The sequence below is a fragment of the Lotus japonicus genome, chromosome 6 (genome assembly GCF_012489685.1).
Source record: "Lotus japonicus ecotype B-129 chromosome 6, LjGifu_v1.2".
Lineage (NCBI taxonomy): Eukaryota > Viridiplantae > Streptophyta > Magnoliopsida > Fabales > Fabaceae > Lotus > Lotus japonicus.
Genome location: NC_080046.1, coordinates 15,167,945 through 15,228,892, shown reverse-complemented (window position 1 = coordinate 15,228,892; position 60,948 = coordinate 15,167,945). Strand labels below are relative to the sequence as shown.

The 60,948-nt window shown below is 37.6% G+C and overlaps 5 protein-coding genes across 33 annotated transcripts; all 5 read right to left on the bottom strand.

The window, feature by feature from the left end:
* Positions 1–9,728: 9,728 nt before the first annotated feature.
* LOC130724466 (protein trichome birefringence-like 33) lies at positions 9,729–18,286 on the bottom strand. The gene is made up of 6 exons (XM_057575694.1): positions 17,965–18,286; positions 17,632–17,884; positions 11,997–12,168; positions 11,440–11,639; positions 11,174–11,332; positions 9,729–10,297 (listed from the first exon to the last, which is right to left on the bottom strand). Exons 1-6 carry the CDS (start codon positions 18,161–18,163, stop codon positions 9,958–9,960), a joined length of 1,323 nt encoding a protein of 440 aa, XP_057431677.1. The 5' UTR covers positions 18,164–18,286; the 3' UTR covers positions 9,729–9,957.
* Positions 18,287–20,475: 2,189 nt separating this feature from the next.
* LOC130722193 (uncharacterized) lies at positions 20,476–34,598 on the bottom strand. Its single transcript, XM_057572849.1, has 11 exons — positions 34,221–34,598; positions 33,889–33,931; positions 33,506–33,559; positions 31,157–31,220; positions 30,083–30,139; positions 28,696–28,802; positions 28,552–28,590; positions 27,991–28,079; positions 27,819–27,894; positions 21,339–21,386; positions 20,476–20,998 (listed from the first exon to the last, which is right to left on the bottom strand). The coding sequence occupies exons 1-11, from the start codon at positions 34,397–34,399 to the stop codon at positions 20,918–20,920; spliced, it is 837 nt and encodes a 278-aa protein (XP_057428832.1). The 5' UTR covers positions 34,400–34,598; the 3' UTR covers positions 20,476–20,917.
* Positions 34,599–35,929: 1,331 nt separating this feature from the next.
* LOC130724978 (uncharacterized) lies at positions 35,930–37,005 on the bottom strand. The gene is made up of 3 exons (XM_057576241.1): positions 36,787–37,005; positions 36,293–36,601; positions 35,930–36,025 (listed from the first exon to the last, which is right to left on the bottom strand). Exons 1-3 carry the CDS (start codon positions 37,003–37,005, stop codon positions 35,930–35,932), a joined length of 624 nt encoding a protein of 207 aa, XP_057432224.1.
* Positions 37,006–40,840: 3,835 nt separating this feature from the next.
* LOC130722407 (uncharacterized) lies at positions 40,841–52,651 on the bottom strand. 29 transcript variants are annotated; one of them, XR_009013926.1, is made up of 8 exons: positions 52,095–52,651; positions 51,737–51,876; positions 49,825–49,860; positions 47,611–48,522; positions 46,156–46,381; positions 45,314–45,493; positions 43,997–44,145; positions 42,576–42,860 (listed from the first exon to the last, which is right to left on the bottom strand). XR_009013926.1 is itself a non-coding variant. In XM_057573128.1 (5 exons), exons 2-5 carry the CDS (start codon positions 51,763–51,765, stop codon positions 40,980–40,982), a joined length of 387 nt encoding a protein of 128 aa, XP_057429111.1. In that variant the 5' UTR covers positions 51,766–51,876; positions 52,095–52,645; the 3' UTR covers positions 40,841–40,979. The 29 variants fall into 29 exon arrangements, 10 of the variants coding, with proteins under 10 accessions (XP_057429111.1, XP_057429112.1, XP_057429103.1 ...); XR_009013928.1 differs by having other exon boundaries at positions 51,760–51,876; XR_009013919.1 differs by lacking the exons at positions 42,576–42,860; positions 49,825–49,860 and adding an exon at positions 41,884–42,225 and having other exon boundaries at positions 52,095–52,649.
* Positions 52,652–53,357: 706 nt separating this feature from the next.
* On the bottom strand, positions 53,358–56,957 carry LOC130722406 (amino acid transporter AVT6C-like). The gene is made up of 5 exons (XM_057573119.1): positions 56,546–56,957; positions 55,366–55,518; positions 54,976–55,179; positions 54,317–54,782; positions 53,358–53,836 (listed from the first exon to the last, which is right to left on the bottom strand). Exons 1-5 carry the CDS (start codon positions 56,904–56,906, stop codon positions 53,710–53,712), a joined length of 1,311 nt encoding a protein of 436 aa, XP_057429102.1. The 5' UTR covers positions 56,907–56,957; the 3' UTR covers positions 53,358–53,709.
* Between the last annotated feature and the right edge of the window lie 3,991 nt (positions 56,958–60,948).

Below are 60,948 nucleotides of genomic sequence, written 5' to 3'. Positions count from 1 at the left end.
AATGGTCATAAGTCCACCACCTCTGTTAATGGCAGGGCAAAATTCCCAGCTAAAACCAACGTCACCCCAAATTGATCGACATCTTTGAGTATCGATATCTTCCAATTTTGTTTCCTGAATGCACATTATGTCCAGCTCCCGCACCACTTTATGTTTAATGGTGCTACCCATCCCCCTCGAGTTTAGACTTAGCACTATCATTGAGAACAACTAGTTTCGCCTTCCTTTTCTTTCTTGTCCACTTCAGAATCACCCAATCTATCTCTCTTTTCCAAAGAAATCATCCTATCAATCATGTTTCTATCCTCACCACTGAAGCTAACACCCAGCAATTTACCGAGATCCCACAGATCTTTGGCCTCCCCTTCAACATTTCGGATCCAGAAATTCTTATTGCAATTGACTATGCAAGAATCCGAGAGGGAAGAACCTGAAGAGAATACCTCTGCAAGAACCAGTTTTCTCCTCGCTGGACAACTTAATCCCCTCATCCTCAAATCAGAACATGACTGAATGGGAGCCACCGACGAGCTACTACCTTCCCTTCGAAATAGAGGTTCAAAAGGATTGCATGTGCTGAGATTAGCGAATCCACTCCCTATCACTTTAGCAGGTGGAGGTAATTTTTCTGCGTTATCCTCAATTTTGCCAACATCTGAGGAAGCTAAATTAACATTATCCTTCCCCCCTTCCAGAACGAGATCAGAGGATGATGGGTCCAGCCCTTTATTGTTTCTGTCCTCTAACAAAAGGCTTTGTTGGTGAACTAAAAGGCTTTGTTGGTGAACTACAACCTCATGCTCTGTTGGGCCATCCACTTTCTTCAAAAAAACTTGCTGGGTTTCAACTAAACCAAGCCCACTATTATTTGAACAATCAATAGACCCCACCATTACCTGATGGGATACAGAGTTGTCATCCACATTTTTAAAATCACCTGCTTTTATTAAAATTCCCACGTAATTCACCTCTTCATCAATATTGGCCCCACCGCCAGCCAAAATACTCTTCCCCTCATCATTTGGATTAAATTCTCCCTCCTCGAGTTCCTGCATTCTTGGAAGGTCCGCTGCACACTTCTCCCCAAATGACGGCTGACCGGCTGCACCTCTTCGTCTGGAAGGACCATAGTCAGAGTTTTTTCAACCAACTTTTTGAGATCCACCTCCTCCTTTTCGCCCACTTCCGACCACCCATCCCCTTCCTCAGATTGGGACCAAGACGAGGATTCCGGATCTGAATCCTCCCCACATTTACAGTCGCCACATCTCTTCATTTCATAATTCCCAATCTCCTCGATTAATCTGATACCAATCTCTATTTCTTCAAGCCGTATTTTTAAGCTCAACACTATAGGGTCCAACTACATAGTCTTCACCCAGAATCTAGCAAAACTAAGTCTAGAGAAAGACAGAGTTTCCTCATCAGTATCAAAGACAGAACCCACTTGTGAAACCAACTTATCAAAATTCTCCTTATTCCAGAACTGCAGCGGAAGACCTTCGCATCTGACCCAAGGTATCCTGTATTTGGGAGAAACTGATTGATTCCAGGGATAAACCTCCGTGAAGATATTCTTCCATTCACCGCCGGCATCCTTAATAATTTCCATTAGATCAACCCCTTCCTCTCCCGTTAATAAAACTAATAAACCTCCAAGGTGTAATTACATTCATGCCATTAATGAGAGAAAAGAGAACACATTGTTGTTCTTGTTTCAATTGTTTCCAAAATTAAAAAACAAAAACAATTTTTTTTTCAAACAAGTTTTTTTGTTTTTTTATTCGGTTAAATGTGTTCTCCGTCCCTGAACTTTAAGCGAGATCTGATTTCCGTCCCTCGTCGGAAAATCTTCCTAGCCTCAAACTCAATTGTTTGTACGGAAACTGCCCTTGCCGCCGATATACCTCCGGCAGCCGTGCACGTGGCCATGCCACGTCATTTAAATAAAAAAAATTAAATTAACATAATTAAATTTTAATTTACCACCCCCAAAATTTTTCTAATTAAAACTCTAACCCTAAAATTAAAACTAACACTAACCTAACTTTTTCTCCTAATAAATCAGATCATGATGATCTTCCTCATAAAAATTATTAATTACAAAAATCATAAAAATTCTTCATCTTCATCTTTCATCTTTACTGAAATCTTAAAATAACACAATTCTAAAATCATATAACATCTCAAAATTTAAAACCCAGATCTTCATTTTTTAGAGTAAAATAGGATATACTATATTGATAGAGTTGGGATTTAAATACCCAGTAAAGTCATACAACTAGGAAAAGATAGAAACAGTAAATGACGAGGAAATATAAACTTGGAATGAAACTAACAACAAACAAAAGAGCAAAATTACAAAAGGAAAACCAATGAAAACAAAAGACACAGGATCCCAGCATTGGCAGAAACGGTTCAAGCACCCCACTGTGGCAGGAGGAACACAGGCTGAGATTCGTGGAGAACGGAATGCACCAGATGTTAGCGGACACATTCAGAGCACCACCATAAGTTTGAGACCCTATTGCAGCCCAGATCTTCATAACTGATTTAAAGAAAAATCATGACATCATCATCTTCTTCAAACTCAAACTCAGAAACTTTATGACATCTTCAACTTCTTCAAACTCAAACCCAGAATCAGTGAAAGAGGAAAAGATAAAAGTAAGAAAAACTTGTAAAAATCGTAGCTTTACTAGGTCACAGATCCCCCATATTCTTCACACAAAATTGTTTCTTCATTACTCTTCATTTCTGTAATCGTCTTCCGCTGTTTTCTTCAATCTTCACCCAACCCAGCCAAAGATTGTAGTTTTACTGGGTCCAAACAGAATTTGAAACCCCCACAATCCTCATCCACCATAACCTTATGAACCGAGAATCTCTACCCACACCCATCGCAACCCCCACCACCCCCGAAACCCATAACCCCCATCCACCATAACCCAGAACCCGAACCCCCACCCACCATACCCATCGCCACTTTGGAGACCAGATCAACACAAAAGAGAGGCAAATGACCAACTTCTTTCTTCAGAACCATCTCAAGCTAGCAGATTTGGGTTCTTAGGGGTTCTGGGTGATGGATTTCGTAGATCTGGAATATGGGTGATGAAGAAGAAGACATGCCTGAAGAAGAAGAAGAAGAGATGATGAACGGAGGGTGAACGGTAGAGGATTGATCTGCACTTGTCTCTCTCTTAGATCTCTGATCTTTCTTCCTTTCTTCCCCCACGATTTCCCTCTCTCTTGGGTCGCCGAGTGGTGGGCAAAATGATGGAGTTGTTGGTGGTGGCGGGTCTCTGCTTCTTGTATCTGTAAGGTTATGGCCTTTGAAAGGATAGGGAAGAGAAGACAGAGAGGTGGAGAGGTAGAGGGAGGATGGGTTTGTTCAATTTATTATATTGTATATAGAGCAAATTCATTGATTTCTTCTTAGATTGATTTTCTTTGGTTTGAAGAATATTGATTTGCTCTTTCTGCTTCTTGAAAAAGATGAAGATGATGGAATGAAGATGAAGATGTTTGGGAGATGACGTTTTTTTTCTTTCTGGGGTTTTTAGTCAAGCTAATGAAGAAGATGAACATTTCTATTTTTTGGTTAGTTTTAATTTTAGGATTAGAGTTTTAATTAGAAAGATTTTGGGGTGGTAAATTAAAATTTAATTATGTTAATTTAATTTTTTTATTTAAATGACACGTAATTTATTTAAATGACGTGGCATGGCCACATAGGACGGTTGTGCACGGCTACCGGAGGTATATCGGCGGCAAGGACGGTTTCCGTACAAACAATTGAGTTTGAGGATGGGGCTAGGAAGATTTTCCGGCGAGGGATGGAAATCAGATCTCGCTCAAAGTTCAGGGACGGAGAACACATTTAACCCTTTTTTATTTTATAAAACAAAAAACTGTTTTTAAAAACAGAAATCAAACAGACCCTAAGCCTTCGTCTGATACAAAACTTGGTGGAATTTCTTTTATCAAATCCACAGCATACAACTATAAAGTACAGAGTTATGAGGATACATATAATAGACTCTTCTCACATCCGAACTAGAAGAAAGTACAAGGTCATCTCCAAGCTTTCATTGAAAGAGAAAGAAAAGTACAAAGACTCTTCTCTCATCCAAAATCCAAGTGAGATTTCTCAAGTACTCAGAACGGCCACAAACAGCTGAACTTCTAGCCATTGGAGAATCATAAAGGATAAAGGAAAAAGAAGCAACCGATGCTTAGTAAATTGATGTTTTCTCTTGGGTGATTGGTTCTTTGGTTAGATCTTGCTTGTGATTTATAGTGTTTGGCCTTGGTTTTGACTTTCTTCTTGGGCTCTATGAGTGTATAGGGTGAGTTTTTGCCTTGGTTGTTTGGGTTATTTTCTTTTGACTATTGGAATCTTTTCTCTTAACCTTTTTGGTGATTTGCTCTTTTTTGCTGTAACAGATCAGCCGCGTAAGGCTTTTTTCTTTGAGAGGCATGTTCTTAAACCTTGATTTAATAATATATATTTTTGCTTTCTAAGAAAAAAAGAAATTAAAAATAAGCAATCGATTCTCAAGTGATATACTCTACTGAGAATATACATAAGAAACAAGAACCGAAGAGAGGACTCTAATATACAAAGATATGCAACTTTCATATCCCAAAAGTCATATCCTAAACAGACATATCCTCAACGGTCTCATTCTCAACCATTTTGTTCTGCGAAAGAAGATACAAATATTTATTCATATCCAAGGTTAAAATAAGAGAAGAAGTGAGACAGTTAAAAAGCATGTGAGCACATCAAAAAATCCAATCAATTCTTCTATGGACTCAGAGAGAGCAAATCTTGTAATATCCAGCTCTATTGATCCAAATTGTAAATAATCCTTAGTGTGCAAAAATGTCATATCAAATGCACCTTAGTCATGAGTATCTGTGTCTCATGTGAGACCCAAAATTTTAGTTATAGAATTAATTAATTAAAGTCCTGTCCACGATTATGTTTCGATGTATCGTGAAGGAAACCTGAACAAGTGTTTACTGAATGGAATAAATTTATGAAGGAGAAAGTTCAGGAAAAGACTAAGAATAGTGTTAAAGTCGATATAAGTTATAGCGCGAGTCTTATTCACTTATGCCTAGGGCAAGAGCGTTAATATATGACTAATATGCTCTTAAAGCACTGTAGAAACGAAATTTAAAAATATTCAGAGGAATATAAGAATTTCTCTTATTCCTTTCCATGACAAGTATTTCAACACGAAACTCTGGAATGTACGAACGACCGATTCCAATTCTTGGAAGTCTGCCGAAATTGAATCCCTGATAGCTTAGGAACCTTAAAGTAAACTGTCGATGAAGACTTTTTCTATTCGGAGCTTCAAACGAAGATTCCACACGTGCACACCCATTTCTTTCGATGTTTTCGACCTTTCTTCAGAAGGAAGTTTTCTCTTCCAACATCAACTGCAAAAAGTAACTTTTCGGGTTAAATCGATTAACACCGTTAGTGAATCGTTTGTTTAAATTCCAAGAAACCTGTTTCGAGTTCTGGAATTCTGTCACCAGATTCTCACTTAGAATTCACAGAGGAATGTGCAGGAAAAATCGGAATCACAAAATATTCATTTTCCCGCGTTTTCCATCTCCTATAAATAGGAGAAAAACTCAAAAATCTCTTCACCATTGCCATCCAAACCCACAAGCACCAAGGAGGAGATGGAGAAGAAGATTTTCGTCGATTCTTGCCTGATCGTCGCTCTGTTCGTTGCTACGCGTAGCCCTCGAGGTACTGATGTTATTCCTTACCTCTGATCCTAAATTCTGTCGTTTTTCTCTATGTCTTTCTGTGCTCAAAGTTTTGAGCTTTTTGTAAAACAGTCCAAATGACTTGATTTCTCTGTCAAAACCTCTTCTCTACTAACCCAAGAGCACGATTATCCAGTTGTTATTTGCCGAATCTCGCCGAATCGTCGCAGAGCTTCAATTTTGTGAAAATATCCATTTTCTGACCAAAGCTTCGTTCTTTGGGTGAAAAACTCTCGACTGAGCATAGTGCCAGTAGGATTAGTTGTCATAAACGTCGTTAGGGACAATCCCATCAAATCTGTTTTTCAAAATTCCAGTTTTGAATTTCTGAGCCAAAAATCTTGACCAAAATACCCCTAAGTCGCATTTCAAATTTTAAATTTTTCTAAGAGTTTCCCTGGCCTAGATATCGCCTAAGAATACCTAGGAATTGAATTAAATTGAAGAAAAAGTTCAGGAAACCCTATTTTGATAGTGGTTGAAACTTATTTGGTATGGTACCGTGTCCAAAAATAATTTTTGGGCATGTATGACCTGAGCTATACCGTAGCCCTTTCAATTGTCGAAATTTTGGCGTCGGTTTCGTATCATTCCGAGTTCTGTAGCTCGAGTTATGCACGTTTTAGCGAATAAAGTGTTTTTGTACAAAACTTGAATCGAGTCAAAACTCATCCATTCGGAGAAAGACCTTCCATTTGTGCCTAAATGTTGTACTCTGAAGCTTCTTTAGCTTTGTCTAACGTTAGTTAGTATTGTTTCGATTGTATCGACTTATTTTGATTGATTTTTGCTTTGTTTGCTCTAAGGTTCGTTTGTGGAAACCTTGGGCTTGACTGAGCAAGCTTGTGAGGGTGACCTACACCGTGATTCTAGAGGAACTTGAGGTGAGGGAAACTTACCTTGCTAGCTAATGTTTTAGGCGTTGATCAACTCGACTTGATTTATTGTTTATGCACTTGATTGTTGATTGACCGGGAAATGTTTTCTGGAGGCTTCGGCCGAGTGAACTAATTGAGACGTGTGTCTCCGTTTTATGAGGCTTCGGCTGACATTATCGATTGAGATTTACTTATCGTTTTGATTGTTGTTGATTGATTCACATGCTATGTGCTAAATGATTAATCATAGGATGTGTTGATATATGTGTTTATGATTTGACTGTTGTTATGCTTGAATATTGAACTGAGCTATATGTCATTATTTTTGTTGAGTTTACGATGTTTTGCATATGCTCTATTGAATTGTAATGACTTGAGATAGTGCATGATTAAATGATTTCGGAGTGTGGGGAAACGTAAGGTTAGACCATACTAATGACTGAACTTTTAAGGGAATGATTAACAGGTCGGACCAAGGTTTTGTCGTGTTAGGCGATCAAGACCTCCTCGGGGAATTACCTGGGTTTGTTGGGATATTTTGACTTATAGAATTTTGAAACAAAAGAGAAATGGAACTTGACTTCATAAATGAAATTCATAATGCATTAACCAAAGATAGAACACCTTCAAATAATAATGACAATTTCTAGGAAAGACTTAGGATCTGAAATGAGTTTGGAAAACGAGAAAGGTCGACGATCTAAGTGTGAGGAAAGTCCTTGAGTGCGATAGAACCTCTTGCTCCTTTAGCGGTTATTTAGCCATCCAAAGGATGAGCCAGGGATGATTGGAAAGTCCCCAAGTGTGAGTGCACCATCTTTGCTCATTGAGCAGCCTTTCGGCCATCGAGCTGATGAGCCTGAGTAAATTGAAAAGTCACTTAGTGCGAGCAGCATTCTCCTTGTTCGTCGAACAGCCCATTTGGCCATCGAGCTTGTGAGCCAAAGTAACTTGAAAAGTCACTGAGTGCGAGATGCATTCTTTTGCTCGTTGAGCAGTTTGGTTGGCCATCGAGACGGTGAGCCAAAGTGACTAGGAAAGTTACCAAGTGCGACTAGCACTTCTTTGTTTACCTTAGGGTATTGTAGAGACAATGTACTCTAGCTAGACACGCGTACCTTGGTGAGGCAGATTCGTTGTTTGGCTAACCATATTGCATTCATGCATACATTTCTTGGGAAGTGTGCTGTTTTCCGAAAGACGATCTCAGATCGGACTTCAACGGAGCGAGATGCTTCACTGAAGCGAGATGCTTCACAGGAGCATGCTGCTTCACAGGAGCGAGATGCTTCATAAAAGCGAGATGCTTTAGCGGAGCGAGATGCTTGGCTTGTCCCATCCATCAAGATTGTGACATTTTATCCGGATCATCCTTTGAGCATGACATTGCATTAGCACGCCATGCACCTAATTATATTTGTTGATGTGTTGAACACTGTTATGTGTTTTGATGATTTGATGTTGAAAAATATCGTTATGTGTTTTGATGATTGAATTGTATTAGAGATTCAATAACATGCTATGTATATACCTTAGGGTAGGCAATACAGAACTTATATATATATATATATATATATATATATATATATATACACACCCCTGTATTCTTCACATGTTGCATGTATTATCTATTATATTCTGTGAGTTGACCCTCGCGTTGTTTCTTTGTGTGTATGTTGTGTTTGGGCGGTCGGCCTGCTGCTAGACGTTCAACAGCTAATTCGTGATGGTTCGTCGTTCGGGGAGGACCCGGAGCGAAATGACTACTACTGAGCCTTCGACGTGGACCCGGACTTCATGCAGGATCGGATGAGGGTCGATGTTAGGGGTGTAGTATATGAGGTGTTGTTGTCATAGCTCTGATTGTAATTTCTCATTTTGGGGCAGGGTAAGTCCCCGACTATTAGCTTTTTGTGTGGTTCTCTTCCATGAGGATCACAGGGAGTTTGTCAGACGTATGAGGTCTTTTGGAGGCCATTCTGAGATGACTTAATTTCTCGGATGACTGTATTTATAAAGCTTATGACTTTGACTATAGGTCGCACATAATTGCCTGCGGGCACTACTTTCAATTACTTGATGTTACTTTCCGTCACTTGAGGACACTCATGACGATGTTTTTAGTTACAGCGAGGGCTGTACTTATATTGTATATTAATTGCAGTTAATCGCGATGGGTTGAGTCTTTATTTCGACAAGTCATTTTATTTAAACGAAACGAGAAAAAAAAAATATCTGCTTTTCCACTTTATTTTATTTTTGAGTTACTAAAGTGACACCCAGAAATTAGGGTGTTACACCTCACTTGTCTACTATCATCTCTGTTGAGAGAAATCGAGTATAACCCATTCCAAATTGCAAAGTTGGAGGAGCCTGAAGAGGCTTTGTTGGAACAATACTTCTTGGGTGAAGTTCCGCACGTAGAATACTTGGGAGAAGTCCTAGAGAATACTTGTTGGGAGATCGAAGTTTTGAAGAATACTTGATTAGCTTGAAGAGGTTGGGGCGAAGAATACTTGTAAGGAGAACTAGATTGTCCTTTTGTAATGGTTGAAATACCCATAGTATTTCTTTATATATATATCAATTTTGCTTATCCAAAAAAAAAAAACTGGTAGGGAGAAAGTCTCAAAAAGTACTTGATTAGCTTGAAGATGTTTTGCTGAAGAATACTTGTAAAAGAAGAAGTACTGCAAATACTTGTTATAGTGAAAATCTTGATGAAAGACCTAGGATTGTATGTAGCTTCGAGTTTGGGGTAACCCAGGATAAATCTTTGTATACTTATCTTTCTATCTCTATGCATTTTGTTTACAACGTCTGTTGGCTGCAACAGGAAGCAATGCTAGAAGAAACTTTAAAACAGATTTATGAAGTTGTCAACTATAAAAAGTTTTTACATATATAAATCAACCTCATTTTCTTGTGTCCTTGTGATTTACTTCAACATCATTACGGAAATCGAATTTACCTACTACTAGAGCAATACCTTGTTGGTAATTTTCATCCTTTCATGACACAAGTAGCAAAATTTTGGATTTGGCACTCCAATTATTGGAAAATAAAATCTATTAAATTTTGTCATGTATATTGTTCTCTTCCTCCTTTTCAAAGTTATCTATTTTCATCGTACAGCCCTCTTTCTTTTTTTCTTTCTTCACTTTCTAACAAAACAACGGGGTTATCCGCCCATGTCATACCTTCCCATTTCCCATTTACAAGTTTCCATGCCACCAGAAGACCCAAAAGAACAAGGATCTCTTCAATTTTGGATACGCTTTCAAGGAAAAAACAACTTGGCAAATAGAAGCTCATTCCAAGTATCTTGAAGTCCTGGTAAACACCAATGGATACAATCAGCATAGCTAGCAGGGTTAGCTAATTGCTCTTGGGTCAGAGGGTTCCATTGCTTCTTGTAGATTGAAGTGTGTGCATCTTTGCGGTAGTTGGAGAGTTGAGTGATGTTGAGAAATGTTATGGGCACTTTAGATTTCCTAAACTCTTCTCCAATCACTTGCATTATGCTTTTCTGAGAATCAGAGCCCCAATATGTTGGATCATCAATTGGAGTTGTCTCATTGTAGCAGTTCCCTCCTACTTCACCTCCCCACTCTATGCTCCTGCAAATATGTGCTTGAACTATATAATTGTCTAAATTTGTACTTCCATATACCAAACTTCCAAAAAAAAAAAAAACCATTACTCAATCATAAACCAATCACATGAAATGTGTTGAAGAATGCGTTTAAAATAGTCTATTACTAGCACTCCTCTCGATAAATAAGGGGTTATTTAAGTTATACCAAGTATTAAATATGTCATCCTAATGTACCAATAATTAAGATAATGATAAAGATAGATATGATACTACTACTTATTGCTAGACAAAAAATAGACGACTTCGACACCAAAGGGTTGGTCAAGTGAAGCATGAAAAAGTCTGATATCTGACAAATTGTAGTTTTGAGCTCTCATTCGTCTCTATGGGGTGAAGTAAATGTAAATTGACTTTATATGTTCTTTGAGCACGAGATTTTTCCCTGCCTTGCCTTGAGACAACATGGGAAAGGATCCTCTCAAGTTTCCTCATATTCAAAATTGTGTCTAGCTCTCTTTATATGTATGTATTAATTAGTTATACGTGAAACTCTTACATGTTTATAAAGAGACAGATAGTCACAAAATTTTCAACATGAAAAAAGTTTGATAAGTGAGTATCCATTTCCAAGATGTTATCGATCCCCTCACCTTATTTTAAAAAAAAAATTCATTTGTACCATTAGATCCAAGAAAAGATTGGTTCGCCTTCAAGGAGTTCGTTCATGCATCGTAGCACTTCTCTTAAGATAAGTGTGTTAATTAAAATTATTGGAATTCCTCCAGAGCTGTGAAAGGAGCTCCATCATAATTAGTATTCCTCGCCTGAGGATGCCTAACTTTTTGACTAAGTAGAGCTAACTTCTTTATTAAAATTGCTGTGTGTGAATTATACTCACTTTGCATGAGAAGGTGACATGCTTGTGAAGAAGACTCTTGTCTTGTTGGGGTCCATGTTCCGACCCACCCATCTAAGCATACTTTTCATAGCCATCCGATATGCATCCTCTGTTGACATCTCAACAATCTCTTTTACTTCATCATTAAAAGATCCAAGCCTGAAAATTTGATGAGAGATTAATTAATCAATTGTTTAGTTATTATTTTGCAATTGCATTGGGGGAAAACTAAAATTTGAGAGAGGAATAGAGTGGGAGGAACATACAAGATCTTCATGTTGGAGCCAGTAATCCACCAAAGATAGGTGTTGAATACCACAATATCAGCTCCTTTCCAATTACGGCCATGCTTATTTATTGAACCTTTTCTAACAATCCTATCAGTTACCCTATGGATCACTGCATCATCGGAGTTTGATTCAAGAAGAAAAGGTGCCCAATAGAACTCAATTGTCGCATTGTATTCCTAATTAATTAAATACAACAAGATGAACATAGAGGGAAAAAAAACATGACAGACACAAATGCAATTGGCTTTTTTAAAATGAGGGACTAATTAAGTAATTCGAAAGTAGTAAGCTATCATGCATAGCTGTTGATTCAGAAATGACTGGTTGAGATTTAAAGAACCATATAATGTGTTATATATGTGCACATATGTGATCACAATCACAACTTAAATTGATTTTTCCATCAATGTCTATGAGAACTTACTTTGCCATCTTTCAAAAAAAACTTAACCATCTGAAATAACTCTCACTTTAGGAGAGTAAAATACCATAATAATATAGCAAAAGTTATGAAGTTGTGACTTGTACATCACCTTGGCTGTGAAAACAGTGAGTGAACCAAAAGATTCCATAGATTTGGCATTTTCTGGAATGAGTCGATGGATAAGACATATGAAAGATACATATTGACCACGGTTGAGGGAGTCTCCAATAAACATCATCCTCTTCCCACGTAGCGTTTCCAGCATCATACTGGCGTTGAATCTGTAGCATTGTAAAATGGAGTGTTATGTTTGATTTAATTCAATTAATCTATTGTTACTTAATTTGAGCTTTCAATTCACTCACTAGATTGGGTTGTCTAAGCTGTGAAGTATAGAACTTTAGATGATAAGTAAACTCTTTTTTTATACACTCTTGCAAGTTGAATAAGAGCAATTAATTTTGTTGTTCTCTGTCCCGGGCCCTTTCATTCTCACAGAAACACAAAAAATTGAAAGTCCCCAATGTCCCTCATCTGGCATTCACTTGTTTTTGATAAACTTTATGATTCTCAGACTTTCTCAGAACCCAACCAATTAATTAAATCAATGTAACAAATGTATATATCGACAAAAAATATATAAAAAAAAAGCTTAATTGAGTTTTTGTCTCTAGCCTTTACACCAGTTTTGGTTTTAGTCTCTCACTGAAGTAAATGTAGGAGGTCGTCTTTAGGGTATTGATTGGTTTTAGTCCCAACGACCAGGTTGGTCAACACCGAAGCTCCGTTTTTACCCATTAGGCATTAGGCATGGCCCCAACAACTAATGAACACGGGTGGATTTTTTATTTTTTAATTAATTAGATTAGTAATTATTTAAAACACTGAAACTAATATTTGAATTAGTAAACAGCATCACCTTTATACATCATCATCTTCAACATTATTTCATCATCTTTATCCTCCAACTAGAAAACTAAATTTAATCACCATCATCTTTATCATTGTTTCATCATCTATATCATCCATTAACAATAAAAATCCAAAAAAAAATGAATTATTCATCATCATCCTTGAACCAGATCCAAATCCAACTCCAAGTGAAATGCTTTTTCTTTGAACCAGATCCAGAAACACTTCCCTCACTCACTCAGCTCTCTTCCTCGTCCTCTCACTTTGAACCCAGATCCAATATCAACCCGAAAGCATAACCTTAGAGCCAGATCTATACCTCCAAGATTTAGAGCCTCCATCGACTCGCCTTTGAACTGTGATCACACATGGTGACCACACGCTCAATCAAGTCCTTTGCAATTCTCACTCTCGAAACCTAAACCATAATTCCTCATGAAATGGTATCAATTGGGGTACTCCTCGTGTGCTAGGTAATGCCCTACTTGGAGCAAGAGCTCGACAAGCGCTACAAGTTGTTCTGCGAATGGGATTTACCCGCAGAAGGCTCAGCTTCTCACAAACCACGCCACCTCCATCCACGTCCTCATCGGCAACGCCAGCGCTGGGGCCGAGGTCGAACTGATTGAGGCGCTGCCGAAGCTAGAGATCGTGTCGAGCTTCAGTGTGGGAGTGGACTAGATTGACCTGAACAAATGCAAGGAGAAGGGGATTCGCGCAACCAACATCCCTAACGTGAAACTGTGTAACGAAGACGTCAAAGGTTGCGTCGCTATAGCCATCGCCCTCTGCTTCGCGAAAAGGATCGTCCTTTCCGCAAGACAACCACCATGTTCAGTTGTGCTCAGATTTTGTCTCTAACCTTTACACCACTTTTGGTTTTAGTCTCTCACTATAGTAAATGTGGGAGGTCTTCCCTAACCTTTAGGGTATTGATTGTTTTTAATCCTTACGACCAAGTTGGTCATCACCGGACTCCGTTTTTGCCCATGTGGCATAGCCACATCAACTAATGAACACGAGTGGATTTTTTATTTTTTTAATAATTAGATTAATAATTATTTAAAAAACTGAAACAAATATTTAAATTAGTAAATAACATCATCTTTATTCATCATCATCTTTAACATTATTTCATCATCTTTATCCTCCAATCAGAAAACTAAATTTAATCACCATCATGTTTATCATTGTTTCATCATCTTTATCATCCAACAACAATAAAAATCCAAAAAAAAAAATGAATTATTCATCATCATCCTTGAACTAGATCTAGATCCACATCCAAATCCAAGTGGAATGCTTTTTCTTTGAACCAGATCCAGAAACACTTCCCTCACCCAGCTCTCTTCCTCGTCCTCTCACATTTAACCTAGATCCAATACCATCCCAAAAGCATAACCTTAGAGCCATATCTGCCTCCAAGCTTTAGAGCCTCTATCGATCTGCCCCCGAATTGTGATCACACACGGTGACCAAACGCTCAATCGACTCCTTTGCAATTCTCACTCTCGAAATTCAAACCCTAATTCCTCATGAAATGGTATCAATTGGGGTACTCCTCATGTGCTAGGTAATGCCCTACCTGGAGCAAGAGCTCGACAAGTACTAAAAGTTGTTTTGCGAATGGGACTACCCACAGAAGGCCTAGCTGCTCACCAGCCACGCCTCCTCAATCCGCGTCCTCATCGGCAACGCCAGCGCGGGGGCCCGACGTCGAGCCGATTGAGGCGCTGCTGAAGCTGGAGATCGTGTCGAGCTTCAGTGTCGGAGTGGAAAAGATTGACCTGAACAAGTGCAAGGAGAAGGGGATTCGCGTGACCAACATCCCTGACGTGAAACGAAGACGTCAGAGGTTGCGTCGCTACGACCACCGCCCTCTGCTTCGTGAAAAAGATCGTCCTTTCCGCAAGACCACCACCTTGTTTGGTTGTGCCTCGGTTAATGTCGCACCCCAACCCAAAATTGCTCACCCATAACCAAACCAAGAAGGAAATAGGGAGAGAAAAAAGGAGGAAGATTGATACATCACACATGAAACAGAAAGGGGTCAAGGGATTTGAAGGTGATGGTGTGGCTGAGTTCAAGCAGTTTGTTTAGTGAGGGAGAGATTAATTAGTGAGGTTATTTATGTGTTTTTTAATTTAAATGAAAAAAGAAATAAATCTATGTGGGCGCATTAAATGACGTGGCAGATACACATGGTACTGTCGGGGCTCCAGCATTGACCAAGCCGGTTGGAGGGACTAAAACTAATCAATACCCTAAAGGTTAGGGACGATCTCTCATTGCTCCGGTGAGGACTAAAACTAAAAAAGGTGTATGTACAAAAAAAAACTTATTAAGAAAAAAAAAGGCATCTGGCCATACTCAATCTGCTCATAACTACATTATCATGTTCTAAATTCGAAGGTCCCAAGAATGGGAAAACACAGACAAAACGTCCTACAAAACAAAGTTACAGGTGTCATGCACCATCATTGCTTGGGTTGGTAGTTGGTAGCAATTACTCATTTCTGATTCAATTGGGCGTGAGATATGACTTATATGACCACAGCATTCATGGTGTTTCAGCTCATTTGTAATGTGTAAATTTTGTGCTTTTAATTTGGGGGTGATTTTTTTTATCACTAGTGGTCCAACATTCTGCACCGTTAGATCTTAGAATCTAGGAATATTTTTTAGATGAGTGATTAGGATTAAATTAGAGATAAAATAGTAAAAGATGTAGGGCATGTTTGTTTTCTGTTTTCAAAACAGTTTTCATTTTTTAAAAACTGAAAACCTGTTTGGTACCAGTTTTTGAAAACATATCTCATTTTCAGTTTTTAAAACTAAAAAACCAAAACAGTTAAAATATATTTTCAGTTTCAGTTTTTAGTTTTCTAAATGTTGCAAAACATGTCATTTAAACTCTTTACTTTTCTAAAAACTGTTTTTAAAAATTGTTTCTGAAAACTGTTTTAAAAACTGAAAACAAAAACTACAATCAAACAAGTTCGTAATATCCTCTCTTTTGCTCCATTTCTCTACTTCATGAGAAAGAAGTGAAAGTGAACAAAGAAAAAGAAAGAGCTAGAGAGATGATTCTGAAAGGTGAAACCTTTTTAGAGTTTTCATAAAGGAAATTGGAGATGCATTGCGGTGGTGATGGTCTCACCATAATAATAGTGTTCATGAGGAAGAAGAAGAATTGAAAAATCGACCACCAATGTGAAACCATAAAAGTGAAGAGAGAAAATTACTAAATAAGCCTTAAGGCCACCACGGTCCCAAGAAAAAGGATCACCTAGGGCCTGTTTGATTGTAGTTTGTTTTCATTTTTTAAAACAGTTTTTAGAAGAAAAAAACCAGTTTGAATGACATGTTTTCCAACATTTAGAAAACTAATATCTGAAAACTAAAAACTGAAACTGAAAACATTTTTTAGCTATTTTGGTTTTTTAGTTTTAAACACTGAAAATGAGAACTTTTTTTTAAAAAAAAAAAAACAGGTCTTAACAAACAAGTTTTCATTTTTAAAAAACTAAAAACTGTTTTGAAAATTGCAAACAAACAGACCCCTACTCTTTGCCTATAATTTATTAATTTATACTTCCTCTCTTCCTTTATTTTAGTAATTATTTAAAATATATATTTCTATTTAAAATATATATTTCTATTTAAATTGACTTATAAATTTCAAAATAACAATTACTTTTTTACTATATATATCTTTAATTTAAATAAATAGTACATGAGAAAGAATTGACTAACAAAAGCAGATCGTTTCAAAAAAAACCAAAAACAGATAAAGATGTATCAAAAATTTAAAAGGTTATTTTAATGAGAAATAAAAAAAATAACACTACTTCTATTTTGCTTTTCCTTTTCACCAAGCGTTATCATTATGGTAGAAAAAACAGGATTAGAATAGGATTATAGGAAGAAGTTTCTTTGTCTTTTTTCATGAAGATGATTTTGGCAATACCATCGAGTATCTTTACATGATGGATTATGTAGACTCTTAGGTTGTTACTAATAGTATTTTATGAAAAGTTCATAATTACTAATCTACTCAAGTGAAATTAATTCTGAGTTATTTTATGGGAATTTGTTTGAGATTAAAAAGGATGGAGCATACTATATATAAACAACAAATTAAAGCATTTTGCTGGGAAATTTTTTCTAAAGGAACATCAATGAAATGACCATGTAAACGGTAAATTAATTATCTTATGATTCAAATAGACTGCATGCAAGGCAATCTGAGTAGAGGGGCACCTAAAATTTGAACTTGTACATTTTGACAAAGTTGAATCTCCCAAATAATGAACATTGAATACAACTACGGAAATCAGCATTATATTGTTCCAATAACTGCATATTGATATATAGTGGTGAAAGATTGAGTCTACAAATTAAATAGACTCTTGCTATCACAGAATGTCTTTTCCTTCCATTCCATGGGAGCTAGAGTAAGTATAATTAGTTGAACAGCTCTAAGAAGTAGAGCTACATAATTCTCTTATTAATTGTTATATTCCCATAACTTAATGGGGAAATATATTTGCAAGGATATACACATGAAATAAAAGACTAAAATCCAACAATGCACCATCGTCGCACACGTGACTGTATGTGTCGGAGACGGGTCGACCCGCCGACAAGAACAAAGAAAACTTTATCGAAAATAGAAGAGGATAAATACACTTGTAGTATAACGATAATAGTGTTGATATTCCCAAATCACATATGTGAACAAAAACAATAGTAAAACTAAGAAATGTAATATAACATATAGTAGAAAACAAAATTATGAATTAAAAAGAAAAGAAAAGAGAAGCACTTACATGGGAAGATCGCAACCGTGAGGCTGCCATCGCCACCGCCGGTACTCCTCATCGGGCCGGCCGTGTTGTTGACAAGTCAACTGTGGCTGTATGTACGGACACTCCGATTCCTCGTACAGTGGCCGAGTCAACTCGTCCCGAACCCACCTTCCGCTGAACACGTCGCAGTGGTGCCCTCTTGATGATTTCTCCTCCTCCTCCCTTTCATCCTCCTCCACCTTCTGCTGCTCCTCCCTCCTCTCTGTTTCTGAGTCTGAGATAAACTCACCAAATTCAGCAACAAAAAAACAGAGCTAAGAAAGCACCTTGACACGGTGGTCTGAGTCAACTCACCGGGTGTGGGGAAGAGCGCAGCGTCCGAATTGGCTTGAAGGTTGTGTGGGCGGAAGATGAAGATGAAGTCGTGGCCATAGTGGATGACAGCGAGGAGAATGAAAGTTAAGAGGATGAAGAGAGAGGGAGAGAGACGAGGTTTGGTTCTCATTAGAAGAGAAGAGGAAGAAGAAGAGAAGGGTGGTTTCATCATTGACATGCAATATGCATGGATCCCCAATTAACCTTAGTTGTGGTGGGGTTGTTTGGTAGCTAGCAATACCAAACTGGTGTTCTGGTGCGTAGAACTAGAAGCCGCTAGGGGAGTTTGAGTAGAAAGTAACCAATTGTAAAGAATGTTTTGTCCATTTTCTCATTTTTTATTATACCGATGATGGTAGAGTAGTGGCGTTGAAAAACAATAAGGCTTAATTGCAACTTTGGTCCCCGACGTTTACCAATGCCACGATTTTGGTCCCCCTCTCTCTTCATCCTCTTAACGTTCATGAATGGTCCCCGACGTTGTAGGTCGTGTGCAATATTAGTCCTACCGTTTATTTCTTAATGAAGGAGACTTACGTGGACGTCTAGTTGGAGAGAAAAAGGAGGTATGAGGAGAGAGGGAAGCACGTGAGTATCACGTGAACTCACGTGAACCTTATATGAACCCATTATACCCAAATCTGAAACCCTAGGGATCTAAATCGTGTTACCTTCTTCGTTCTAGGGAGGTCAGGGGTTTGGGTATAATGGGTTCAGATAAGGGTCACGTGATACTCACGTGCTTCCCTCTCTCCTCATACCTCATTTCTCTCCAATTGGACGTCCACGTAAGCCTCCTCCATTAAGAAATAAACGGTAGGACTAACGTTGCACACGGCCTACAACATCGGGGACCATCCATGTAATTAAATTAGGTGGGGGACCAAAATCGTGGTATTGATAAACGTCGGGGACCAAAGTTGCAATTAAGCCAAATAATAATAATGTGAAAAAGCTAGTAGCCTTTATAGTTTATACATATTATATTATTATCTTTTCTATCTGATATTCTTATAATCGGTAACCATGACACTAATTTCTTTGAGATTCTTGGGTAACATTAAGTGTTGATGGATCACGCAAAAAACTTATTTCATGCACATCCTTCAAAAACGAACTCTCTATTATATAAGTTCAACTATTTATCAAAAGTGTTGTGTATGCTAATCATGTAGATCTTGAGTTTATGTCATATATGAATTATTAATAGCAAAAACTATATGATTAGTTGTGGGAATCACAAGCATCAGGCATCTGTACTTAATCCATCCTGCTAAAATTGATCGGAATAATTGAAGAGTGAACGAAATGATATTTAATACATATGTAATTCGCATATGTTTGTTAATTAAGTTTATTTCCATGGTTAAAATGTTTGACGGTAGGTTAGGTGGGAGGTTAACAAGTTTGCTTGGCTTCACTGCTAAGGGTGGGAGGAAGATAACAGATAATAATCACCTTACCTGTTCATATATAGGAAATACATTGCACCAACAGACAACAAGCATGTGTGGCCATTTTTCTAGAGCTTTAGCACATTAGGTGGTGGGTGATTTGGTGTTAGGTTGCATTTGGAATTGATCTGACACGCTTCCTGGCTCTTAATCTCAGACGCACATGAATTTACTTTGGACTCAATTATATACAGATACTGGTCATTGAGAAAATGTTGAATGATGGGCCAGCTATAAACGAATAGATTAACTGTGACATCTTCAACTAACGAGTCCTAAATCCTAATATTAACATCACACATATGATGAGTCATTCCAGGTTGCATATATATTGACATTATATAATTTATTTATATGCAGAGTTCGTGTTTGGTTTGGAAGTAGTGCGCATGTTAGTCCACGAGCGGAAAGACCGAGTACTTGATGATATATTAATAAAAGACAGCTAAAAAAATTAATGTTATCGTTGTAACAAGCCGCAAATAAGAACACATTTTGGATACATATCAAAATAGTACATTTTGAAGCTTAATCTATAAGAAAAAGCGCATGCTAATTTAAAATTTGCATAAAAAAACTCTCAAAAAGCTCATTTTTCAGATTTTCCAAGAAGTTGTACTCAAACAAATTGCTAACAAAAAAATCTTTAGTGAACTATGAAAATCACAAGCTTTGTTTCATATTTCAAATTTACATGACATGAGACTGTACCCTAGCACGCATATATGGTTCTATGTAACTCTCTGTAGCTCGTAGCCGCCGTCACTGGATTTTATCTACTCACAATTTGTGAATGTTATCAAATATTAGTACAAAGGTTATCACTCCATTAGTCATAATAACAGCACAATGTTACATGACCCACTGAAGCTGGATGTTAGACTTGGCTCAAGACAAAGGATTGAAGCTGGCCACTGAAGTTGACATTTACTTTTACAAACCCAAGATTCATTGGTACAAAATTAACAGGAACAAACATTCCATGTATAAATTAACTCAATGCAAAGATGATTTCGCAGGGAAATAATGGTCAAACTGAAGAGAAAAAAAAAAGAATTAATGATCAAATTAACAAAAGAGCTACACAAAAAATCAGTCTAACTACCTGATTATCAACTGACGAATGTCAACCAAAACTATTGGATTGGCTCCATTATAGTGCTCTTTTTTCCACAAGAATTACACTAGACTTTCATTTTGTTTTACCTTTTCTTTTCCCTCTTCTTTTTTCAAAGATACGTAAAAAAGAGTGAGCTTATAAAAAAAACGTAAAAAAGAGTGAAATATTAAATTCATGGAGGGAGAGTAAGCACAAGAATTACAGATTTCTGAAGAATGTCCCTTATCAAGGAAGCATCAGAGCTGACCGTAGGACATCTGAAAAGTGAGTCATCTGTATTTTTCTGCAGTGTGTTCATCTCAGGCCTCAGATGATCCGTATGAATTCACCAGATAAATCCAGAATCAAAAACATAATATCAAAAGTTCACAGGAGAATAGGAGCTCCGGTGACCTTCAGATGGTCCCTTGAACTTCCTCACCAAAGATGAATACAGACCCTGCAAAGACAAAGTAGATTCCACAAAGGTTTTAGAAAGAATGCAACTCCCAACCTTCACGCATATGATTGAGCTAAAGTTGTTTGATTGCTGTTTAGCAAAACAGTTTTTAGTACATAAAAATAAAAAATAGAAAAATCTGTTTGATAGGAATTGCTGTAAATTGGAAGACGTATTTGTTTTGTTTTTGTTTTTGCTTTTCTTCTTTTGGAAAAGAGGTATTAAAATTTGTCTCTGAAAATAGTTTTTAAATTCAAAAAACTTAGAAGGATGTACAGGCCTATTTTCTCTACTGCTTGATTGGAAATACTGAAATTGAAGCATTCATGTGAAAGAATACCTGTGTTCTCCTTGGCAAGCTCATCCAGAAGTCCATGTTAGGGATAACCTGAAAAATAGGATCAACAAAAAAGCTTTCAATCTCAAATCCCAATTGCAGTGAAATCCCCCAAAGGTTCCTATAGTACTCTAAAAAAGTGATTGTGAAGGATTGTCATGGAATAACATTATAAAACATTACAAACCATTTAACAAACAAAATTACTAACAGAATGATTGAGTGTTATCAACAAGTAGTTTCACACCAAAAGACAGCGATGGAAATTAAACCTATAAAATAGGTACCCGTGAAATTACCTACAATGGGAGTTTAGTGATCCATCAAATGGATCGTCCGACTACGGGTAATTACCCAAAAATCATATAAGGGTATAAGTAGAGTTTGGTATTATAATAATCTTTTAATAACTATATTAACCAAAATATTTATTAAATTTAAATTTATAATTAATATCTTTTGAATAATTAAATAGTTATGTTTGCAACTTTTATAATTAGGAATAAAATTATGTTTTATATTTTTCAGTTGAGTTATCAGTTGTACTTTTAATCAATATTTTATTTTTAGTTGATTTTCAAAGTTAATGTTAACATTTTAATAGCATTTATGCTAAACTAAATTTTTAAACAAACAAATCATAAGGGACCACATTTAAGCTTAGTGTTAACATAATGCAAGTAATGGGTCCAGGTAAAGGTTATAGCATGTGTAAGTTTGGGCGAAGTTGTTTTTTTTTAAAATGCAAGTATGATGCATTATACTGGGGTAGTAACTTACACAGGGCTATTCATAATAAGAAAAGGGACATTAAAGATTGAGTTTCAGCGTGAAATGCAAACAAAATTAGCAATCTCAGTTAAGTTGCCCATACATAAATGGCAACGGTGTAAATCCACTATGAACTTCTATACTGAAAGAATATTTGCATTATGCAATGTTGATTAAAACTACCTCAAGAAATAACTATTAAGGCTATGTTTGCATATCTTTTCACACAGTGCAACTTTTGCACTCACTTCAAGGAAAAAAGTGAATCGAACTCTTCTACATATTGGGATGAAAGTCCGTTCACGTTGAACTCAACTGGTGGACTGGGCGGGGCATCCCTGATATGATGCCCGCCCAAAACACTCGTAAAAGATGGCGGCGCGCCAGGGCTGGCAAGGGTCACGGGCGATGATGGAAGGCATGTTGTTCTACCGGTGGTCCCATCTGCCAGCTAGAAGATTCTTTTGGATTTGTCTTATCTGTATAGGGATTTGGGCCTCGTCTGTAAAGGCCCAAATATGGGAACAATCTAGATGTTGACCTCACCCTCTATAAAAGGGAGGTTTTTACCTTGTATCTGACAACTTTGATGATAATTAATGAGAATATTTTCTTTTATTATATCATGTCTTTATTTGAGCTCTGCTAGGGTTTTCTGGGTGTACTTTTCTTACATAAGATATTCTCTAGTACAGAACAACTGGTATTCAAACATACACTAAATCAATGGAAATGGACCACTAATTACTATCATTCCCTCTTTCTTCTTTTCACTTCCTAGTCAGGGCAAGTATACGTAAAAAAATTATTGGCTTACCAAAAAAAAACGTAAAAAAATTATTGAGTAGCCAATTCATCAGACAACCTAAATAAAACAAATAAATAAAAATAGGTATGTATATGTCAAACTCAGGAAAATATGGAATGAAAATACTGTCTTGATGCTGAGTACACAGCATAGAGCTAACTTTATACTGATAACATATTACAAATATGGAAATAATATCTCTCCTAATTATGGGAATAATTTCCCTGATCTGTAACAGCTAATCAACAATTAATCCTAATTACAGGCTTGGTCAACTACAATTATATACAGCAATTAATCTGGTCAGTAACTGTTATTCAATTGATTAGTCAATCAATTCCTTTGACATCCCCCCTCAAATTGATGCTGGTAAGTCTACAAGCATCAATTTGCTAGCTAGGACATTGTGGCGCTGACGTGTCAAGGATTTGGTGAAAATATCAGCAATCTGAACAGCAGTTGAGACATGAGGTAGAGTGATAACTCGGCGGTCATAGGCTTCTCGTATAGAGTGACAATCAACCTCTATGTGCTTTGTTCGTTCATGGTATACTGGATTTGCTGCGATTTGTATGGCACTGGTGTTGTCGGCATGTAGTGGAATTGGTTGTGTTTGAAGGAACCCAAGATCTGCAAGAAGACCACGCAACCAAATTATCTCGGAGCAAGCAACAGACATGGCGCGATACTCTGCTTCAGTTGATGACTTTGAGACCGAATCTTGTTTCTTACATTTCCATGAGATTAGAGCATCACCCAGAAACATACACCAACCAGTAGTAGATTTCCTTGTGTCTGGACATCCGGCCCAATCAGCATCACTGTATGCTTGGAGCTGAAGTGATGATCCAGTAGGAAAGAATAAGCCACGTTTAGAGGTACCAATGAGGTATCGAATGATGCGGTGTACTGCTGAAAGGTGCAAATGCCGAGGTGATTGCATGAACTTACTGACTGTGTGGACAGCAAAAGAAATGTCAGGTCGGGTGGTGGTGAGGTAGATAAGACTACCTACCAGCTTGCGATATAAAGTGGGATCTTCTAGAAGGTCACCTTCATCCCGTCTATACTTCACATTAACTTCCATGGGGGTGTCAACTGAGGTCACATTGGTGAGGCTAGCTAATTGGATCAGGTCTTGAATATACTTGTGCTGATTTAAAAATATTCCTTTGGGCTGATAATGTACCTCTAACCCCAAGAAGTAAGTGAGCTGTCCAAGATCTTTCATGCGAAAAGTTGAATGCAACAATTGTTTAATTGTAGAAATAACCTCTTGATCAGACCCTGTCACCACAATATCATCCACATAAACTAGGAGTACCACGATACCTTTTGAAGTCCTTTGTAAGAAAAGGGATGGATCATATTGGCTCTGTGTGAAGGAAAATCCAAGTAGTGTGGATTGAAACTTCTCGAACCAGACTCTTGGTGCTTGTTTCAAACCATACAAAGAGCGCTTCAGTTTGCAAACTTCATTAGGGGAGAGTGTGGGCATACCACTCGGAAGTTTGATGTAAACTTCCTCCTTGAGATCACCGTGCAAGAAGGCGTTTTTGACATCCATCTGATGTAATGTCCAAGACTGGGAGGCAGCAATTGCAAGAATAGTACGCACCGTTGTCATCTTGGCGACAGGTGCAAAGGTCTCATCATAGTCAAGTCCATATTGTTGCTTATTTCCAAGAACAACCAGTCGAGCCTTGTACCGGTCTATTGAGCCATCCGAACGAAGTTTTATAGAAAACACAAACTTGCTGCCAAGAGGCTTAACAGATGGTGGACACGGAACCACATCCCATGTCTGATTTTCTTCTAATGCTAGAAGTTCTGTTTCAACAGCATTTTGCCAACATTCATGCTCCATTGCCTGTTTATAAGAGGAAGGGATAGAAACAGAAGATAAAGTTGCTGTCAAAGACAAGGGAGAGGTGAAACCATACTTTTCAGGTGGTTTACGAACGCGAGAACTGCGTCGTAGAAGGTCTGGTAGTGCAGCCTGTACTGGATCAGCTTGCAGGGAAGGATCCTGAAGAGGCCTTGGAGGTTCTGGTGGCAAATTTGGAGCAACATTACCACGCCTTTGATACGTCAAGAGAGGTCTTGCTGATTGTGGTCCTATAGCAGAGCTAGAAAACAATGGCAAAACAGAAATTGAAGGAGAGCTATGGTCTAGGTGAGATGCAAAAAAATATTTATTTTCTTGAAAGATGACATTTCTTGAGACCCGAATCCGACATTGACTAGGATCATAACATAGAAAACCTTTATGGTGAGTAGAGTATCCAAGGAAAGCACATTCAATAGATTGAGCAGTGAGCTTTGTGCGTTCTTGGGGAGGAAGATGAAGGTAACACACACAACCAAAGGTGCGAAGGTTAGTATATGTGGGTGGATGACCAAATAACCGAGTGAAAGGAGTGTCATTGTTCAAAGATGGAGAAGGCAAGCGGTCAATGAGATACACAGCAGTGGAGAGAGCTTCACACCAAAAACGAGTTGGCACAAAAGATTCCAGCAAGAGGGTGCGGACAACATCGAGCAAATGGCGGTTTTTTCTTTCTGCTACCCCGTTTTGTTGGGGAGTTGAAGGGCAAGACCTTTGAGATAGAATACCATTATTTTGCAAGAACTCTTGAAACAAATGAGATGTGTACTCCCCTCCATTGTCAGAGCGAAGAATCTTAATTTTTGATGAAAATTGGGTTTGAACATAAGCATGGAAGAATTTGAATGTAGAAAATACTTCAGCTTTTGAGCGCAAAAAATAGATCCATGTGAAACGACTATAGTCGTCAATAAAAGTGACAAAATATTTGTCATTAGCATGAGATGTAACAGGGGCCATCCCCCATAAATCACTATGGATCATATCAAAAGGTTTTTCTACATTCGAATGATGAGTTGGAAAAGGTAGAATCTTACTCTTGCCAAGTTGACACGAACTGCAATCAAACTGAATAGTACTAAAAGATGGGATCTTTTTATTTTCAAGGAAACCAGATTTTAGCAAGTCATGAAGTACAACTGAGTTTGGATGACCAAGACGTTTATGCCACGTTTGGTAATCAACATTAGCAGAATTACAAGAAACAGAAGGCAATGAAAGACATTGAGACAAAGGGAAATGGAGTGGAAAAAGACGTCCAACTTTAGGCCCCTTCACGATCATCTTCCCCGTGTGTTGATCCTGCACAAGACAACCAGATTTTGAGAATTCTACCCGACAGTCATTGTCAACTAACTGACCAACAGAAATAAGATTACTAGTGAGACCAGGGGACACAAAAACATCTGTTAGAGTTGAAGAAATATCACCAGTGGCTGTAATAGGTAATTGGTTGCCATCAGCAGTATGAATCATGAGATTTCCAGAATATTTGGTGACATCAGTAAGGAATTGAGCATTGTTTGTCATATGGTGGGAAGCCCCAGAGTCAAAGTACCAAGGGGAAGAGGTAGAGAAAGATTTACCTGAGATTCCCAAAGCAGAAAATGCGGAAATGATCATTTGTTGAACTATTTCAGGAGTCAGAGTTTGAACAGGGGCAGGAGCATTTTGTTGGACAAATGCTGAATTGGCAGAATTGCTAGGAAAAGAAGAACCAACCGAGGCAGTAAATGCTGTGACCGGTCGCTTTGGAGGTCTTATTGGGCATTCTTTGATAATATGTCCATTCTTTTTGCAGTAATTGCAGTACTTTTTTGAACAATTTGCAGCAAGATGTCCAAAGCCTTTGCAACAAAAACATTGAACAGCACTCATGTCTCGCCCTCTTGGCTTTCCTTGTGCTGCATATGCCACTGGAACAGAGGTGGACTTTTGTTGTTCCATGGATGTTTGAGTGAGGAGGCGTTGTTCTTCACGAAGTAGCTCATTGAGACATGAATCCAATGAGGGTACAGGGTTCCGATTCATGAGATTAGACCTGATGCCTTCAAAGTCAGATCTCAATTTCATAAGAAATTGATCTCGTTTAGTAGTTTCATGAACTAACTGTACCGATTTAAGACCATCAGCAGTCAAGTTCTCATGGACTATGTCAGTATATTCAGCCCAAAGATTCGTGAAATGAGAGTAAAATTCAGAGATCGAGAGACTTTCCTGCTGAGAAATGGCGATGTCATGTTCCAGTTGGAACCTACGAGCAGCGTTATTCTGACTATAGATTTTCTTTAGGAAGTCCCACATATCGGCAGCCGTCTTGAACGGTCGAAGATTAAGAACGATGCTGGGATCAACAGAGCTGATGATCCATGTCTTGACTTGAGCATCTTTTACCTCCCACTTGGCATGTTCAGTCTTATGTTTGTCTTTATCAGGAGCTGGGTCGCTGCGATCAACATGACCCCAAAGGTCCTTACCCGTGACAAATATTTCGAATTGAAATGCCCAGGTTGAGTAGTTCTTGCCATTAAGGCGAACAAATAAGACATCAAATTTTTCTGTAGCCATGAGGTTGAGAAAAAAAACGAAGACAAAGGGTGTATCGAGGATAACCACGAAGGAACGTGGTCTGAACTAGGACAAGGCTGAGAAAAAAAACATGGTCTAGGACAAGAGACTAGGAATTTTCTGGCTAGACTAGGATATGATCGAAAACCAGCTGTGATACCATGTCAAACTCAGGAAAATATGGAATGAAAATACTGTCTTGATGCTGAGTACACAGCATAGAGCTAACTTTATACTGATAACATATTACAAATATGGAAATAATATCTCTCCTAATTATGGGAATAATTTCCCTGATCTGTAACAGTTAATCAACAATTAATCCTAATTACAGGCTTGGTCAACTACAATTATATACAGCAATTAATCTGGTCAGTAACTGTTATTCAATTGATTAGTCAATCAATTCCTTTGACAGTATATCCTAGCAAAGACAGGAAAAACATACATCTATACCACGAATCCCGAGGAAGAACCGATAAGCAATACCAGCCAGTAGATATGCAGCAAAAAGGCACAGAATACTGAAAAGAGATAAGAGGAAACAATTATTAATAATATAGGCAAATCAAAGTCCCTTTTAATAAGTAAAATGCCACAAATGACAGTAAATTCCTTACATGGTTATTAAGGTGCCAAACCACCCCCACCCTCTCCCATGGACACTTACAATGGTAGCACAACCAGATGGATGCTTTATCTCTGTAGCCTGTTTTAGAAACAATGTTAAACCAAATGATAAATCATAGTTATCTTTGGTTTTAAAGTCATCTGGCTTTCGAATTACTCTTTTTTTCCAACTTTCAACTAGCCAACATTTTTATTCTGTTTCAGAACTTATATATTGATGCATGGGAGTAAATAATTTAACTTCTGTCAAGTTTTCTTCATTTTGAACAAAAAAGTAATGAAGGCATCAGAAAAAGGCTTGTTATGTTGTGGGTTCGCGCTGAGAGCGTGTTAGGTTAGCTCTGTACTGCAATTCTGTAAGAGTCATCAAACTTCTTAAAAAATATGTGCAACATCTAAAGTTTAGAAATATACTTTTGACTGTTATGGACTCTGATCTTTTAACTTCACAGTAAAAAAATCCTAGAGTTTTTAACCACTGCCACTGATTTTAACAAATTAAGAAAAATATATTGCACAGGGATAAAAACAAACAACGATAGAGTACTCACATAATTACAAGCCCCTAATTTCTCCAGAGTGTGCGGTGCCTGCAAGCAGAAGAACAGTAATGAAAAATCCAGTCAGTTATTATGTCCATAATTAATATCAAGTTGATTAATTAAAAACAGGGAAAGAAAGAATAAACATCTTACTTGTACTCTGTTTACATTGCAAAGCACAGACACAGCCAGCGAACAGTTGTACTTAGGGCTACTGCTCGACATTTTGACAATAACACCAATGTGGGGATTTTTCTTATCTGCCAATTGGAATAGCATTACAAACATACATATATTTTACATAAGTTCATGATAAGAAGCATTATTCAAAGCAGGGACAGAACCAGAAAAAGTTGATTTTGCGGGTGGGGGCAAAATTTAAAGTATGTTAAACAAAAATTACAATGACCGACGTCTACTCTTAGCAATTATATAAATTTGGTTCAATGAATGACAAATTTTTCAAGCTTCTATCCCTTTGTATGGCATTTTGGAGTTGATAACCTTCAAACATTAAACACAACAGTGATTTGGTTTCTAAGAGTAACTTTTTAATCAACCATTACAAGGTAGATCATAATTTAGTTACCAACTGACAGAACATATCAAGGTGGAATGAATCACCAAAGAAAAAAGAAACAAAAGAGAATATTTCATACTTCAATTTTGCATAATCGAACACCTACAAGCTCACAAGTCACAACCACATAAAAATTGAGGTTTGACCACATGCATTATTATTCTTAAATTATATCTAACTAGTCAGTACACCCATCATGAAAATTTCAATGTCATGATCAATGAACTTTTCTTCAGAAAGTGACCAAGATAAAGTATGAAATAAAATTAGAGGAAAATACTATCAACACAAAGTATTGATAAAAAAAATATTTTCTGAACCCATAATTGCAATAAATACCATCTAAAAAGTTTTAAAATCATGTTAACTAAATTCTATAATAAATTAAAACTAAACAAAGAAATTTTTTAATGGTTCTTAGAAGAGAAGACTGTAAAAAGAGGGACAAATTTTGTTATCGATCTAGAACTGTAAAGAGATGGCAGAACTAAGATAAAATGTGACATTTGCATGGAATAAGTTAAACACATGAGAATAAAAAAGAAGTTTAGAAGTGAAATGGAGGAAGTGAACCGTGAAATGAAGAAGAAACTTCGTTCGAAAAAAAAAATGAAGAAACAGCATTTCAATAGTACAATGTATAAATAACCCTCATTGCTGCTAAAAGCATTTCAAAGACAAAAACAGATCTAATTAATTTCTTGGGTAGCCTTAAGGGGGCGGGGTGAATCTAAATTTTGAAGTACCATATACCAGTAATTCGTGACTTAGGGGGTCATCAGCACCTTTTCATGAAACCAGGGTCCGTCCCTTTCAAAATTCAAAGTACTTGAACCAAATAACACAGAGCAATTTACAAAAAACACAACAAGAGCAAAATGTAAGCACAAAAATTAACTAAGAAAAACCATGATTTGATGCAAATTAGAAAACATTAACAGATAGGATAATTCAGCTTACCAATGACTTCAACATCAATTTTTGAGCCAAGACCTATGGCTGTGCATACATGATAACCTGCATTTATCACTCTGTTAGAGACATGGATTCCTCTTAAAACTTCACTCTGAGAAATAAAAGATAATTGACTTCAATTAGATATAGTTTATTCATTAAAATATTAAAATGGTTGAGTAACGTAGAGATATCACTCCAACTTCTGGTTCTTTTGAACTACAGTCCTACCCAAGTCCCAACTGATGATGAAGAGGATAAGATATTTAGAACCTTAAACAAGCTCTTCTAAATCCCAGAGATTTTACTATGTAAAGCTTCTTTTCTATTAATTACATGATGCAGGAGCTGAAAAAATGTTACTAATGAAACAGAGATCTTCCTGTGTACTTCATGTATGAACATATTTCTTCAGATGTTGTTTCACAAAGTTTGAGAGCAAGAATGAACATATGAAAGAAGATGAATTAATGATTACAACAGAAATATGCTAGACTATATTGGTTCTTGATATGAGAAAGGCAGTGAACAATGAACAATAAACAACTGAAAACAATAAGACTATTAAAATGAAATTAGGAACAAAAATTACAGAAAGAAAAAGGTCTGGTAATTCTTATCTATAAAAGTAAGGAGCTACAAAAAACCAGTTCAGTTGTTATGTTGCACAATATAAAATGTGTTTTAAGTAAATAGAAGTACTTTCAAAACCTTAATGGTTTATGTGGCCATAGAATCTATCTTTTAGTGTGTTAGAGAAGTAGGTACTTCGAGGTTCTGCTAGCAACAGAAACCAGAAGAAAAAATTATCTCAATAGCATTTATCCCTAATGATGATCTGATCATTTCAGGCAGAAGTCTTGCAACAGCAAAAAATTCATACCAAAATCATACAGGCACTAAATGATATAATTCCATTTATAATATGTAACAGGATACAATTACAATGGCTAAACAACAAAGTAGAAGAACAGTTCAACTCTATCACCAGTATCACTGCCATAGGCAGGAAGCACCAGACACTTACACAATTTACAGGTGCAAGTAAATGGGAGAAAACGGACATGTCAGGGATTCTACCTCCAATATTGTTTGCCAGAAGTGCATTGCACTCCATTCCACAACGCGTTGGCCCTCCACAATCCTAAAATATAAAACGACCACATAAGCAGAAAATCCCGAATTACTGGATAATAAATTATTAATTCCATTATTCCAAGATACTCCATAAAATAATTTAGTTAATCCACATTGCTAAAGGACCTTTGAACTGAGGGATGGCAATGGGTCTCGGACCCATAGGGTACTCGCAAAAAATACCCACTATGGGTAGGGTAAAAACCCGCTAGATGAGTATGGGGTTGGGTATGAGTAATTACCCGCAAAAAGTAATGGGTATGGGTGCGGGTATGGTTACTATAGTACCCAACCCGCCCCATACCCGCACACACATATTGTTATTATTATTATTATTATTATTATTATTATTATTATTATTATTATTATTATTATTATTATTATATGAACAAATTAACTTAAGCTATAGCTTTCGAACTTACTTATTTTAAAAAATAGGTGACTATTTAAAGTATTCATAATCATTGCTAATTTACTCCCACTTATTTTTAAAATTAGTAAGTTAATAACCAACAACTTTAGGACTATATTATAAATCCAAAATAAAAAATTAAGTTATATCTTTCTTGCTTATTCGTTCTAAAAAAATATATTCTTAGTTGATTGATTTTATTTGTTACGTAGATAATCTTTTGTATTTATATTAGTGTTTTTTATTTAAAAAGTTAGTTGTATTTTTTGTTTTCTATTAACAAAAATAGTGAAAAAATATATTTTGGTTAGCTAAATTGCGGGTAATGGGTACGGGTACGGGCATATAGGTACCCAGAGGGTACGGGGACGGGCATTCAAGTTGCTACCCACGCGGGTATGGGGACGGGTACGGGTAATTTTTTAAAACGCGGGTATGGGGATGGGTACTATAGTACCCTACCCAGACCCTACCCATTGCCATCCCTCAACTGCCCTAAAATTATCACTTATATGTTCTCCCATTTCATCTCAACATTTTGGATTAGCATTACTTACATGTGAACAGCGGCCATTATCCTAGACCAACTGATTGCTAACCAAATCATGCTTGATTATAAGGAAACATTAATATTGAGGAAAATAGCAAGTAGAATTTCCACAAGAATAATTCTCATTGGTAATCAGAATGGTTTACATGGATATTTCTAACAAGGTACAAGATTACGAGAAAGGTAATAAAATCTCTCTTGATAATCTCCATTAAATCTACCAACCAAACTCCCTAACCACGGTAACTATGACATAATCATGGACCTAAACCTCATATCTGTCTCTTTTGGACCCTTCTCAAGGAGATGATTGAGGCTTCCTTTCCCCTTGAGGTAGGTGGGAAGTACGAATACCTTTAAGCCTTAAGGTAGTTCTTTTCATGGAGCCTATAAGAAGATTGAATGCTTTGAAGTTCCCCGGTCTTCGGAGCATAGCTGTATTCTTAAGTTGGGTTGTTTTCCAAGATGGTTTCAAATGCAGACAGTGTTGTTAATTGCGGATGGCTGGTCATGATGGAAAGCCAAAAACCATACATGGTGGAATATGGCGAAAATGGCGGCCATATGGCAGGATATCAGCCATGGCCGAAAGCCAAAAAACCATCATGGCGAATATTTGATAACACTGAATTCAGATCCTAACATGATGAAGAAAGGATGGCTGAGGAGAAGTACGATTCACCAAAAGTTACAGCAATGAAGGCCGTACAAGGGGGGGAGAGAGAGAGAGATAGAGAGAGAGAGAGAGAGATAAATAAAGGCTTCTTGAACAAGGAATGCTGTGGCAATGAAGCGGCACGAAGGGTGATAAGGCAACAATGCTGAAATAAGAAACCAGAGATCAGGGCTCTAGGGAAAAACCTAGAGTTCTGGTACCATGTGGAAAATAACATGGGTATTTGTGATAAGATAATCAAAATGGTGATACATGGGTATTTGTGATAAGATACAAGGTTACAAGAAAGAAAACAAAATCTCTCCTAATAACTCCTAATAATCTCCATCAAATCTACCAACAGAACTCCCTAACAATAGCTTAATTTAACGGATTTCAGATTTACAGCAATTACACACAGCTAGGCAGCATACAATTTGATATATTCAATATAGACTGCAGTGAGGAATATACCACTCCTGCAATTTAATCAACTATTCCTTTTTCAAAAAATATGAATTTTATCCAAAAGCAGATTAAGCAATAAAGTATCATCATACATCACAATGATCACATATATCCAATATGGTTTGACAGCAGAAGCAGAATCTTGATTACTATATGATACGCAATCAATATAGAGAACATAGCTTTGTAGAAAAGAGACTCATTTACCCAGCAGTCAGCACAAGTTGGAGGGTCATGATTGAAAACCATTCCATCGCAAAGCTGCTCAAGCAACCAACACAAAAAATTCAATTAAAGATTAACCCGGCATAAACCTAAACTAACTAACAATAGCTATAAAAGTAGATGCTTCAAATTCAAAGCCACAATCCAATCCAGCTAAAATGCTAGAACTAGCATAGTTAGTTAAATTTAACAAAATATAATCCATTCAATCCAATTTACAAAGTCCGAAGGCATAAAAAAACAGATTTTTCGCCTTTGTTCATGAATGGTGGGAACAGCAATGACCATATGCAGCTAAAAAATTACTACTTATAATAAACAGAAGTCAGAAATCAAAGAAATAAGTGTGACCTGATGGAGCCAACCTGAAACCAAAGGGTTGTCTGGTTCACAGCCACTTTGTAAAATCTACAAAACACAGAAATGATAATTAATATTAAAACTAATCATATTTAAGGAAAGTAAATCCCTTTTTCAATTTGTGTTAATTATGATGACCAATGAAAGAGAATCCAGACACTAATTACCGAAATCTTCCAATTTCCAAACAACTAAGTTCCAAAACCTCAAACACACACGTTGTTTCGGTTATTATAATATTAATTAACAAAAATTGAATCATAGAATGACGAAAACAACGATCAAATTTCACCAAAAACGACGAAAAACGAAAGAGGGGAATCGAGGGTGTACGAACCCGTCTTCACTGAGGACGCCGTGAGGGAAGTTGCGAATGGGAGAGGAGAGGGTGTAATTGTAAAGCTTGTTTCCGTCGAGGAAACTGAACTCACAAGGTGCTGCTACGGCGGCGGCGGCGGAGGTCGGTGGCGGTAAGAGCGAGAAGAGAGTGAAGAGTGCAGCAGCTACCATTGCCATTGTCGAAGGGTGCTGAAAACGTGCGTTTCTAAATCACCATGGTTGATTAGTTGAGAAGTGAGAGTCAGATGCAGCGTGAGCCGTGAGATGTGGGGAGGCACAACAACACAAGGAAGGAAACAAATCGTGTTCGATGCTACTATGTTAAGTTGGCTTAATTAATCAAATCTCAGTTACTAATGCTTTGCATTCCCTGTTATGTTTGGTAAGTTGGATTTAATGAGATTTTTTGTTTTTCTTAATCAGGGATCCCACTTAACAACCTTTATCCATTTAAAGAGAGTTAAGAAACGTAGCGGTCATCGAACCGGTCGAGGTACAGGTTCAAGGTTCAAAGGTCGAACTGGGTCTGACCGTGGTATTTAAATAATACATAACTAGGATAATAGCCTGTTTCCGTGCGATGCACGGACGAGCGATTCTACGTTTTATGATTTTTAATTTTATAATTTAACAAAATAAACTAATTAATTTACATACCAGTAATTTGCAATCTAAATAATTATATTTAAAATGAACAAATTTTATTATTAACTTTGCTAGTAGATAGGTGATAATAAACTGATTATTAAAACTTTAGTGTATATGGAACAGAACAGATATACCGGTGGAGTTTTTACACTTTTTTTTTGAAACCAGAGTTTTTACACTTGACATGTTTATTATGAAAGTTTTGACTTGTTAAACCCATGAATATTTTTCATCGTTTGATCTATTACCAATTCAATTTTGATTACCAATTTACTTTTGTATGTCGATGATTCCCTAGTTTTTTTATAAAAAAATATAGCATTTCAAGTGTACTTGCATTTTATCTAAAATACTGTCGTAACAGGTAACATTGTTCTAATGTATTTTAATACAAAGCTAGAAATTTTTTGTCGGTTAATCTGTTTAATGAACAAATTAAGTGAGTTTAATATTGAAATCAATAGAATATTTTTTTTTGATACATCGAAAGATTGACAAAAGAACAGAAACTACACACAAGCAAACGAGTCCCTCAAGATGAAAGGTTCAACTTCCACCGGAGGTTTCTCAACAATATGTAACCCAACCAGATCTGAAAATGCGCCTAGATGCGCCAAGCAATCCGCTGCGGTGTTGCACTCTCTCGGAATCCATTGTAGCACCACTTGCCACTGCTGCAAAAGTAAAGAGTCTATGTCAGCTAGCATGGGACAGAACGTATGACTCTCCTTGTGGTGTAATTCCCTCAGCACCTCTTTACTATCAACCTCCACCATGACATCTTTGAAGTCCATCTCCCATGTCATAATAAGTCCGTCTCAAAGAGCCCTAACCTCTGCCATAAAAGCGTTGTCACCAACCTCCACCGACCAGAAGCCTTTGATCCAGCCACCGTCCGGCCCACGAATCAGGCCGCCACCACCCACGAATCTGCTACCAATACGCCAGCTCCCATCTGTGTTGAGTTTTACTCTTCCTCTGTCATGAGGCTTCCAAAAAGAACTTATCAAAGCACTATGCTGCATCCCATGCCCTGGTTCCAAGGCTGTTACGAACGCATCATGCTCCAAAGAAAGGTGCCTCCAAGCCTCCTCCACGCTCCAGGCCTTGTCCTAAAATCACTATTACTCCTCCATTTCCATATGCCCCAAACCCCTGCTACAAACAGGATGCCACGATTACCACACGCATTATTCTTCATCCATGGCTCGACCGTGCCAGACAGAAGCTCCTCCAAGTCAAAGCCCCCATACGGAGCCAAATTTCCCGAGCATGAGGACAGTAGTCCCTAAGGCAATGGAGCTCGTCCTCCATCTCCCCCGAGCACCTAGGACACGCCGGCGAAGACGACATATGACATTTGAAACGATTGCCATTAACCTGTAAGGATTTGTGCATGATGAGCCACACAAAAAATCTTACTCGTTCAGGAACCTTGAGCTTCCATATCCACCGCCACGATTCAGCCCCATCCACGACTATCACAGGCTCACTCAACCAATTATAAGCATCTCTAACATTGTAACAACCCGTTGAACTTTCCCGCCAAACCCATTTATCTTGCCTAGTCATGTTCAGCGTGGGTGCAATTTTCTGCAAACAAGCTTGCATCTCAGATGGCAGCACTGTGTATAAAGTGTTCAGGGACCAGGTTCCATTCTGAATAACATCGCATAAACGGTGTTTCGTATCCGTGATATGAACAATAGGAAGCTTTGGAGCCCAAGCTCCCTGTCCAGACCAGTCATCATACCAAATCGATGACTCCCCCGTGCCTAGCTTAAATTCAAAGCCATCTCGAAGACCATCGAGTCTTGTTGTTGAGCCTCAACTTGCAGAATGGAGGAATGTTGAAGATATTTCTGTTGCATAACCCTAACCCATAGCTTGTGAAGGTGATGAAGCATACTCCATACCGCTTTCCCAAGAAGCGTAGTATTCGCCATTGCCATGTCCCGGACACCAAGACCACCTTCCTCCTTGGCTGTTTTAACCGTGCTCCATTTCACCAAATGCCACCCCCGTTTCTTGTCCCTCTTCGACCACATGAATGTTCTCATGATTTGTTCCATACGGTTAAGAATAGCTCTAGGGATCCAAAAAACTTGCATAGAGTAGGTTGGTATTGCTGCCATTACCGATTTGATTAGGCACGTTCTCCCCGCCACATTCAACAGGTTCGATCTCCAGATGCTAATTTACGTTGCAAATTGTCTAGCAAGAAATTAAAATCATTGTTTCTCAGAGCTCTTCCCTTCAACGAAAACCCTAGATAGCGGCCCAAATCTGCCACGAACGGAATCGGAGCTATGGTGGCAATTTCCTCCTTGACCGCAGCCTTAACACCTTTAGAAACGATAGCTTTTGACTTCTGTATGTTCACTTTGAGGCCGGAGCTATCACAGATCAGCTTCAGAGCATCCGCCACAACGTTGACCTGGGAGGGAGAAGCCTTGCAAAACAGTAAAACATCGTCAGCAAAAAACATGTGTGAGATTGGGGGGCCATTTCTTGTCAAACGGATAGGGTCCCAACTCCCAGAATCCACCAGATGTTGGATATGCAGAGATAACCGCTCCATACAGAGAACAAAAAGATATGGTGACATTGGATCTCCTTGACGAAGCCCTCTTCCTAGTTTGAAAGGTTGAAGGCGTTCACCATTCCAAAGCAATGTAAGCCTAGATGAGGTGACGCAACACATGATCAAGTTAATTATTCCGGGAGGAAAACCATAGAGCACCAAGGTTTCCCGGAGAAAATCCCAAGATACACTATCGTATGCTTTTTCCAGGTCTATCTTGAAAGCCAAGCTACCGTTGGACGTCGTAGACTTGTTCATAAAATGGACAACCTCTTGGGCTAGAAAAGCATTGTCCATGGTCCCTCTTCCAGGCAAAAAAATGCTCTGCATTGGGCCTACAAGATCATCCAGAAAGGGACAGAGCCGATTCACCAAAACCTTCGTTATCAACTTGAAAGTGACATTACAAAGGCTGATCGGTCTAAACTCTTTGATGGTCGAAGGCTGATCAACTTTTGGTATAAGCACCACCAAAATCTCCAAAAGTTGTTCATCTACCTTCCCTTCCTCCACCGCACTGCGCACTAGAAGCCATAAATCGTCCCCGACCTGATGCCAGTAGTTCTTAAAGAAAAACGGTTGAAAACCATCAGGCCCAGGTGCCTTGAAAGATTTCATGGACATTAGAGCAGTACGAACCTCTTCCTTGGATACCGTTTGAGATAAGCACAAACTAGCTGCCTCAGATAATTGGGGAACCACTACTTGAGGCATAGACGCTCGAGGCATGGAAGTATCTCGCGCAAATAAAGAGGAGAAATAATCTTGGGCCATCTCCCCTAATATTCTTTTATCACAACACCAAGATCCATCCTCTAATCTAAGTTTGTGAATAGTATTCCTTTTGCGATGAATAACCGCTTGGGTATGAAAATAGGCAGTATTCCGGTCCCCAAGTTTGATTCTATCATCCCTAGCCTTTTGATACCAAGTGATTTCCTCCTGTTTGAGAATGCTTCCATACTCTTGCTGCAAATCTCTCTCAAACTGAACAAGATCAGATGTTATATTTTTATTCAACTCCCTCTGAACCCCCTTCAAACGAGCTTCCACTCTTCTCTTCCTTCTATAAATATCACCAAACACGTTTTGATTAAAACTAGTGGCATCTTTCCTTACCCTGTCCAGTTTCAGTTGAATATTCTCCTCAGTTTGGCGCCAAGCATTGGACATTACCGTTCCAAATTCCGGATGCTCTGCCCACGCTGCCATAAACTTGAAGGATCTGTTTGGTGATCTAAATTGAGCCGCGCCAAAATGAACCATTAACGGGCAATGATCTGAGTGTATCCTGTGAAGAATCTCCACATGAGCCTCTAGAAATTCTACCCTCCAGTTAACATCTCCCAGTGCTCTGTCTAGCCTCTTCGAATTTACCACCCGATTATTAACCTTGCGAAACCATGTAAAGTGGCCTCCTTCCGCTCCTAGATCGATCATTCTACAGGCATCTAGAACTGAAGAAAAGTGCAAAGCTCTGTTTGGGAGAAAATTCCCCCCACGAACCTCAGAAGGTAAGGTAATTTCGTTGAAATCTCCGACCATGAACCAAGGGACATGAAGTTCATCTCGAAGATCAGACAAGTGTCTCCAAAGAATCTCTCTATGGGTTGGTATTGGTGACGCATAGATTGCTGAGCAAGCCCAAGAGAAGTTCTCCCTCCAAACTTCAAAAGTGACAGCTTGATGGTGTAGCTTTAGCAGTCGACTAGAGAAATTTGAACTATTATTAAGAAGGACCAATATTCCTCCACTGAAACCTGTTGCTTCAGATATGAAACCTGCAGAAAAACCCAAAGAATTCCAGAATTGTTTGGTACTCCTGAACTGACAGCAAGTTTCCAAGAGAATGACTATGTCCGGCCTCCTAGTGCGCACATAGTCATTCAATGCATCATTAGGAAATGACTACAACAATAAAAAAAATAATAAAATTAGGACATAGGTGCCTGTAGAATTAGGAAATGACTACATCAATAGAATATGAGAAGCCTCTTTTTTATTTCAAATTAAAAAGACATAATAACAATAACCAATTTTACTAATAGGACATAGGTGCTCTTTCTCTCTCGATCATCAATGCATCATTAGGAAATGACTACAACAATAAAAAAATAATAAAATTTGAATTTTTAGTACTTTAAGAGCTTGATGTGTGATTCAGGGTTGCATTTCATAATGCGAAAACAAAAGGAGCCGGTGTTGTCTTCAGTGGTACAGTTAAAAATTGTCCCACGGTGATTCAGTTCACTCTTAAACCGTTAGATTTAATTTTTTTTTTATTTTGAATGGTTCAGATCAATTAACAATAAAAAAATCCATTTGTTAAATATATATTGTTTTACTAAAACACCCTTCTCCCTTCCTACATTTCCCCCACCCCCACCACCGTGCCTGATTACAGAGCCCACGGCGGAGGCCAGCATGCCGACCACGGAGGTTGATGTGGCCACAACAAACCTCGTCGACATCCTTACTGTGAGGATGTAGAGGGAAAGCTTGAGGCCCTGGGCCACGAGAGAGAAGAGGAAGATGTTAAGAAGCCTCACCGCTCAGTTTCAGAGTACCCATTTACCCCCAAATCAGGAGGAGCAAAGACCGTAGCAGAAGAACCCCATATCAGTGTTATTCCACTCAAAAACGTTCTTGGAATCGTTGATTTCGTTGCATTTTGGTTTGAACGGCAAGTGGGTGAGTGAATGAAATCGGACCCTCCTTGTAAATCTTGACGACGCATGGGAGAAAACGGTGTTAGAACACCGTGAATCACGAAATGCTCTCCGAGGAAAATATCAGGGTTTGATACCTTGGCACGGTTGATCGCAGAAGAGGAAAAAGAGGAACTTGAGGCAGTAATTTCGGTGATTAGGATGCATGCATGAGGATAATCCCAGATCTTGTGAGAGTTTCCCGATCCAGATCTCAAATAGAAGGAATTGTGTTCATTGTGTTCTTCATTTGCACTGAATTCATGAAATCTACTTTCACAATTTGATTTTCCCAACTGAATTCATGAGATCTTGTATTTTTCCCTTATCAAGTTGGTTGCTTCAGATGAAAATATATGTTGATTGTATTGATCGGTGATGGGTGCCGGTTATGTGACTTGATCTTGTGCTTGGAGATGGTGTGGCGTGGTGGTCGGAACCGAAAGACACATGGCGGAGGATGTGTGGTGGAAAAGAGAAAATGGTATTTTTGGAATATCTATTTGTTAAAAGGTTATTTTTGTATTTTGACACATTAAAATGGAGTGAACCACGGTGCTTCACTAAACAAGCTGACTCACCGAAGACATCGTCGTGAAAGGGGTATTGCTTTTTTTCAAGTGTTAGTTCCATCATACCAAAGTCATCCCATAGTATTTCGTGCAAGTTTGGCCAAACTTTGAGTGAAAGGAGCAGTAATATTGTTTTGAAACATGAATACATACTTGCAATAGTATGACTCTTCTATGTGTGACCATTGATGTATCTGCAAGCATAGATCATTTCAAGCTGAGGACACCTGAGCTTGGTTTTCATCTTAGCATGACTTGACACTGAAAAATAAATAAAAATGGGCCCATAAAAATTCTTTCAAGATTTAAAGGAAGTGAAGCAAAGATATGTTGATGACTAAGTTTAAGCACCCTCATTCACTAAAGCCAAAAATAAGTTTAAGAGACTATTGGCATCTAAAAAAGAAGATCTAATCACATTTTCAACAAATCTTATATAGCATGACTACTTTCAAACGTGAAAATATTATCATTAGAATTCAGCAGACAATCATAAACATTGACAATGAAAAAATGCCCCTAAAAGATGTCCTTGACCCAAGCTAGTCACTGATGCCAAATAGCCATGGCCTCTAAGTCCTGCTCCAGCTCATACACATCTCATCAATTCCTTTGACCAAAGAAGAGGATTCGAATTGGAAATGCCAAAGAGAACTACAACACATGCAACAACCAAGACTACTTAAACCTTGCATGAGCAGAACTGAAGATCACTTTGTTAACAAACCATTTAACAACCAAAAAGATAATTTAGATTTTATCACTTCTCTCATGACATTAACATCAACTTCAAATTAAGATTGCAGGCAGGTGGAGGAGCAAGACCAAGATGAAATCAATAAGGATTTTTACCAAAAATTGTTTCCAACACAAATAGACTCCCTTTAACATGTGAGGAAAGACAGCTCCCGATCAAAATGGCTATCATATACACAATCACAAGTATATCCACTCCACGAAGTAAGCCATATGCACCAAAAGGGTAGCAAGCATCAAAATGCATAGCTATTTTCATATTATTTAATAGTGATTCAACTTCAGATGTTTAAATACTAATTTTAGCAAACAAACACCAAATCAACTCCAAAAGTGGAACTGCAAATGATCAAAACAATAGCAGTAAAAAATTGACCAAGAACCAAATGAACAAAGTCATAAAGTTCAAGAACAATATTTGAATCAAAACAGTCAATAGCCAGTGGAACCATGAAACTATTTCTGTTAAAATTATAATTCTCTTGTTCACTTTCTTCTTATCCAGTTTCATAGATTTTTATATAAAGAAAAAAAAAAGTACGGTCTTGCACAAATGCACTTAGAAAGGAAGAGCATGCTCAATTTGATTAGAGCTGGAGCAATAGATTTTCCCCGCCATGTCATCTTTTGAAGTAGGATTATTTTCTTAGTTTAATTGTTTATTGGCCTCGTCCAAAATGATGCTTAGTCCCATATATTCTTACTCTCAATATACCTTTCCAGTCAATTGTAATCCTGCCAGTGTAAAAAATAATGCATTCTTAGTTATCTTTCAAAACACCAGAAAGTAGCACAAATATAATTTGGATGAGTTTAATCACACAGCCATTTATGTGGTATATTTGAGTATCATCTCATTTCAAGATACTACAGTTTGGAGTCAACCATCCAAAGATAATTGAAAGAGAAAGAGAGGGAAAGAAGATATTTTTTCCACTCAAGAACCAAGAAACTGAACAATTGAAGACCACATAATTTACACCATGGAATAAAAATCTAAAATAGAGAAAAGATGTAACGCCCCGATTTTCAGGGTGTTACGGTAGCAACCTACTAAAATAAATATGCAATGTTTTCCAAAAGAATGTATAAACACGAGTATATTTTTTTCTTTTCAAATGTATTTCCAAAACATTTCATGCATACTCCCAACTACAAAGAGATTTACATCAAACCTTGAACAAGGCGAGTACCCGAAACCCCAAATATAAATTTCTAAAATCATTATGCGAGCTTAAACCAATAACGGTAAGCTCTCTAACCCAAGGCTCTAGCCCTACACCCAACTCTATTCTTCGAGTCATCCACAGTTCTTCAAGTCCTCATCTCCACTCGCACAAAGGTTAAGCTCCATCGAATATTCTTCATCGCTTAATAGCGTTAAGCGCCCAAACAACAAGTAGCAAACAGAAAGGGTTAACTCCATGCAATTACCACGTATAAAAGGGAAAAGCATGCTATCAAAGTTTAAGTGCGTAACATGGTACATAAGCTAGCAACTTAATTCAAGATAGATAACGACATATATCCAACAACCTAAATTTAATTCAGATATCAACAACATAGATTTAAATCAGATATCAGCAAAATCAACAACATAAAATCAAACCAGATATCCACAACCTCAACAATATAAAATCAAATCATATGACAATAACCTCAAATCAGATATCAACAACCTTAAAAATATAACATCAAATCAGATATCAACAACTTCAACAATATACATCAAATCATATATCAACAATCCTCAACAATATAACATCAAATCAGATATCGACAACCTCAACAATATAACATCAAATCAACTATCAACCAAAACATCATAAGCAAATATTATTCCCCTATGATGCAACTATATGCTGCAACCAAAATAGATCGATCAATATCGTCTCTCAAGACAGAACAATCACGCGGGACCACACCCACCTCATTGCCACTTAGCGCCACTATGGACGGGACAATCGCGTGGGACCACACCCACCTCATCGCCACTTTAGAACATCTCAAAAGATGGGACAATCCCGTGGGACCACACCCACCTCATTGCCACTTTATAACGCCTCGAAAGACGGGACAGTCATGTGAAAATATCCACTCCACTGCCACTTCAAGCAAATCAAAACATCTCATCCAACTCAGTAGTCACTCAAACAACAATCTCAAATTCAATAATCAAAACAGGATAACCACATGTTATTCATATTATCAACCAACATAAATCAATTCAATCACATACCAACTCAGTTCAATGACAGAAACCAGTAAATGGCCGAAGCCTCTCAGAAAACGGAGACACACGTCTCAATAAGTTCACTCGGCCGAAGCCTTCAGAAAACATTTGGCACAAGCCTCAGAAACAGTCAACATAAGCAAGCATACAACATTGCAAGCATAATAATCATAATCCAATGCCAATCAATTTAAACATCTTCATCTCAAACGCATGCAGTGCGAATAAATCATGCACGATTCAAATGACGCTCTAAAACTGAGTTACCCTTACCTTAGCCAATTTCTCCATCCAAGCTCAACATCCCAGTCCAATCCAAAATAAAGCTCCCGAACCCAGCAAGTTCCCCGGGCGTCCTCCTCGGTTGTGAAACCTCACTAATTGCTCCAAAGTCTCTTTCCTCAGCTCAACTCGTTCCAAACCTTAAGCAAAGTATCATTGCTTAGTCGCTAAGAAACAAGACAACTAATAACACTATCAAAACCCGAAAAGAAGCTTTCGAAGCTCTAGAGTTCGACATTTAGGCACGAATGGACAATAAGACAGGTTTTCGCTAAAATGCGCATAACTCGAGCTACAGAACTCGGAATGACACGAAACCAACGCCAAAATTTCGACAATTGAAAGAGATACGCAATGGCTCAGGTCATAGAGACCCAAAAATTATTTTTGGACACGGTACCCTAACAAACAGGTTTCGGCCACTTTAGAAAATAGAGTTTCCGAACTTTTTCTTCGATCTAAATCAATTCCTAGGTATTCTTAGGCGATATCTAGGCCAGGGAAACTCTCAGAAAAATTATCGGGTCGAAAACTGTCGCAGGGGTATTTTGGTCAATATTTTTAGCTCGGAAACTCAAAATCAGAATTTCGAAAAACAAATTAGATGGGGTCGATGCCCACGACGTTTATGACAACTAATCCTACTGACGCTAAGCTTAGTCGAGAGTTTTTGATTCAAAAAGCGGAACCTCAGCATAAAAATGGTTCTACAGAATTTGATCTCTGCGGAGATTCGGCGAGATTCAGCGGAAAACAACTGGATATTCATCAACAGTTTACTTTAAGGTTCTTGAGCTATCAGGGATTCAGTTTCGGCAAACTTCTGAGAATTGAAATCGGTCGTTCGTACGTTCCAAAGTTTCGTGTCGAAACACTTGTCGTGGAAAGGAATAAGAGAAATTCTTATATTCCTCTGAATATTTTTGAATATCGTTTCTACAGTGCTTTAAGAGCAAATTAGCCTTTTACTAATGTTTTCGCCCTAAGGCGGAAGTGAATAAAACTCGTGTTATAACCTATAGCGACTATAGAACTATTCTTAGTCATTCCCTGAAATTTCTCCTTCATAATACTAATCCAAACATCAACCACAAGTCAAGTTCCTCTCACGCTGACACAAAATCCTATGCGTGAGTTGGAAATTAATTATTTATTTAATTCTAAAATCCTGGGTCTTACAAAAGACCTCAAAAGTCAAAACTATACGGAAAAATGATAGTCATTACATGCACAACAACCCAATTGTATCTATGTTTGATCAGAATAGTATGATATCAGTAAGAACAAAAGAGTTATAGTGAAACGCACATTGAAGGCAAATCGAGCAATGCCGATCTGCATTTATTTAACTTTGTCTCCTTTTCTCCACCACTCCTATCTTCAAAGCTGATCTGCAACTACCAATGGTAAGACAAGCAGAAGATTTTTGGCAGGAACGGTGACAGTAAAGCTCACGAAGAAGGAGCAACAATCTTGAGTAAAGGAGGACTACACCAGAACCAGAGAAGCTGTCATATAATTTGATTTCAAATTTCAAAACCCCAACATATGGGGAACATCACAGCCAATGGGTACATTTATAACCATATCTTGTTACATTTACCAAATCTTGTGAACAATAATCCCTCCATCCATATTATGTTTACCAATAATTGTGAACAATAATCCCTCTATCCTTCTGAATATATTGACTAAGTCAAATACTAAGACTTTGGTGTATTATATCTTTGTGAATATTCTAACCTTTGTTGAACAGACATCACACAAATAAAAAACTAAGGAGATAATTCCAATATTTGTCTGTCATAGTTTAAGCTACTTGACTTTATAAAAAATTAAAATTTAAAATCATGCCATCAGATTTTGCTCAGTAACTGCTAATTTCCAGAACTAAAACACCCTGATCATGATTTTCACTTCATGTGATACAAGAGAAGGGTATTCAGCAACAAATAATAATTTAAACCCTCCTTCCAATAATAGACATAGCGAGACAATTTTTCCGTTAAAGATTCTCCATCTCCAACAACAACTAAAAAGAAAATGGAAAAGACATGCCCTTTGAAGTTTCAAAACTCAACACACAATAAGTAAGAAACACTAAACGACATGCATACCATATTTGTGGACAGTTTGATCGGAAGGCGCACCTTGAGCATGTAGTTTTGCTTGGAGTCGTTACTGAAAAGGTTAAGCTTGCAAGGTTGGCTTTGAAGACCTTGACATCTCTCAGAAGGTTTTCCATCTTCTTTGGCCTCAGCCACAGCACCAGCAAGGCCCATATTGGAATCATAGTGACTATCACTCTCACCACCCACATTGCAGCTCCTGAAACTGAAAGCACCTCCATCTACACCTCTCGGTGACTCGGCCTCACTGAAAAAACAACACAATGCTAAGCATCAACACAAACACATGTATTTTATACAGAGAAACTTCCATCGGATTGCACAAATCATGGGTTTCAAATTTAAATGCAAAGAAGCGATCAACACAATTTAACAACAACAAAGAAAGGGATGGCTATGAAAGTTTCACACATATCACAAGGCATAAGGGAATGACTATCAGCTGCACATTGTGACCATTATTTATACACAACTCAAGCAGTGAGAAACAGGAAGCCTAGAAATTTAAAATTCAAATCCAATCCAATCCAATCCGATCCAATACCAACTTCACAGTAGCAAGGATTAGACATCAACTGCTAAAAACCATATGGATAGCATTGAAAAAGAACCGTACTTCCCCACCAAACACTGCTGTTTGCAAACCAATTACATTTACCATTAGAGAAGTGTCTAATACAGCGATCATATAATGGAAATGAAGAAAAAAAAAATGCAGAAATGAGAAAGACACCATCACAAGGATCTGTCCTCGAAGATTTTAGTGTTCCACTCCAAATATAGGCTTCAAGGATAGTATGCTACATGCCATCAAAGGGCTTTGGTGCTTAGCTAATTTAAATAATTTTACTATTGTATTTAAATTATAGCACACACTCATTGTGCAAAAATTAAATAATGGTAATAGTCTATTAAGTTTGGAGTAAATTTCAAGCTAGCATCTTCAAATCCAATAAAAAACAGAATTAGAAAAAGAAAAGAAGAAGAAAATTTATAAAGAAAACAAATGGGGTAAAAAAAAGTTCAACAACCAAATCAATAAACTATCAGGTCATCATAAACTATCAAAACAAACAAAAGAAAAGGAAAAAAACTTGAAGAAAAGGGTATACTAATAAGGAGCTCAAAAATCAATTAAAGCTTGTCCGCCATTTATTTGTTCTTCAAATTAGCAGGGATGCCATGTTTCATGCACAGAGCTTGTAGACTCTTCCTCCTCATCGCATAAAAGTCAATTTCTTCCATCAACTTTTGAACAAAACAAGCATAAACCTTGTGCATATTTTTAAAAATGATTTCAAATGGTTGGAAGAAGTGTGCAATAGCAACTGCTTATGAACAATTCGGGGTTGGTTTCTCCTTGAAAGTCCATCTCTATTTAATTGTTTTAAGTTATAATACGAAAACAAGTTAAAAGGTTGTGACAATGAAATGAGGAAGTAATCAAATCAAATATATGAAAACAATAGCATTTACCTAGCCCTGTAGAATCAAAGAAGTTGCTGCCATCATTAAAAATCTTCCTAGAAACATTACTCATTGCAACACACAACCATTCCCAATTGCTTCCTTCGATTGCATCATTGTCGACGTTTGGGAGTGGGTAGAAGAAAGATCTCAACCAAAATAAGACACACACATCAGCTTAAACAAAGAAAATTAAAATAGCAGATGTAATCTTAGGATTAAAACAATACCAATATGAAGAGGCTGTCAAATTTAATTAATGGGTCAACTATATAACTCTACAACAACAATACCTCTTTTTGATCGCTATAGCTACCCACTTTCAAATGCTCAATTTTAATAGTTTGAGTTGAGTACCTTACTCTGAACTTATAAAAGAAATTATCAATGTTAAAAACTAAAACATAAGAATTGGAATCCTACAATACCAAAAATAGCTACTGTAGATCCTGGATGACACTTTCAGTTTATCACTCAATTTATTGAGTATGAACCATGATTCTTCAACTGCATAAGAAAATCTCCAACTGTAACGCCCCAATTTCTCAACTGAGGAGTCACATTAGTCACCTAAAAAAGTCTAAGGACTATTTCGTAACCCTAAGAAAACACGATAATTTTTTTTCCTTTTCAAAACAACTAAACACAATTTAATACATAACATAGTCTTAATTAAACAACATGTTCCCGACATATAATAATAGTGTCTTACAATAGCATAAGCAAGTTTCCAAAATAAGTACGCACACTTAAACAGTGGCGAAAACAGGGTTTTAGTAGCAGAGTTTTCAGATAACGAAGAAGACTCAAAGCATAAACTACTAAGAGGAAACTATACAGCTTCTTCCATCCTTGCTCCGCCGGTTACTATCCCTCCTCCATCTCAGCAGGGCTAAGCATCGCCAGAAGGCTCTTCATCACCTAATAGCGTTAAGCGCCCAAACAACAAGTAGCAAACAGAAAGGGTTAACTCCATACAACTACCACATATAAAAGAGAAAAGCATGCTATTCAAATTTGATTACTTAGCATGGTAAATAACCTAGCAACTTAACTCAAATTAGATGACAACTCATCCTATCGATCATGAAATCAAATCTTATATCAGCATATCAGCAAAATCAACGATATGGTTTTAAACCAGATATCAACAAAACTTAACATAAATTAACTCAAGAACCAATAACTCAAAAGCATAGATTAATTCAGATAACGATAATTTCAACAGTATAGATGTAGATCAAATTTCAACAAAACCAACAATGCAAATCAACTCATATATCAACAAAACCCACAATATGAATCAAATCAGATATCGTCAAGCCAACAATATAAACCAACTCATATATCAATAGAACCAACAATATAATCAACTCGGATATCAATAACCTCAACAATATCAATCAAACAATAACGTCTCGCAAGACGGGACAATCACGTGGGACAAACCCACCTCATCGCCACTTTAGAGTCTCAAAGGACGGGACAATCGCGCTGGACAAACCCAACTCATCGCCACTTTATAACGCATCGATAGACGGGACAATCCTGTGGGACAAACCCACCTCATCGGCACTTTAGCGTCTCAAAATACGGGACAATCGCGTGGGACAAATCCACCTCATTGCCATTTTATAACGCCTCAACAGACGGGACAATCCCGTGGGACAAACTCACCTCATCGCCACTTTAGCGTCTCAAAAGACGTGACAATCGCGTGGGACAAATCCACCTCATTGCCACTTTATAACGCCTCAACAGACGGGACAATCCCGTGGGACAAACCCACCTCATCGCCACTTCATGCAAACCAAAACATCTCATCCAACTCAGTGGTCACTCAAACAACAATCTCAAATTCAATAATCAAATCAACATAATCACATGTTATTCATATTATCATCAAACATACGTCTCATCAAAATGCATACTAACTCAGCTCACTATTTCAACATAACAACAATCAAAGTATCAACAATAACCATGTCTTATCCACTAGAAAGCAGTAATGATAGAAACCAGTAAACGGCCGAAGCCTCTCAGAAAACGGAGACACATGTCTCAATAAGTTCACTCGGCCAAAGCCTCCAGAAAACATTTTCCCTGTTCAACATATTAATCATAATCATCTGCAAATCAATATAAACATCTTCATCTCAAACACAGGCAGTGCGATAAATACATGCAAGACTCAAGGACACTCTAAAATTGAGTTACCCTTACCTTCGTGAGTAGAAGTTGTGCATGGAAATTGCGAACCTAGAACAAGGAAACACAATCGTCAACACAAGCCCTACTAGAAACAACACTATCTAATAACAGTAATCAAAACCGGAAAGAAAGCTTTTAAAGCTTCAGAGTTCACATTTAGGCACGAATGGACAACGAAGACTTCGTTCGCTAAACCGAGCATAACTCGAGCTACATAACTCGGAATGACACGAAACCAACGCCAAAATTTCGACAATTGAAAGAGCTACGCAATGGATCAGGTCATAGAGACCCAAAAATTATTTTTGGACACGGTACCCTAACAAACAGGTTTCGGCCACTTTAGAAAATAGGGTTTCCGAACTTTTTCTTCGATCTAAAACAATTCCTAGGTATTCTTAGGCGATATCTAGGCCAGGGAAACTCTCAGAAAAATTATCGGATCGAAAACTAGAACATGGGTATTTTGGTCAAGATTTTTGGCTCGGAAACTCAAAATCTGAATTTCGAAAAATAAATTTGATAAGCTTGATCCAACGACATTTATAACAACTAATCCTACTAGTGCTAAGCTCAGTCGAGAGTTTTCGACTCAAAAAGCGGAACCTCAGCATAAAATGGGTATTTTGAGCAGAATTGAAGTTCTGCGGCGATTCGACGAGATTCGGCGAAATGTAATCCGCTAAACATGCTCTTGTGCACGCAGGGAATAAGTTTAGACAGAGAAATCAAGTTATTTGGACAGTTTTACAAAAAGCTCAAAACTTTGAGCACAGAAAGACATAGAGAAAAGCGATAGAATTTACGATCAGAGGTAAGGAAAAGCATCAGTACCTCGAGGCCTACGCGTAGCAACGAATAGAGCGACGATCAGACAAGAATCGGTGAAAATCTTTTTCTCTTCCTTCCTCCTTGAAGCTCACGGCCGTGTGTGTGTGTTGGTGGTGATGTTTTTGTTTTTTTTTTTCATTTTTCAAGCTATTTATAGAAAATGGAAAACGCGGGAAAAAGAATATTTCGCGATTCCGATTTTTCCTGCACATTCCTCCGTGAATTCTAAGATAGGTTATGGCGACAGAATTCCAGAACTCAAAACAGGTTTCTCAGAATTAAAGCAAACGATCCAAAGTCGGTGTAAATCTATTTTACCCGAAAAACTACTTTTTACAGTTGATGTCGGATGAGAAAACTTCTTTCTGAAGAAAGATTAGAAACATCGAAAGAAATGGGTGCACGCGTGTGGAATCTTCGTTTGAAGTTCCGAATAGAAAAAGTCTTCATCAACAGTTTACTTTAAGGTTCTTGAGCTAACAGGAACTCAGTTTCGGCAAACTTCCGAGAATCGAAATCGATCGTTCGTACAGTTCAGGGTTTCTTGTCGAAACACTCGTCGTGGAAAGGAATAAGAGAAATTCTTATATTCCTCTGATTATTTTTGAATATCGTTTCTACAGTGCTTTAAGAGCAGATTAGTCATTTATTAACGTTTTTGCCCTAAGGCGGAAGTGAATAAGACTCGTGCTATAACCTATAGCGACTATAGAACTACTCTTAGTCATTCCCTGAACTTTCTTTCTCATAATACTAATCCAAACATCAAACATAAGTCAAGTTCCTCTCACGCTTGCACAGAATCCTATGCGTGAGGTGGAAATTAATTAATTTATTTTAATTCTAAAATCCTGGGTCTTACACCAAGAGTTAAATATTTCAAAGTAAAACAAAAGTTTCATTATGAGGATTGAGGATTGAAGTTCAAATCCCTTCTCTTTTCAATTTACCAATTTAAAAGTCATAGGTGAAAGTAAATAGGAGCAGAAATCACATTCAACAATGAAAAACCCACAAATTAATTAAGCCTACACACAAGAATAACTGAATGACAACAAATTGAGCTTTCAACTTCAGTTTAAAAACATCATACCTAGGAAAAAAACAACAAACCACCTTCATAAAACAAAGAACCCAACAGAGCACACCTCTCGCCTTCGCACCAGAGCACCGTGAGGTTCAGTCACCGCTGCATCGTCGTCCCTTGATCCATCTCCTCCACAGAGCCACCACCTAAAATTAAAGAAGAATTGAGCATAGGGCAATGTTGCAGAATAAAAAGAATAAACAAGCAAAACAAAGGCAGTATTTATAGAGAAACAAAATGGAGAAAGCCATGCCTCTATGAGAAACATGACATCATTTGAATAGGATAACAGTGGGATTTATTGGGAAAGAGAGAAATTGCGTAAAGGAAGTTGATTGAACCGTTCAGAAGCAAAAGGAAAAACCTAGATGATGGGTGAATAGAGGATCTGGGCCGAAAACAACAGCTGGAGAACAAAAAAAGAGAGGGTCCAAAAACCCTTGCAGCCACCCTTTCTTCTCTTCTCCTCTGAGTTCGTCTTTTTTCTCTGTTCTTCTTCTGAATCTCTTCTTCTTCTTCCTCCTCTCGTCCTCTTCCTCTCTTCTTCTTCTCTGTCACTACCTCTCTGGCCCCAAACGCTCCCATCTCCGGTCCCAATGCCGCCAAACGCCCCGATCCACCACCAAACAACCCGATCCGCCTCAAAAGCCACGCTCCGGCCAAGACCCGCCACGATCCGGTCTCCAATCTCGCAAAGGAAGCTCGTTCGTGCATTATTTTTTTATTCCATGAATTTCGGTTGATTTATGGTTCATCTTCATCTTTGGACTTGCTCTTAGATCTGTTCTCTGCTGCCGTTCTATTCTTCTCTTTTCACTAAGATATGGCAGTCCTATCTTGCTCTGGAACAGTGTAATGTGACATAAAATTCAACTTTTGAGCTGGATCGTACTACTCCAGCGTAAAATGAGGAATTTGCACGTTTACAAAAGATAATGCTGACAAAAGCAGATGAAGTAACTTAGATCTCTACCGTAGGATAAAAATGAAGATGAATGGTCAAGATGAAATATCTCTTATGAATAGTGCTTTTCAAACAGCCCGTTAAGTAGATGTAGATACATTATATAGATAAGGGTTAAGCATTATATTAGTCTCTGTCTTTGTGTCGCCGTCTAATCTAGGTCCATCCCCGAAAAAATTATTGTAAATGATCCTCATGTTTGAAAATTATTTGGAGCGGATCCTCACCGGAGCCCGGAGCTCCGGCGAGTGCTGATTTGGATAGCTGACGGGGATAAAAATGTTTACGTGGATTATAAGAATAAATTACACATCAGAAAATTAAATTAAAAACCCAAATTAATTAAAATTAAACTTGTTAAGTAAAAAATAAAAATAACAACAATCTTTTCACAAAAACAAACTTTCTACCTTCTTCTTCATCATCATCTTCTACCATCTCTCATCAATTCTTTTCTGAAACAAACTTACGAACATGATTTGGGACATGATTCAAAAAAGATGACCTATAAGCCAAATGCTATTCTATGCTAGATGACTGATCAGCCAAATGCTATTCTATTCATTATGTCATTCAAATAATAAATACGGTCACACACGTAACAAATGTTATGATCCTTGCACGGCACATTCTTGCAAGATATGGTAGCCCACACTGTCGCCCTTGAAATGGAAATGTGGATTTCATTGCTTTGATTTGATATTTTACATAGCAATTCTGATCTACATATATGAATTTTACAACAAACAAGACGTCCAAAAAAATATAGGGTAACACAAGCGCCAAAGCAAACAAATGCGCCTGAAATGTCTTTCCTTCCTTTCACGCCCCCTCCCCCCTAATAAATCTTCCTACAAAAGGAAGAGTGTATCTTTGGAAATCCTGCTCGAATTGATTACGAGCCAAAATCAATTCTGGAAAGAAGCTTATGTACGTGGCTTCTGGATGCCAGAATTAATTCATTTATGAGGAGAGAAAAGAGAAGTTATCCAAACATGCTATGAGAGTACCAACTTTATGACTTGCTGCTAAAAGCATTGTATATGTTGGTGGAAATGGCAATCACACTTGTCACTACAGCTAGTATTATCATAACCAGTGCTATAATTTTATCCCTTCTTGTTGATATACCATATGCATCCCTGTCATTGTAAACAACAAAGAAAATTAGGAACCTGATATGGATGCTGATTTCAGGCAGATTTGATTAGTTAGGTTAATTTAGCATATTTCAATTTTTATTTTTATATCTTTATTAGTTAGGAATTATTATATTTTTATTAGTAATGATTTGAATGTTTTTCTTTACTAGATAAGATTTGATTAGATAAGATTCTAGTTTCCCTATTTGCTTCTACTCAACCCTTAAAAGAAATTTCAGAATTGAATAAAATCCATAAAGAAATATTTTGTTAGGAATCGTAGAAGAGGCTCTGTCAAGGACGATCAAGCTTCTTTTCTACAACATAACTTTTATTAGCAAAACTTAAAGCATCTTTAACTCCACCTCTCACCATAGATTGAAAATAGTTTTTTTTAGGGTAATAGAAATCCAAACACATTTATTATTTATTAATACATTTTTAACAAGATAAAGATTATAGCCATGGAAGATAGATTACCTTAAAACAATCATGCCAGGAAAAATGAAGGCAAGGCAAACTGCAGATGATGAACCCAAAAACTGAAAGAAATACCAAATATCTGGGATTGCTATAGAAGCAAGGTAGGAGAAGGCTAGCAGCACCAGAGTGAGGATCACAAATCTTTTGTTGTCTGTGGCTAGCAGAGGCTTCTTGGGGAATAGGATTTCATCAAGATTGGCCCTCAAGGAGAAGTTCAATAGAGGGAATACCAGCATTATATGGAGTGCATAGCTTACACGGATTAAGCTATTGAGAAAGGAACCAACTGCAGAATCAGCACTCTGGTCAAAATTGATGAGAATGTCTGATTGAGTTGAATCCCCAAATAACAAGTACCCAAATAGTCCAATCACAAAGTAGATAACAGCACAAAGCATTAATGCTAATCGAACTGCTAGCGTCATGTCAGATGCCTTGGCAAGCTCAAACCCAATTGGATGCACTGCAAGTATAACCAATTGTCATCACAAAAATTATATAGGCAGTCTCTGAATAGAAGGAGCAAATCCACCAACTAAAGCCAGAAAGATTGAAAACAGAAAACCAAACACAAAAAGTGCCTCAGAATGTGTTAATTTTCCATTTTCATACTTTTTAATTGGCATACAATGGTGCTCTTAACAAAAATTCAGTACCATTAAAATGAAATGTGAAGGCTGTGACTACAACAGGAACTGCAGTGAAGAGATCAAAGAAGGAGGTTTGGTAGTCTAACTGAGGGAACAATCTAGGAGTCTGTGTTTTTCCTTGCACCATAGCAATAATAGCCAATCCACAACATATGCCAACAAATGCCACTGCAAGAAAAGTTGATACTGCAGAACTGTACTTCAAGGACTCTGTCAAATTTCACAACACCAAAAAAAAAATCCCTATCCATGAGTCTATGCCATTGAATCTCTTCAATTTCGAAACGAAACAAAAACATGTTATAACACATAGTATACCATTGAATATCTTCAATTTTAAAATGAAACAAAGAATGTTATAAGTATAACACAAGCTATTTAACAGTTAACACTGACCTACACGCCGGTACAAGACCAACGGAAGCATAACCAAGACCGAGGTGACAAACATGGCGAATTCCCGGGAATTCCACCAGTGAATTCCAAACCACTGTTGCAAAATGCCCAAGTGCACTTCATCTCCGCTGTGGTTCCCAGATAGCACATCCCCTGTTCTTCCAACACATCAAATCAAACAATAAACAACCATAATGAAAATAACCAAACTTTACAATCCAAAAATTCACCTCAAACTGGGATTGAATGGAATTTTCAATAATAAAGCAACCAACCAAAAATTTAGAAAAAAAAAATCAAGTGAAAGTGATGTAACCTACAAGGTAGTCAAATCGAGATACGTATCGTGTATCGCTAGACCCTAATTCCGTGTCGCGTATCGTATCGTAACGTGTATCGTAAGATACGGACACAAAAAAAAATTAAGTCATAAATTAAATAATATACTAATATATCATCTAAATATAGTTCAAAATAATCAAAGATCCAAGTCATAAGTAGAAAAATAGTCTCACAAAGTTCAAGTTCAACCTAATTCCAAGCCATAAGCCAAACTAAAGTACTAAACATCAAAGAGATGAAATTAAATGCCCACTCCCTAATTCCAAGCCATTAAAGGGCTGCTGAAGTTGAACGTGAAACATGAAAGGGCTGCTGAAGTGAAGTTGAACGTGAAAAGGTGAAAGAATCGAAGAAAACATCACTTTTTAGAGCAATTTACTAATTTTTAATGAAATTAAATGCCCACTCCCTAATTTTTCTAGGGGAGTAAGATGAAACGACATTTGAAAAACTGTTTTTGTATCGTATCGGGATACGTATCGTGCGATACTCATGCGATATGTGCGATACAGGTCACGATACGAACACAAAAAGATACATACATTGGATACGTATCGTTTGGTTGATTTTCGTATCGTATCGGGATACGTATCGTGCGATACTGACTACCGTGGTAACCTATCATTAAAATAAGTTTCCTTTTCATGTAAATAAGAAAATGAAAGGAAAGTAATGAAAAGAATCAAGCTATACTATGCAAACACTCAAAGTCTCAAACTGGATTTTTCATAAAATAGCAATAAGTAACCAAAATTAAACAGAAAAATTGTTCATATTTGCTCTCTAATTTGATGACTTCATAAGGTAGAAGAGAAAGAAGAGCAAAATCGATTCTCACCGATGATGATTAGGTAGAGAATTAGACCCCCCAGGTTGTTGATTATCACACAAACTTGCGCGGTTAAAGCTCCGGGCGGCCCAAACGCCTCCCTCATGACGCCGGCGTAGGTCTTGGTTTCGCCGGAATGCGTGAACCGCATGAGATAGTCGACGGAGATTTCCGCCAGCACGGCGACGACCAGAATCATGGCGAAAGCGGGGATCACACCGAGAACCTTCAGGAGCGCCGGGATCGACATGATTCCGGCGCCGACGATGCTGGTGGCGACATTGAAAACGGCGCCGGATACGGACGCCGGCGGAGCCGCTGGTTTGGATCCCGGTAGGAGGGGGACGTGGACTCCGGCCGACGGAGACATGCCGGCGGGGATGAAATTGAGGAGGATAACGAAAAAGGGGAAAAGTACGTGCATGATTAAACGTTTCCCTCTATTTATAAGAGGTCTTAAGGAAATGTTGGTCTAGTCACAAGGTTCCATTACTTTTTTTTGCATTACTTGACCTTCAGTAAATTTGATGAATCTGACCTGAATATATTTGTAAGTTCAGTCAGTACTTCTTGAAAAGTGAATTTTGGCTAAAAAAAAAATTAGCAGTATGAGTTACTTAAATGTTTTTTTATTATAAAAATGTCTTAAATTGGATAAACTAATATATATCTTTCGGTCTCTATTATAAGCAACAAAAACAACATTTTAGATTCATTGAATAAATGATGTATCTAGTCACTATTATAGACTAAATACATCATTTATTGAATGAATTTAAAAATTTGTTTTTTTCTTATAATAGTGACTTGTGTACTTAAATATTTTATTCCTGTAATAAAAAAAACTACTCATATTAGACTATTTTTGATAATATATTTTAATAATTATAAATCTTTTCTTTAGCAAATGATTATAAATCTTATTTTATCTTAGACTATTTTTGAAAAAAAAAAGACTATTTTTGAAACAAGAAATAGACTATTTTCAAAATCAAAAAATAATAACTCTTATACGTGGCATCCATTTCCAGTGCCTGTTTCTCATTTCCAAAACGCCACGCCCATTTTAGAAGCATGGCCTTATTCTTCCACCCCAAGAACCCGAGTCCAAGGCCTCCTAGTTGTTGTCCTTTGCAAATTTGTTCTCATGCAACCCATGAAATACGTCTTCGGCCTTGAGTGCTACCCCACAAGAATGAACGCATCAGCTTTTCAAAGTCTCCAATAACCCCACTGGAGCCTTGAAAATAGCCTTGTAATAGATAGGAATGGCAGCAATCACTGATTTCAGTAGCACAAGTCTTCCACTTAAAGAAAGGAACTTAGAGTTCCACACATTTAGCTTTACTCGCATTTTTTCAATAATAGGTTGCCAAAATTGTTTCAGCCGTGGATTATCACCTAAAGGAGCCCCTAGATACTGAATTGGGAGTTGTCCACATCTTAAGTCATAAATTTGAGCCAATTCCTCCAATCTGCCCTGGATTAGATTGCATCCGAATAATTGTGACTTGTTAAAATTAACCTTTAATCTGGATGCCCACATAAAAGCTTCAATTGTCGCATAAATTATCTCCAATTGGCTCTCACTGTCTTCACAAAAGATTAGCGTGTCGTCAGCGAACTGCAGGTGGTTGATGATCATCTCACCAATTATGAATCCACAAGGTGGCTGGCCAGCTAAAAGCAGATTCAACTTACACGAGAAGACGTTGGCAACAATGTTGAAAAGAAGGGGTGAGAGCGGATCCCCTTATCTCAAGCCTTTCTCGATCTCAAAAAATTCAGTTGGAGATCCATTAACAAGAACCGCTAGTCTAGACGAAGAAACACACCCTTGCATCCAAGTGATCCATCTAGCTCCAAAACCCATCTCACCCATGGTGTTAAAGAGAAAATTCCAATCAACATTGTCGTAGGCTTTGGCGAAATCTAACTTTAAAAATTACACCACCCCGTTGACTTTTATTCATGGCATCCACCACTTCATTAGCGATAAGAATACAATCAGCAATTTGTCGTCCACTAGTGAAAGTGAACTGATTATCCGAGATCAAAGTAGGTAGCACTCCTTGTAGTCTCACCGCCAAAACCTTAGAAATCAACTTGTAAACACTACCAATCAAACTTATGGGTCTATTGTCCGAAAGCGTAGAAGGTTCACTGGTTTTTGGGATCAAAGTAATGAAATTCGCATTTAATCCTCTTACCAATTTCCCATGACCATGAAATTCTACAAAAACTTTCATGATATCCTCCTTGATCAGGTTCCAAAACTCCTTGAAGAATTTCATGTTAAAACCGTCAGGCCCGGGTGCTTTGTCTCCATCACAAGACTATATGGCTTTCCACACTTCTTCTTCTAAAAAAGAATCCTCTAGTTGCTCCATATCTACTCTGGACAGCTTTGGCAGGTTAGAGCATTTCACAACAACATTCGTTCTATCTCCCTTTTTGAAAAAGTTCTTGAAGTGGTTGGCTATAGCATTTTTTATCTCTCTTGGGTCATTGAGTTGTGCTCCCTCCAGCCTAATCTGATTCAAACCTTTCCTTGCTTCTCTAATTAATGCATTAATTACACAATTTCCTTCCTAAATGCTTCAAAACTCCAAATTTTGAATTTTAAAACCCCCTCAATGATTTTGGCTCCAAAATTTCGTGCATCACTTCCATGCTACCTCAAAAATATTTTTCAGAATTAATTATTTGATAAACCATAGGTTAAAAATAATTAAATACATTTTATTTAAATAAAACCCTCAAAAATAAAAGAAAGTAACATTTTTTATCTCTCTTGGGTCATGCCCAACGCCTCCCCATAAGGTGTGGCCCACGAAATTTTCCTCACCGACTCGATTCACCAACTCATGGCAGTTATCGGGCCGATTTTGATCTAAAAGTCGTCGTCGCAGAACCCTAGCAATACAACTGTAATGACGAGCACATCATCATTTAGATATTATTAAGGTCTAATAGTGTCCGTAATAAAATAATTTCCCTTTCTAAAGACATAGTATCCCATATCACACAAACAACTCATAGAATATTATTTAATATTACTATTAAAAAAATATGCTCTAGAATCGGGTCTTACAATTGTATTAGACCTGATAGGATAAGGTCTGATAAAATTTTAATATTTTACAATGTTTGGTCATACACTATATAATTTGATGGCGATATTGGTGGTGGTTGTAGTGGTGGTATTAGAAGGTGATGGTGGTGGTGGTGGTGGCGGTTGCGGTGGTGGTAGTAGATGCGGTAGTGGCGATGGTGGTAGTGGTGAAGGGTGGCGGCGTTGGCGGAGGGTAGTGGTGGCAGTGGTAGTATTGGCAATAACGAGGACAATATCAACGATGGCGTGGTGGTGGTGGCGGCGGCGGTGGTGGTGGAGGTAGTAGTGGCGATAACGATGACGGTATCAATAGTGGTGGCGGTGACGCTGGTGGCGGTGGGGACGGCGGCAGCGGTGACAGTTGATTAAATATATTCAAGTAGTTTATACATCACACTCTTATCATACCTTATCCATCATCTATAGGGTGGATTAAATAATTCATCAATTTAATGTATAAGAGATGATTAATGGATAAGCTTATACAATACAATGTAAGCACCAAACAATGGATAAGTCTATAATGCATTGTATAAGTTTATACTATCATGTCTAATACGACGTACCAAACGAGCCCTAATTTCATTCACTCAATAATAATAAAAAAATTCATAAAATCAACTTATCTTGAATATTCATTGGACTTGAGTAAAGTTACCTACATAGATAATTTAGAGAACCCTTACACCTTGTTTGATAATTTAGAGAAGATGAGTAAAGAAAAAAAAAAGTGAGAAATATAATAAATTTTGAGGTTGTTTGATATGTGATAAAAAGAAGAAAGATAGAAGATAAAGAATAATGTGGTGAATTTTGAGTTGTTCACATGAGAGAGAGAGAGTATAATGGAGTGGAGAATATTGGGAAGGGTGGAAGAGGCGCGGCTATATATAGGAATGAATAGTAGAGATGTTGTCCACAGGTGTGAAAAAGAATAAGTACATGTTGTTGACACTTGATTTCCACGTTCACCTAACAATACAAAATTAAAAAATTGAATAAATGAGATATATGATGTGTGATGTGATAGGAAAAGAAGAAAGAGGTAGAAAAAGAAATAAGTGAAAATGAGATAGAAGAGAATGAGAGATGCGAATGAATCAAAACCTAGTGAAAAAAGAATATGAAAAACAATATAGATCAAGTCATATCCACATGTGATTTTTCTGTTTTTACTTTTTAATGTTACAGTTTATAATTATGATCAGATTTAAAAGTTTCATACAAAATTGAATACCAAATGATCAGATTTCACCCGGAACCTCTTGAAATTTCCAGATCGCCTAGGACTAGGTGT

Bases quoted from the DNA above. Each gene is read 5' to 3' on its own strand.
- LOC130722406 (XM_057573119.1), bottom strand. From the start codon at position 56,906: ATGTCTCCGTCGGCCGGAGTCCACGTCCCCCTCCTACCGGGATCCAAA. The intron at 55,180-55,365 runs GTCAGTGTTAAC...GAAATTTGACAG, and splicing joins GGTCTTGTACCGGCGTGTAG to AGTCCTTGAAGTACAGTTCT. The intron at 54,783-54,975 runs GTACTGAATTTT...TTATACTTGCAG, and splicing joins CTTCACATTTCATTTTAATG to TGCATCCAATTGGGTTTGAG.
- LOC130722407 (XM_057573120.1), bottom strand. From the start codon at position 51,765: ATGAAGGTGGTTTGTTGTTTTTTTCCTAG. The intron at 46,382-51,736 runs GTATGATGTTTT...TTGTTTTTTCAG, and splicing joins GTTTGTTGTTTTTTTCCTAG to TGAGGCCGAGTCACCGAGAG. The intron at 41,389-45,313 runs GTGCGTTTCACT...CATGTGTTGTAG, and splicing joins TTGCTCGATTTGCCTTCAAT to TTCTCTTTGGCATTTCCAAT.
- LOC130724466 (XM_057575694.1), bottom strand. From the start codon at position 18,163: ATGTCAATGATGAAACCACCCTTCTCTTCTTCTTCCTCTTCTCTTCTA. The intron at 17,885-17,964 runs GTGAGTTGACTC...AGTTTATCTCAG, and splicing joins TGCGCTCTTCCCCACACCCG to ACTCAGAAACAGAGAGGAGG. The intron at 10,298-11,173 runs GTGAGTATAATT...ACATATTTGCAG, and splicing joins ATGTCACCTTCTCATGCAAA to GAGCATAGAGTGGGGAGGTG.
- LOC130724978 (XM_057576241.1), bottom strand. From the start codon at position 37,005: ATGGCAGCAATACCAACCTACTCTATGCAAGTTTTTTGGATCCCTAGA. The intron at 36,602-36,786 runs GTATGGAGTATG...TGGTCTGGACAG, and splicing joins CTACGCTTCTTGGGAAAGCG to GGAGCTTGGGCTCCAAAGCT. The intron at 36,026-36,292 runs GTAAGATTTTTT...TGTTTGTAGCAG, and splicing joins AGCTCAAGGTTCCTGAACGA to GGGTTTGGGGCATATGGAAA.
- LOC130722193 (XM_057572849.1), bottom strand. From the start codon at position 34,399: ATGGCAATGGTAGCTGCTGCACTCTTCACTCTCTTCTCGCTCTTACCG. The intron at 28,803-30,082 runs GTAAGCTGAATT...TCCAATTGGCAG, and splicing joins AATTGATGTTGAAGTCATTG to ATAAGAAAAATCCCCACATT. The intron at 21,387-27,818 runs GTATGTTTTTCC...CCTATTTTTCAG, and splicing joins TCGGGATTCGTGGTATAGAT to GTTATCCCTAACATGGACTT.